This window comes from Oreochromis niloticus, linkage group LG12 (assembly GCF_001858045.2).
Source record: "Oreochromis niloticus isolate F11D_XX linkage group LG12, O_niloticus_UMD_NMBU, whole genome shotgun sequence".
Classification (NCBI taxonomy): domain Eukaryota; kingdom Metazoa; phylum Chordata; class Actinopteri; order Cichliformes; family Cichlidae; genus Oreochromis; species Oreochromis niloticus.
Genome location: NC_031977.2, coordinates 31,724,444 through 31,786,494, shown reverse-complemented (window position 1 = coordinate 31,786,494; position 62,051 = coordinate 31,724,444). Strand labels below are relative to the sequence as shown.

At 40.1% G+C, this 62,051-nt stretch overlaps 2 protein-coding genes and 1 long non-coding RNA gene across 5 annotated transcripts in view; all 3 read right to left on the bottom strand.

Annotated features, from left to right (window-relative positions):
• LOC112841857 (uncharacterized) overlaps positions 1–460 on the bottom strand; it is a 7,518-nt gene extending 7,058 nt beyond the window's left edge. The window contains exon 1 of the long non-coding RNA XR_003213263.1: positions 1–460. This exon is cut by the window's left edge and continues 626 nt beyond it. This is a non-coding gene — a long non-coding RNA (uncharacterized LOC112841857).
• Positions 461–1,711: 1,251 nt separating this feature from the next.
• lox (lysyl oxidase) lies at positions 1,712–7,885 on the bottom strand. Its single transcript, XM_003444500.4, has 7 exons — positions 7,265–7,885; positions 6,586–6,694; positions 5,744–5,875; positions 5,443–5,599; positions 4,396–4,491; positions 4,102–4,217; positions 1,712–2,827 (listed from the first exon to the last, which is right to left on the bottom strand). Exons 1-7 carry the CDS (start codon positions 7,764–7,766, stop codon positions 2,821–2,823), a joined length of 1,119 nt encoding a protein of 372 aa, XP_003444548.1. The 5' UTR covers positions 7,767–7,885; the 3' UTR covers positions 1,712–2,820.
• An 11,405-nt stretch (positions 7,886–19,290) lies between these two features.
• Positions 19,291–56,928, bottom strand: ddr2l (discoidin domain receptor family, member 2, like). Of its 3 annotated transcripts, none has more exons than XM_005451448.4 (19): positions 56,593–56,928; positions 36,294–36,392; positions 36,013–36,115; positions 35,718–35,787; positions 34,401–34,553; positions 31,994–32,141; positions 31,514–31,619; positions 31,254–31,434; positions 29,977–30,217; positions 29,816–29,893; positions 29,425–29,567; positions 28,535–28,646; positions 28,253–28,369; positions 26,955–27,199; positions 26,743–26,870; positions 26,022–26,219; positions 25,661–25,895; positions 23,804–23,953; positions 19,291–23,536 (listed from the first exon to the last, which is right to left on the bottom strand). In XM_005451448.4, exons 2-19 carry the CDS (start codon positions 36,352–36,354, stop codon positions 23,402–23,404), a joined length of 2,604 nt encoding a protein of 867 aa, XP_005451505.1. In that variant the 5' UTR covers positions 36,355–36,392; positions 56,593–56,928; the 3' UTR covers positions 19,291–23,401. The 3 variants fall into 3 exon arrangements, with proteins under 3 accessions (XP_005451505.1, XP_005451507.1, XP_025752802.1); XM_005451450.4 differs by lacking the exon at positions 56,593–56,928 and adding an exon at positions 43,490–43,539; XM_025897017.1 differs by lacking the exon at positions 56,593–56,928 and adding an exon at positions 40,797–40,901.
• Between the last annotated feature and the right edge of the window lie 5,123 nt (positions 56,929–62,051).

Sequence of the window (62,051 nt, the reverse complement as noted above, 5' to 3'; positions counted from 1 at the left end):
CCCCTCCTTTCCTCTCACCGCTGTCTCTCGTCCTGTCCGCCCGCAGCATCTGGAAGCCGGGCAGCTCCACACTCATGTTCGGAGTTTGCGGTGTTAGCCAGGACTCCGTTAGCATCATAATGCTACACTGCGGTAGCGCAGCGCTAATAGCTGATCCCTCAAGTAAACAAGCGACCCATGCGCCACAAAGTTAAGGTCTTGTTTCAGAAAAAGCATTCCGTCGTTTGCTTGTTTGATCATGCTTTAAACACATCAAAATGCATAGTGGGTAACAAGCACTGGTACCGAATAGGCAATCACTTAGCAGCAAGGTGAATCGGTGATGCATTAGTGTGGTCTGCACTTCCTCTTCTTTGATTGGGTGAAATGAGTTGAAAGTAATTGGATGAGGGAACCATGGGGAGTGCCCTGCATAATTTCAATAAAACGCCGTTTTAAACGCAGTTACAGCTGGCACAGAACGCCGTAAAAAACGCCGTTTTTATGCATCTATGAACGGCGTTTCCTGCCGAGTGGCGGAAAAAACGGCGTTTTCGTCTGTCTTTGAACGCCGCTTTTTACGTCACTCGGATGGTGCGTTCAGGGCGCCATGTGAGAGTCGGAAAAAACGGCGTTTGTCGGAACAGAACGCCGTTTTTTTCGGCGTTTTGAAAAATTAAACGGCGTTTTTTACGCCGTTTCTTAATCAAACGGGTTAGAAACGTGGCGAATTTTGGCACTAATGGCTTGCCACATATCCTGGCTTGCACGCGTTTTGTTTCCTGCTCCTCACTTTTCGTGTGTCTCTCCTCCCGTCTTTGCGCTCACTATCTCCCTTAAGTCAGTTTGGCGGCTGATAGGCCACCTCGGGAAACGCCCCCACCTCACAGTTGCCTACAATTGTCCGCTTAATCCACTGTGGAATAAAAAAAAATACTGTACAACAACACCAAACACACACTATAAATATGGGGATAAAATCATGCAATAGGAATATCAATAAACAAACATGCAATAGCAATATTACAATAAAATCATGCAAATAAAATTGACACTATGTACCAACACAGTCCAATCCAAAACAAAACATAAAAACACAATTTTCCACTGTGTGACACAGATTCCTTAGCAAGCTTGCTAGTTGCTAACTTTGCATTCCACTGTTTTGTTCAAATATGGTTGCTTTTGATTAAAAAACCAAACACAGTAGCTCTTACCATTTTAATATGCAGCCTAATATTAATACTTGGCAACCTAAGGAATACTGGTATTTTACACTCGTAGTTGGAGCATGTACTTGGATTGTCCATTAGTGCTTATGGAAGAAACTATCCATGACCAAAAAAGACTGATAACATTATTTTTTATCCTGTAATGCTGGCCTGGGGATTTATTAGCAGTGACTCACTTTTGGAGTCAGCCTCAAACGGACATCTGCTTCGTTTTCCAGCCCCAGAGGCTACTGCTTGAATGGTAAATGACTGATATGTAGCACCTTTCTACCTAATTTTGCGTTTTGCACTACAAGTCTCATTCACACAGTGCTTTTATCTATATTTAAGGACGTTTATCTAACATTGGCATATGCAATGTGATGGATGTATCAGGGGCAACCTGCCCAAGGAAGATCCATCGTCCTTCTGATTGGTTGACAGCCTGCTCTACCATCTGAGCCACAGTTGCCGTTGGACACGGTGAAAAATCACATTAAAACAGACAAATGTAACATGAATGACTTCACATTCAAGCAAACTTTATTAGTGTGATATGAAGCAGAAATGCAGGATGATAACATGAGACATGAGCTTGGCCTATACACAGCTCTGCAGGTATGTGTGGTTACAGGTCATCAGGCACACTCACTGTGTACTGTGTTTACACAGTTAACACACACAAACACACACACACACTTACTCACTTGTAAAGGATTTACAGGCAGGATGGTTTTTTTTGTTCGTTTTTTAAATTCGTAAACACAAAGTGCAAACTTTATATATTTTAGCACCAAAACTCAAAAATCTAGTCTATAGCACCAAAAAAGCATATTAAATCATACGGGATGCTTTAAAAATGAAATGTCCATTATATCTAAAAATGCCAAGAAACTGTCATCAAAATGTTTTTAAAGTTTCAAACATTAAATTAATACTAAAGGTAAAAATCTTATTGAGAAGCAGTCTATAGAAGCGCAGAGAGAGCATGCGTGTCTGTATGCAGTCACAAAATAAATTCATTTGCCTCACTCACATGAAATAGTTTTTTGCAGTTTAAGAAAGAAAAAGCTCACAAGGTCATAAGAAAACTATGTCAAAAGAAAAAATATGATATAAATGCAAATAAATTCATACTCAATCCTGCCCTGAAGTTATTTAGCATAAAAAGTGTATCTAATGGCCTTTGGGTAAAAATTAGCTTCTTTAAACAAACTTTTATGTTGGATATAAAAACTAAATGTGCAAAGTAAGAAAAAATAAGAAACCAGTAACTCCAACTGCCAGATACATGTAGTAGTATGGAAGCAAAAAGTACAACGTCTCTCTCAATATAGAAATACAGTACACATGTAATGAATCAGAACTGCTCTGAAAGCCACAAACCGAGTAATTTTCCATCTCTGGTTTGGATCCACGATAAATCGATCATCTACCCCAGTAACTCAAAAATACTAAAATATTAATCAGCATATCGTCCCTATTTCAGGTATTTCTATGTCCTGAGTATTTTTTATTGTGTATATTTGAATCATCTGACTCACATGTGAACAAACTGTAAGTTTAACTCCTGTGCAGCTCTGTATGCGTCTTCTATGTTCATCTTCAGGCTCATATCCGGGGATTCACCTCAATAGCTGCAAAAAGCAAAGCAAAAGTACTGATGATTGACAGATAGTCGGTACCAGTCACTCTGAATTCATAAATTAGATAAAAGCTAAAGAAACATCCCGTATTTTCACTCAGAGAAGTGAAATTCAGTTTGCCTTCCTGTCAGCGAAATGCAGAATTCTGGGTTTGGTGAAATATTAAACTGAGCTGCCGGCATCTTTTTTGCAGAGACAGTAGGAAGTGGTTGTGTTCCCCAGAACAAAGTCAGGAAATAAGGTGGAACTCCACAGGTTGAAACAACAAAAAAAATCACCACAAATGTTGATCTTTTTTACTACTTAGACAAATCAGCTGATTAATAAATCTGGAGTTGCACCTTTTACATGTGATCATCAATCACAGAACACAGTTACACCTTTATACCTGAAAAGAAGTCTTCACGTTCTAGTTCTGGAAAATCTATAATAAAAAATCAGTAATCAGTACAGCATTTCTGTCTGTAACTGAATCTTTTCTCAGGTGTAGAAGGATCTGTTTCACAAAGCAACACAGATTAGTGAGCTACCCATTCTCTGTCTGGGCTTTACCAGGATATAATGCAGTGATGTAATGGTTAGGACTATCGCTTCAAAGGGAGAGGGTTCTTGGTTTCAACATGCTGGCCAGCTGGAGTCTTTCTGTAAGAAGCTTGCATGTTCTCCCTGTGCCTGCATGGGTTCTCTCCAGGTATTTCTGGTTGCCTCCCACAGTCCAAAGATATTCAGGTTAATGTGTCACCACAGAAAAATCTCCATCTCATCCTCTTCCTAGCATCCCCCTCTGCCACACTGCTCTTCTACATATCCTCTTCACTACAATTATGAATCTTCTTAGAGGTCTTTCACTTTTCCTCCTCCCTGACAGCTCTATATTTAGCTCCTTTCTCCAGTGTATCAACTATCCCTCTTCTGCACATGTCCACATCATCTTAGCCTTGCCTCTCTAACGTTGTCTCCAAATTGCTCAACCTGCTCTACCCCTCTGATATAATTATTTCTAATCCCGTCTATCCTGATGTCTCCCAGTGAAGCATCTTCAGTTCTGCCACCTCCACCTCGGCCTCCTGTCTTTTTGTTAGTGCCACCATCTCCAGACAGAATATCATAGCAGGTCTCACTACCACCTAATGACGTCCTTATGTTAAAATGCATCAGCTGATTTCTTGTGATGGTAATCACATGGTTCTATGGCTGTTCTTCTATTTCACAACTTCACCAAATCAGCCTGAATTAACAGTAAAGGAAAAGTAGAGGTTTCTCACGCTGTCATGGTGCATCCGGAGACATGTGCAGAGGTGCCGGTGTACTGAACATCGCATCGAGCGACGTTGTTGTTGAAGTTGGACTCTGGAACTTGCTGTCTGGGGTTTACTGTCACCTGACAGGAAAAGACAGTGTATTACAACACTCATCAGTGCAGCAGGTGAAAATTATATTACCAAATCAATAACGTTTGGCAAAACTTTACTATTTTCAATGTTTAACAACTCAATAATATATTGTTTTGTATTTTAAAAAGGCACAGAATGGTCAAAACCATGACATGCGAATCAGACCTTCAGGATGTACTTTCCAGGAGAGACGTCAGTGATGTCAATCCACTGACAGTCGATGTCAGCATTGTAGGTGTCATAGCAACCTGGACTCAAACCCTATTAGAAAAACAAAGGGAAAAAACCCCACAATAACACAGTCCTGCGAACTTAATATAAACATTCACACCACAATTTTAAGACATTTGTGTTGAGGCTTATGCGTAACTTCAATAAGGGATAGCTGTATTCATTCATCTGGCTGCATTTCTGGGTGTTTGGACTGCTAATCTATTCTTTACATCACTTTTGCTTTTAAAAGCTGTCAAACTTAATTCTTTCATCATCACCAGTTATTATCCTGCCTGACCCTGTGAGCCGATCAGCCTTTGGTGTGCTATAAATCTCAGTCTTCTTCCGTCATTCTGCCTTTCAAACTCCACCTGCTTCAGCCACCACCAGGGGGTCCTGTCCTACATCCCACTGTTGCTGGAGTCTGTTTTGCAATGTAGCTTAATCGCAGTCAAACTGTCAAATATTTTATTAGTCAGACTGAATGAAAATTAACGTGCTAAATGATGAATTGCTAAATATATATAATTAATGGTTGTAAGAGACATGGCTCCTATAAAATAAAAACCTGTGCTGTCTACAGTCTGTGAGCTCAGAAATCATCTAGTTTCAGGCCCTAAACTAGGCTACATACTGTTAAGCAAGAGTACTTTTTCTTTGTTACTTTTTTATTAAGATTTTTTAAATATTGATTTCTTCTTCTTTTTTTAATAAAAAAAAAAAATGGCATCAATGAGTTTTCAGCTTTCAGGAACCAGGAAAAAAGTTGTTTTAGCTGAAACTAACAACTGCTTCCTAACACAGTATCCCACCAAAAGTACACATTATACAATACTCTGTCATATTTATAAAAGATATGATGTCTACAAGTCAGGTTACTGTGTTTTTCTCTTTAGTAATAGTATAGAAGTAATCCAATATATAAATGAATTTACTTCAGTATTGTCCCCAAAAATGACTTAAACAGTCATTAACAATTCAACAAGTGTGTTTTTGTACCTGAGTGTGTGAGGTGCAGGCGAAGCGGCGATAATATCCTGGATCACAGGAGGTGTCCTCCAGACAGAAGCTGGCCTTGTGACCCTCAGCCACTTGACTATAAGTTCGGGAATCCAGCAGCTCGTACAGGCTGAACTCGTCCATGCTGTGGAAGTGACTGAATAACACCACAATAAAGTCACAGTGTGACAGTAAACTACCAAATAACTGGGAAAGTAAGTCCAGGAACAATACTGGGATAATAAATGTATACCAACGTGAATCTCTAAACCACGTTAAACCCTTTCATCCAGCAACCTACTTATGACAGCTGTGCCACTCCCAGGCATATCGAGGTTTGCTGGGCAGGAAGTCGGCCGTTCCCTGGTTCTTCACCCTCTGAGGAAACCTCAGTAAAACTCTGGTGTCATAATCCTGAGAATAACGAGAAGACCTAGAGGAGGAGAGATGGTGGCGAGAGACGAGCTCAAAGTCAAGTCTTCAGTTTGAATGTATAAACCGCTCCTCCAGTGAATTCTGCACAAACATTGAGTCTTGTGTCCATCAGTGAAATGAAAATGATTTACATATTGCTATTTTTGAATTTCAGTAGATGAAGAATGTTCCATGTAAAGTATGTTCTTAATTGTATCTTATAAATCATCTAATATTCTGTTGGGGCACAGGTAGATAGTTACCCAAATACAGCACTTCATCAGTTGATATTACTATGTAACAACCTGTCTTTTAAGTGTATATGCTGACTTCTGCACACCAGGGGGCGCTGCTGAATGAACCTGGAGTAACTTGTCAGCCTTCTTCACTGAGCTCCTGAATTTTGGTCAGTCCCAGCTTCACATTTTTATGCCATACACAGAAATTATCTCAATGGGAGTAAAAGAGAGCACCAGCATTTGTCTGACTGTGCAGCTAGTTATTAGTGAAAACATCTGTCCCTCTCCTTTTATACTGTTTCCCATCTGAAACTAAAAAACCTATTTTGTCCATTCACACATTATTTGTTCGTTCAATCAGTCACTCATACTCACATCAAAGTGAAGTTAAAGCTGATTGGTGAATTTTAAAACACACTGTGTGAAAATAAAATATATCTAAAAGCAGGCAGCAGAACCGAGGCCTGCAGTCAGCTGTGTATTATCTTACGTGGCAAGGCAGTTCTCCTCTGCAGCACAGCGCAGGTTGTACATGGGCACTCTCTGGACGTAGGTAGCGAGCTGGATGTAGTATGGATCGGGAACCAGATCAGGGAGTCCTGCAAACAAGACACGGCAGATTTATACTGGCAATCCTGGTTCATCGTGTTTTTTGGTCACTAAACTAAACTTTAAAAGTTGCACCTTGATCAGTAAGCCACTGAGACACTGTGTAGTTTACCATGTAGGTTTGAGTTGAAAGCCAGCGACATTTAGCTTTAAGCCCCTTAAGGCATATTATAAATGTGCGCCAGAAAACTTATAAACTCGTCGTGCCAAGTAGTGAAAGCTGAAAAAGGCTGTTACTGGAGCTTTACACTGAAACACCTGCAGGCATCGTGAACATGGATGAAGGCTGTAGAAACTGCAAATAAAGGGTTATTGATGGATTGAGCATGAACATTTAGCCTATAAAAAGTCGCATGTAGACAAAATAACATGAGGTTATGAGCCAACACTTAACACAAGGGATAGGAGGTGTTTAAATATATGGTAAGCTTACAGTCTTATGGAAAAAAAATCTTCAGAGCTTTTGTGTAATTTTACTAATTTTAATCATGCAGGCTTGTTTTGTGATGGTTTGTCAGTGACATCGTAATGAATAAACAAGTAGAAATTAGTTTTCTTACCATTCTGGTGGTAGCTGGTGCCATAACCGGGTCGGGGTTGAACCCGAGGTCTAGGTCTGTAGTACGAGTTGTAGTAGTTATAGTAAGGGTCATAGTTGGAAGGCTTGTACGGGTCGTAGGGATCATCTCCCACCATCACGTCCTCCCGTCCGACCGCGCCGGAGTCAGGTCGCTGCCGCCGCTGGTGCGTCATGGCGCGTAATTGCGCCGAGCTGCTGGCCGCAGGGACCCTTGGGGAGCCCCGGGCTGTATCGTTAGCACTGCTGAGGACAACCACGGGGTTCCCCTGGCCAGGTGATCCGCTTTGCCTCCTTGCGGAGGGCCTGTACTGAGAGCCGCGGCTCAGGATGCTGAAAACCTGCCCGTTATGTTGCCATGTCAACCCCCGACGAAGTGCATCAGCAGCAGGACCTTCCTGGGCGCGAGCTCCATCCAGAAAAGCACAGAGGAAACAAATGTGTGCAAAAGAAATCAGCAAAACGATGGGGGAGAGCTCCTTCATTATTAATAGTAAATCTCTTGAGTTTTTAATGAGAGTTGCTCTTCTTCCAGTCACACAGCTGCTGATTCAAGGACTTCCTCTCAAATGTTTGAGCGCAACTGCTCCCGAGAGAGAGAGAGAGAGAGAGAGTGAGAGAGGGAGAGGTGGTTTAAGTTTAAGTATCAGATGTGGCTTCAGACTCTCATTTAGTGTAATTGTAACTTCTTTATTCTCTCTTCAACTCAAAAAATAAAAAACCATTCAGTTGAAATTGAGTAGATGCCCAATAAGTTTCCCAGCAGTCTCCAGCTGTGTGCTATCAAATGGGAATTATTTTTTTTACCAAGTTCACAAGTGCACTGTAGAAATTAGAGTTAAAGTCAATGCCTTCCACTGCAAGTACAATCTTACAAAAGAACCCGGGGAGCCAATTACTGGACCTCACGGTAACTACATGTACCTCTTTGCAAGTTTATGTTTTAAAGTAGTCAAAGTTGCATATTCACACCATGTCTGATAGATTTTAAGCTGTGATAACAGGAGGCAATTTCAACTTAGCTAAGTATAAAAAGAAATCAGATGAAATATGTATTTTTCTCTAAAATATTAAGATTTTACTGTATTTTCTTTTAAGTTGACTGAATGTATTTCATGCATCCTGTCAGGTTTATGTTGTGTTATGTTTATCTTTCTTTCCTAATTGCGGTATGAGGAAGAATTTAGCACTGACATTTCACAGCAAGAAGGTTTTGGGTTTGACCGTATGAGGTTTTTGTTCTCCCTGTTGTAGCAACTGTTTAGTCTCAGTCTAAACACATGCATATTACATTGATTAGTGCTTCTAAAACTGGTCATAAGTGCAGATATAATAACATTCTGAGTCTTTAATAAGGTTAGAAGAGTACTATGAAATTAATTATTAATAGTTATCAAGTTTTATGACTTTTTAAAATGTCCAGTTTGGTGCTATTACATCAAAATGAAAAATTGTTAGAAGAGGTTCAAGACCAGTCTGTGTAAGGCACAAACCACAAGGGTACAGAGGCAGTACCTCTGAGGTTGTGATGCCAATGACAAGCCTTTGTGCTGCTGAAAGTACAGTACTGTATTTTGGTGAGAGACTTTACAAAAAAATACAGATGCTCTCTGTCTCTTTCACACACACACAATGTGAAGTTTATTGTCTTGGTTTACATGTTTGAAAGAGGCTCCTGATTTTTACACTAAACATGTGGAAGGCTCGACCAGCAGTTTCACACATTGTCCTATTTGTTTTCATTGAGGCTTTTTCTCCTGGCCTCACAATTATAGTTTATATCCCAGCCAAACCCAAACTGCAGATGCAGCTCAGGAGCACCAGATATCATGAAACTGCAGCTTTACCCAAATGTAGCAAATGGAAAATCTCATCAGGGAGATTTGTGATTTAAAATGGATCATGACAGCAATGCATGACAACCAAATTCCAGATTTCAATGCTGTGGATGGATTTCTCCATGCAGCATGGCAAAGTAATTTTGACCGTGATTCAGAAACTTCGATGTTTATGCACAAGAAAACAAGAAAGCAAACAGCTGCATGTCAGAAGGAGTTAGTTTGAGACATTTCCACACTAAAATCTTATCAAGTTTTACTAGAAAAGACGGCACCAAAAACAGCTTCTTCTTTTTCACTTTTAAATTCCAGGCTATTGTCTTCTTTTCACAGGATGAGGCGTAATTAGGGTGATGCTTTGACTTCATAGCAGTCCTGTCTCAGTCTAATTATGTCTGTGGCCAGAGCTGCTCAACTTTACTCAGAGATCTAAAGATACTGATTTCTGACTCACTATTGCTTTAGTGTGTCCACCCTTCATTTAAAAAAAAAAAGACCTGTCAGGGTAAAAAAGGAGTCCAGTATGCTCCAGTTTTCCAATTATTTGTGGCCCAGTGCTAGAGGCTTATATTTTGTGGGTATTTATGGTATTAAAAATACATATATCATATTTTTTTTTTTTTAACATATTTTTAATCATAATAAGCTGTGCTCCAGTGACTCGACACCTACAGGTTTTGTTTGGCTTTATTGGAAAATAATAAGCTCCTCTCATGCTGAGCGCTCAGGATGCTTTAAAAAAAAAGCTGAAATTGAAGCACTTACCAACTGAGAAGTTTCCTCCTCTGAGTGCACAGTAAAACACAACCTGCCACCCACAGAGCCACAGCGCCTTCCCTTTAAACCAATCCAGATAAATCACTTCAAATGCTTTAGGTTACTATACATTTTCTGTTTAACATGTCAGTGACTTATGTTTCCAACCGGAGATAGCGGTCTTTCACCGTAACACTTTAAGGAGAACCTAACCTGTACCCTTACCTTGGTCTTTGTATATTTCCTCTAATGAGATGGTAAAAAATCTGCTTGCTGTCTTGTTTGAGACCTTGAAAATGTTGTTTACAGTTTGTTGTCCTTGTTTTCATGTTGCTTAATGTGCAAAGTACTTATTTTGGTATCCACAGTTCGATAATGAACCTGTTCATTGTTCCCTGGAGGAACAGTGTAGCATCTGCAAACTATCAGCTGCTTCATCTACTGTGATGACAGGAGCCTCACCAGCTCTGCAGTCATTGTTTGGAAGAAGCTCAGAGAAGGAAAATAGATTTTAATTATGTTGGTACCCAGAAACTGTCTCAAGACTAATCGGTGCTCAAAATATTAAATATATTTCTTTCTCAGTTCTCTAATTTATTCCCTTTAACTGATTAATTCCTGTTAATACTGATACCTGAAACTGGCCAATCAACATGTTTGTTTGTGAAGAAAACCCTGTTCAGCAATGTTAATTCAGGGGTTCAGATGGTAAAGCTTGGGGATTTGCCATATGCATTTAAATGAATAAGCAATGAAATGATGATTCATTTATAAAGAAATAAATGGGGGGAAGACACAAAGACCGCTGAACTGGAGCTGACAAAAATAAAAACATTGGTTGAAATCATTATGTAATGTGTGACAAAGAGGAGGATGCATGGTAGAAGAAGTGGAGTAAAGTAAAGAAAGCTCATTATCAAGTACTATGAATTTCACATCGTTGATGGGGTTGATGGGGTCATCTACTTCTACAAAGGTTTGCTCCAAGCCCTGCCCATATTGCAGGGCAGGTACTTTTTGTTCATTACCTCAGGACTTGTATAAAGTTGCAGGCAGTACAAATGCAGACTCCAAGCTTGTGCAACTAAAATCAACACATTCAGCTCTTGTGGTTGACACTTTTTTCTTTCTGGCTTCAAATATCAGACACAGTAGACTAGAAGGTGAAAACATAACTTTATGACTATCTGCTGCCTGTAGGTTTCCATATTGATTTTACAGTTCTTTTACTTCTCAATAAAATGCTTCATGGCCTTGCAGCAGCCTACTTGTCTGACTTGCTTCCTCCAGGACTTGGAGCAGTCGTAGACTTTGTTTGATTTATCTGTGGTTTGTAACAGAAATATGATGCAATGTAAATACTGCCGTTATATTGTTGTAATTATGTATTTTTGGCTACATGTGATGTGTTCTTATCTTGTCTGCTGCAGAGTTTATCTGCACAGGAAAAAAAATACTTAGAATATTTCTCTAAGAAATCACCAATCTACACCAGATATGCATAAAGATAATACTGATTCCTTTTGTCTTAAATTCAAAGAACCACACCAGGTTGCCTGTGGGTTTTGTGTTGGAGCAGAAATGCTTTTGCATGGTGTTTTGGTGAGTAGCTGCAGGTAGCCGCTTCAGCCGCAAACACGTGTACAAACTTTAACTGATTCCTTCACTGCTAAAGGAAAAAGTAAACTGCCTGAACAAGAGCCGCTTTTTACAACATTTGTGTGAAGATCAAAGGTAGGCAGATTTTATCGCAGCGCACTGCACTTCCCTTTCAGCAATACAAGGCTGTTCCCAATGAGAAGCAGGTGTCGGCCTGATCTGAGCACTTTAAACGGCTTCATAATGAGGGCTGGCTACCTGGAGGGTGCCTACTGCACACGGGACACATAACAAGCCATGGAAACCAGGCACAATAGCAGTACCTTCATCATTACAAACATCATCATCACCTTTGGTATGTGTAGAAGACAGTGGATGAAACAAGAGATCCATAACAAAGCCACAAAATTGAAGAAAACATATGAGTGAATGTGTTGTTATGTAACAGCTCCCGGTCTTAAACCGTGTTTAAGGTTTGATGTTAGTCACTGGCACACCTGCATTCAACAACTTAGACACATGAGGCACGTGACAGCACTTCATTCTAACCATGTGTTAAACTACAGTAGGGGGTCTCAAATGTCTTTTGGCACACACTTCAGAAGTAAGGTCACGCCTAGCACCCCATGGTAGATTTCTTTAAAGAATCAATTTAACATGAAGTACAAAAGCATTAGCAATCCCTTGTTTGTGTATTTTTTCTTATAGAAACCATATTCATGAGACTTTGGGTGGCAGTAAACTGCACTGTGCATGGCTGAATGGGTTAAAAGCATTCTTTTTTACCAGGTCAGTACAAAGCTGCAGTTACATCCCTCCATCAATTTAGTGTGAAAACACTGATTATATTACACCAGATACATTCACAAGCTTGTGTATCACAGTTTAACATGTGATATTTAAACAACCAAAAAAGACACTGTTTACTGAAAAATCTCTCTTAATCATCAGAATAAAATTTTAAAAAATTATTATAATGAATCATTAAAAGAAAAAGTTGTTTTTTACCCTGAAAGGAAGGCTTGAACTGCTAATGTGTTAGTATGACTTTCTGCGAGTTGAGCTGGTTGAGTCAGTGGCTTTTGGTGCCGTTTAAAAAGTTTGTCATCAAATAATTGGTGACAAATTAAACTTAGATGAATCTTAAAATATAAATGTGGTTGTCTAATTGCAGCTTTGTGGGTTTTATTCCCAGCCCCAGCACATGCCATCCATCCATGGGTCAAGAAACCAAACTGCAAGTTTCTCCTGGTGTGTGTGTGTGTGTGTGTGTGTGTGTGTGTGTGTGTGTGTGTGTGTATGTACTTACTATAGTTAAAAGGCAACAAGTCAATAGGTGAAGCTGTAAATCAGTCAGGCTTTCAGACACTCTTTCACTGTGATCTTTATTGTATTTGTCTGTAGTTGTTTCTATCTTTGTCCTCTAAATTTTATTTAATTTAAACTAATCCATACAAATTTTGAGAGGAAATAATGGAAATCTGAAAAAGCTACCATGCTACCAAAACCAAAAACATGCAAAAAATGTTATATAGAAGGTGAAAAAATTGGAATCAAAATATAGGCAGTTATCTAGTCTTCCCATCCATCCATCCATCCATCCATCCATCCATCCATCCATCCATCCATCCATCCATCCATCCATCCATCCAGCCATCCATCCATCCATCCATCCAACCAGAGCATTGCTTTCACTTCACTGCTGCTGATCTGCTTGTAAAATTGCCGAGAAGCTCATGGAAAACACATCAACCAGCTGGCCCCTTCCTCTAACCCTGAGGTCAAACAGCTGGGGGACAGATGAACGCAGCACCCATAAACAGCAGAGCGTGGGGGTTGTCATTTCTGTGCTGCTACTTTGACGAGAGAACCTGTCAATCAACCTGTATGGGCAGGGCTGCACGTTGTTGGCACTGGTACTTTCATCTGATGGTCTCTGCTCCAGTCATTGCCATGTACAGTTCAGTATCTGCCACCTGCTCGCTTGTAGTAATCTGATTGTTACACTCAAACAGTGACCTCAGGAAAAGCTCCATTTTACATTTGACTGATGTAAAACATTGACAAGTAAAACAAAACAAAACAAAGCAAAAGGCTTTTGTAAAATTCCTCAGAGCAGTTCTAGAGGTGGAAATATCAATTAACACTGCCAAAGTGACAAACATTTAAATTCACTAGCTGGGCCCACGTCCTCACTTTAGGTTTGAAAGCGTTTTAGTATGTAAAGGTGAATGCTTTGACATGAACTGAGCTGCGGTTTGGGGAAGGCCTAAATAGAAATGAAGAAGTTAGAAAATTGAGAACAAGGAGGCAGGGAGGGTGGGGCACGTAAACAAGAATGATCAGCTTGCAGAACTGGGGGAACCTCTATAGATGACAACCGGAAGGAGCGTGTTTGGAGGCGTGGTACCGCTCCTGATATTCCGATACATAATCTCCAAAATATAAATCATTCTAAAATGTAATTTACTTTCACAAAGAGAAAGGAAATAAAATGTTTTGTTCATGGTCATCCATACATTTCAGCACCTAAGATAATCAATTTTAAATAATATAATTTCATTCTTTGAAGTGATGGTAGAGAAAAATAACACCAAGACCTTAATCTTGTGCGTGATTTGGCCCATTTAGGACCAATTTGCTGGTTCCTTCTTTCCATCCTTTTTATTCTGTGGTCTTTCCTATTATAACTCCTGCAGGGACCCAGTTTCCTGACATGGACCATTAAATCTTTAATCGACACAAACTAATGAGGCTTTATTCAGCCAGATGTTTGAACTCGAAAACAATTATTATTTTCCGGATTCTTAGGGTCTCAAGATATATTTTTGGCAAAATAAGAATTAAAACCGAGTTCTTAAAATGGCACATGGGTACTTACCTGCATCAAAATACAACAGTGGCATTATTTAATGAATGACCCAAATCCTTTTTCTGTGCACACAAGGCTTAAAATCCCTTTGTTTATCATATTTTATTCAGTTACAGATTAAAGATTGTGCCGTTGCTTCAATTCATTCATGACTGGATCATAGCATCCTGCTGTTTGCCCCGTAGGAGCTGTGAAGGTTTACACAGACATCCAGATTCTTCCATGAGTGAACATAATGCAAAAACCAGTAGAAGAGTTCTGGTTTTATAACTATTTATGTTTAACTGATGTAGATTACATCAATTTACCTGAAAATTTCAATATAAAGGTTTTTGGATGGGACTGATGGCTGGCATTAAATATGAAAGGATCTATTTATTTAGAAGCAAATCAAAATTTGGGAGCCAGAAAAACGGAAAACTCAGAAACAGAAGGGAGATTAAATGATAACCTAACAAAGGCTGAGGGTTCAGTGGAATAGCTCGAAAATTACTCCCTACAACATTTTCCTTGTTACCTTTTCTTCACCACAGTAGAAAACTTTATGAGGTGAAGAAAAGGTGGGAAGAAGCAAGAGACTCCATAGTGTAGTGGTTTACACATTCACCTTAAAACTGTAAGGTTTGGTTTGGTCTGATTATAGATGGAGACCCAAATCCCATTTGGGGTTTTGTCAGGAAGGATATCTGGTGTAAATCTGTGCCGAGGTGCCTGCTGTGTGAGCTCTTGGGAATAAGGGAGCAGCTGAAAGTAGCAGAGTCATGGAAATGCACAGGTAACGTGAGATCCAGTCATACAGGCGTAGAAACCATCTGGTAACCACAGATCGCTATGGAAAAATGTGGATTTCTCAGCCAGTCTGCAAAACATTGGTGGCAGTCTCAAGGTGAAATGGGTATACAAAATAGGTACACAGTGCTGCACCTGTCAAGGTGTGTACTGTGGCAGGATATGGACCCAATCGCAGGACTCGTACATGGAATGAAACTTAAAGCGGCAGCTTTTATTGCTGGGAGGACTTTTCATAGAAATAAACTTCACAAAAAACATATCAAAACCTTGAACATGAAAACTAGACACTAAACTGGACACTAGAAAATAAGAAAAACAAACTAGGAAAACAAAGCAGGGACTGAGAACACAGGGCTTAAATACACCAGGGAGTGACGAGGGAATGGAAAACAGGCGGGAAGCACAGCTGGGGCTAATCTGACATAATGAGACAAGGAAACAAAGCAGAATACACTGATAATAGGACAATGACTGTCAAAGTAAAACAGGAAGCACAAAGCATTCATAAAGACAGAGATGTGGAAACATGACAGACTCTGGAACAGAAGGAACATGAAACAACAAGACGTGGGACACATGGAACACATAGAGACAGAAAAGAATGAACATCCAACATACAGAGAAAAGAATTAAACCTTCACCAAGAACACATATGAGGCACAGAAACAGAACAGAAATTAGAAACCAGGAACTATAAATATAATACAAACAGAAAACCACAATTTAAAGAGTATAACTTAACCAAAAACACAAACACTGGGTCAGAGTGTTCGGTGTTCGGAGCCGTGACAGCACCGAAAATTGTTTTGATTGTTCTGGTCACTGGCAGATTGCTGCGGTTGCCCATAGTTTGTATCAAATACTAGCATGGTTCGCTAACATGGTTTGCCTTTTACACTTAGACAGGTGGAACAAGAATGAAGGATGACAACCATAAATCATGAATAAATACAACTACTTCAAACGCTGTTGCGTTTAAATATTTCTTTAAATTCAACCAGGTTAATAATTATGTTTACTGTGCAGAGTCTTGTTGACACGTTTTGTGTTGTGTTTTTTATTTCTATGGTTACAAGAAGACACAACACATGTTCACACAGTGCTTTATTTTACTCCATTTTCTATTCTACCTAATCTATTCATTTTAAAATTTTTATCTACAACTCATATTCATTAACCCATATTTTCTTCACAACTGCAAAAGTGAATCAAATTTGGGTTCAAGTGAGAAAATGTAGCATTTTAAATTTTGGGGCAGCAAAACATCTCAAAAAGTTGGATGTAGGTTGACAAAATGCTGGAAAAGTGAATGATACGTAAGTTTTTCTTTTCAGCAGAATCTAGAATTTAGAACTAAGTTAATAAAAAAAAACTTTGTGGAGAGCCACTAAATTATCTTTACAGCTTAGATAGAGATTATTAATGTTGCACAATTAGGCTTTACGTCTTGATTGGGCAAAAACAGACATTGTTCATGGATTTGATCGGTTGATTGTTTTTTGTTTTTTGTTAATGAAGACAAATTCTTAAGCAGCCTTTAAACTAAGTCAAAACACGGCCATAGTCATTCAGCAGTAACGACTGTGGTTATAATTTTGCTCTAACTTCCTTTGTAAACCTTTTCTGAATGTTCGTGTACTCAATTTGCTGATTGTCAGTCTGTCACTGACGGCCTTTAAAGTGAAAGGAAAGGAAATGTTCAAAAATGAAATGGCTGAAGCTATTCTCAGTCCTTCATGAAGCTTTTGGTGTACGTGACAGCTCTCACACTAAAGAGATAAAAATAGTCCCTACTGTGACCGGACCTACTCGCACATTTGGAAGGACAGCAGGGAGCAGAGCAGCACCAACAATTACAGCCAGGTTGGGTTTGGCTGGATCTACTCTAGCATCATACCACTTTTATAAAAGCTGTTGTCACCTTGCCCAGTGTTGTGTAAACCTTCACACGTGTGGAAAGTTTTTGGTGCTTTCTCAAACTCACAGCACATTTTTAGACTGTCAATTTATCAACCAAGAGACATTTACACTTCATACCTACACAGAGCCTTGGCAACTTTAAACAAGTTTCTATCAAAGTAAAACCTGCGCCTTGCCTTTTGGCCGTGAACCACCGTTATGAAATCTGCCGGCACTGAGCCCACACATGCAGGCAAACCTCTGCCTTTGGCTTCTTTGCCAAATTTAGGACGGTTACAAAATCTGTGATTGTCAGGATTCCTGCAGAGTTCATGAGCAACCTGCAAAGGTTTTATAACACTTCTCTTTCATTATTCAATTCGTGCAGTTACTACAGAAACTAACTGGTGGATTATGATGCATGATAAATGCTAGATACAAAAAAACCCCATCTCAAACTAAAAGAGACCAAAACTCAATTCCAGAAAAGTTGTGATGTTGAGTAAAATGGAAATAAAAACACAATGAGATGACTTGCAAATCTCATAAACCCATATTTTATTCACAATTGAACATGGAAAACATATAAAATGTTTCAAATGAGAAAACTTTAATTAAAAAGTTATTTTAGATTTGATGGCAGCAATCCCTTTAAAAAAAAGTCGAATGGGGCACCAGAAGGCTAGAAAAGGAAAAAAAAGATCATCTTTAGCATCATTTCTCAGAAGTAAAGATAAGCAGAGGTTCACCAATCTGTAAAAGCATCTACAATCAACAGCATCTACTTAGTCTGTGCAACAATTTCAGAATATTGTTCCCAAGTGTAAAATTGATTTTGAATATCTAATATCTACAGTACATAATATCATCAAGAGATTAAGAGAATCTGGAGAAATCTCTGTGCGCTAGAGACAAGGCCAAAAATCGGTATTGGATGTTTGTAATCTTTATAACTGCAGGGGGCAATGTATTGAAAACAGGGATGGGTCTGTCATGGAAATCACTGCATGCTCAGGAAAACTTCCACAAATCATCGTCTGTGAACACAATTCCCTGTTCCAGTCCTGAAATCCAGGTTTAAGTGCTATCATGCAAAGAAGAAGCAATATCTGAAAACAGAAATGCTGGTGTCTTCTCTGGGCTAAAGCTCATTAAAATGGACTGAGGCAAAGTGGAAAAGCTGTTCTGTAGTCAGAGAAATCCAAATGGGAAAGCTCTTTGATTTCTGGTGGTATGGGGGTGCATTAGTGCCTATACTGGTGGTTTGCACACCTTAAAAGGCATCATCAATGCTGAAAGGTATGTACAAGATTTAGAGCAACATATGTTTCCATCCAGATGACGTCTTATTCCAGGGAAGTCCTTGCATTTTTAAACATGACAATACTAAACCGCACAAAGTAGTAGAAGAATCCAGGTACTGAACTGGCCTGCTTGCAGTCCAAACCATTTGCCAACTGAAAACCTTTAACACATTATGAGAGAAGGTGTTTGTCTCCTGCATCCAAACTGAGAGTTAGTGCCACAAATGAGAGGCATGAAAGCTCCCATTCTACTTTTAAATATCCCAGTAAGCAATGTAGTACTTAAAGTCTTTAAGATAAGATGAGGCCTGATTATTCAAGAATGGATTTTAATTCAATTCTAGATTGAACAGGGAGCCAATGATGCAACCATTTTGGCCTAATAATGTAACCCATGTATAAGGCTGTAGCAGCAGCTTTACAGTTTTTCCAGGTGCAACAGCCAGCTGTTTGGTAAACCCACGGTTACTCTAGACATATTTTCCCGAGGAGGCTGAGACCAAAGTAGAGCTTAAAGAGACTGAAATGTGTCATTTTTAATCATTGGCTGTTACGTTTTATTATCAGAACACAGAACATTCAAACCTGAAACGAAAGGCATAAAATGTGCAGAAATCAGGCCTTCAGTGTTCCTTCAGAACAACAAAGCTTCTCTAGGACTCATTTCCACATATAGGCTGTCCTGTGTGTATGTGTGTGTGTGTGTGTGTGTGTGTGTGTGTGTGTGTGTGTGTTTTAAATCTCTCTGCTGCCCCCTGCTGTACAGAACATCGATGTGGTCTAGACTGAAAACTGTAGCGTCAACCGTTGAAAAAAAACCCCTCATGTGCTTTTACCTTCAAATAAGCTGATTATGAAAAAAAAGCTTAGATTTCAATTTGCAGCGTTTTCTCTACTCATGAAAAAAACTCAAACAAACAAATAAACAAAGACAAAAGAAAAAAAAACATCTTTGACACATTTACTGTTTATTATAGGAAAACAAACCAAAGTGAGATAGAGTACAGAGTGAAAACCAGTTGGGACCAGAGAAGAAGTTTCCTCCTCCCAATATATTAATATAAACAGCTACTAGCCTATGTACAATATGTGTCTGAAACATACTGAAGATGGGACAAAGATTAAACAGTGTGGATGAGAAATTACTGTGAACACAACAGGAAAACAAAACAGAACATCTTGTTCAGAAAAATGTCCATAAATGCTGAAATCCTGTGTAAAAAAAAGGGGGAAACAAACACAAATAGCTATAAATTCAGATAGACAATTAATTACTAATAAAAATTACCACACCTAATCTGCATTCACACACTGAGATATTATAGACCAATTATACTGTACACTATCAAACTAAAAGATTTCTCTAATGGAACCAAAACAAAATACACAGGCTCACTGTAGCAAAGGACTCTGGGAGATTGAGTTTAGTGGTTTCCTTCTGTCCATCTTTTCCTCTTGCCTTGAAAACAACAACAACAACAACAAAAAAACCAACTCCCTCTTTTGCTCAGTTAACATAATTTGGCACAACCGAGCAAATCCAGTTAACCACTTTAACCTCAACTAGCTCCCAGTGCTCAAGGGAATGTTGAAAAGACTCACTCGGTATCTCACTTTCTCTTAAACACTCGCACAAACACACTGAAAGAAATGTAAGATACAGTACAGATAACAAAACACTACTGTAACAACAACAAAACACAGAAAAATGTACTCAAAAATCTACATGTTTGGTCTTTCTCCGTTTGCGCCATTTTTCCTTTTATACGATTTGTTCTCAGGGAGGATTTAAAATACTGCAAATGTGTACTGCATACAAATAATACACACTGACATTAACTGAGTGACCTAAACAGTAAAAAAACAGACATTAAATTATGATTTACCACCTTTATACATTAGACAAGAACTCTGAAAAAGACACATCAGAAGTTTATTGAGTCATGTTAAAATGGATGGTGCAGGAAGCATGGGGACAGAGCGGCTCTTGCTACTACTAACATGATAGCCACTATCAGCGTCACTTGAGTTAGTTAGTCAAAAGGCTGCAGTGTTCGCTGCCATCCACAGACTGTAGAAAAGACAGAAAGAGTCTCTGTGTCTGAAAAATGAGGCACAGAACACAGAAGTACCTCAAACCTCCCATTTCTCTAATCGCCAGCCAGAGGAAACTCCACTGGTGGCAAAAAGAGTCTGATTGTACAGAAGTCTATGGGAATCTCTCTTCAGCTAACTTCATTTGTGAAGTAAAGACTTTCCTAGGTAGTTTATAGTCTTATTCAATAGTTTCTAGTCTGACCTAATTCAGCACAAATTTTATTTTGTAAACTACGGTTCATTTAGAGTTAACTGGACTTAAAGCAGGGTATGCTTTGCCTATGCAAATGAGCCTTCCTTATGACCATCCCTCAGTTTTATAGTCAAATCCATCCCTCCCTTGTCAGGTTGTGCAAATTACTCACTTTAGGGTGGCTATGGTCACCTATCTCTATGAATCTGTATGGTTTATATCTGTAACTGTTCGCTTAAATCGTTGCACTGTCAACATGAACTTCCTTATCAGTTATAAATTTTTAATCTTGCAAGAAGGAAGTTGAGGACTGATACTTAATTAAAGTTAATGCCAACACTTTGAAGATGAGACAGAGAATCATGAAAATCCAACGCTCGTATCGTTTGTCAGTTTTGGCTGAAGCTGAAATCATCATGAAACATTTGGACATGAAACATTTATTGTTTTGTTTTGGGATTTTTTTGTTAAAAGTTTATTACTCCTAAGACATCCTGACAGAAGAACAATAAATCCAGTCTACAGTCTGCATCGATCCAGCATTAGTTCTGTAAACGAGACTCATCTGAATGCTATGCAAAACAAAGTCAGAATGAATTAACTGCTTTTTAAACATAAAAATCTTTATGGTTGTTTCAGTAAAGGTGCAGCAGTGATTGGATGACTAATGCAGTGACTTCTCTGATGCATTAACCTGTCAAGTGGCCCCCATGTAAAACATACACTGATATCTAACACTGATCTCCCGACCAGCGCTCCTCTGAATATGAACCATATAACCAGATCCTCTGAGCCGAAACATTAATCTTTACACCTACATTTGATTAAATATAACTTCAGGAACAGGCTCCGCTTACGGACAAACTAAACTAAAATGGTACAATCTGCCACAGGGTTATTCCACTACACAGGGTCAGAAAATGAACTATTATTGCAGGGAACTCTTTGGTTAAATACCTGCTCAGTGTTGGAAGCACTTAAGACATTTTTTAGCTAAAACCAGTGGTGACAGACAAATGGCTTTTTCCCAGTTTCCTGCTTTGCCTAGTTGGAAATCCAGCCTTGGTGTAAGGCCTCCATTTGCCCACAGTCTATCAGCTTTCACTGATCAGTGAACCTTGTTCTAACGCAGTAGTTTGGGAACTCACAGCCCCAAATGTAGATGGTACATTAAGTCAAGACAAAATGCCTTGTCTTGACTTACTCAACTCCTGTCTTGATATGGACTGATAGGCTACTGTACCGGAGTTCAAATCCTAGCAAATTCAGACTACAGAAGACTAGACATATCATATGGTGAGACATCTACATGTGCAGCAATGCAGTAAGTATTACTGTAGTTTATTTCTGTGATTAAAACTGACTAAATGAAGGCAGAGCAGAGCTTAACACCTTCAGCTTTGTGAGTTCAAATAAGGAGATACGCAAGGTGCATTCATAAAGTTCCACAATGCCCATCAAAAATCAAAAAGGATACCTGTTTTAAATCTCAGGTGGTCTGCCTAAGCAGGGCTCCCAACTATCAGATTTGCATTTGTGTGTCACTGACGTGTGTGACCAATGAACCTGAATTCCATTTTGAGAGGACAAACCAAGTGCTGAGTGAAAATCCTGCTTTTTTAATGTTTTGCATGCTGGTGTGCACTAAACTCCGACCACGCTCCTGGTGGTGCCCACGTTTAAATCAGGTATGCTTTTTGATTTTTTTATCCACAAAATGTATATTTTGCAGGTCCCCAAAGACAAACACCGACAGGTTAAGCAACACCTTGGTATTCGATACTTGGTTAATCTCCCTGTGACCAGCATCTGAGGTTCAGGCGTCCCTAACCTTTCCCTCTGGTACCGATTTTGCTACATATGCCAGGCACTTTGAATAAAAGGATCATAAATTTTGACCGTCATGCCCATCTTCACAAAGACGTTTACAATTCTTTTTTTATTTTAAAATTACATTTCAACACTTTTTTGTCTCTTTGGGAACAAAAGTGGCATGATTCAGTTTTTTCTCATGTGGCTTGAATGTGCTTTAAGTTCTTTTTTTTCAAAATTTCCCACAGATACCCACCGACTGATTTTCAGTCTGTGAGCCACACAGGTTTCTTCAGCTTCTTGGCACCGCGACGTGAACCTCAGCTGACCAACATTCATATCCACAAAAAAAAAGACCAACAATTGTGAAACTCCACAAAACAACAAAATTATAAAATAGAATAAAAATCTAAAAAATAAAATCCTACACTAAAATCTGACCCTATAGCCCTAGCTCCAGTGTGGATTAATATATGAACACGAATAACTGAGAGACACAGACACAGTGCTTTACAATAATAATAATAATAATAATAATAATAATGATAAAAACCCACAGGGAAAGGAGGAACTACCAGGACTATCCAGTTTTTTGTCATCTCTAAAAGTCAAAGAGAAGGAAACAAATGGTTTAAGGCAACTTTTGGCACAAACAAGTCAAAAGGCTTGGGGTAAAGCGGCTGTAAAAAAACAGAAGAAGCTATGAAACTGCCAATGGTTTGTTCACTATGGACCAAAAGGTCTGAAGCTTGTGATATTTTGTCCTCTGAGCTGACTAGTCATGTCTCCCTCCATCATCACCTGGTCTTTCAGAGAAGGGAGTCGCTAGTGCCGTGAAGCAAACCAATAATCCCTCCGCACTGTAATTCCAGTCCTCTGTGCTCTTGTGTCAGTCTGTCTTCTTATAAGAGTCCCACCGCCACAGAAATCCCAACTGGCAGATCCCAGCGGCCTTGACTCACTGGTTGACGTGGGGCTTCAGGGCTTGGTAAAGTCCCTCGAAGGTGGGTCGGTCAGGGATATCGCGACTCCAGCAACGCATCATCAGCTCAAAGAGAGAAGGTGGGCAGAGTGGAGGAGCATAGAGGAAGATCTAGTGAGGGACACAGGAGAATTAGAGTGATGAGAGATTCGAGTGATTTGTTAAAAAAGACAAATGTTGAGTCAGGTTTAGTAGCCCCTCAAATTTATCCTGCAGGCACTTACGAGGGTTCTGATTTCCAGGTTTGTAAAGACTGCTATGAGCTGCCTTGGATCCAGTTGCAATTAAAATAAATGTTTGCAGTTTTAGTCTCAGGTGGGCAAAATGATTTGACCCAGTGACAGAAGGTCAATAATCTCTGACTGTGTTTCGTCTCACCTGTCTGCCCTGGTTCCTGAAGAACTCGCCAGTGTTCTCTATGACCTGTTCATCAGACAGCAGGCTGTAGGGCTGCTCCTTACACAGAGTGAAGATCTCCCACAGGGTGACTCCAAAGGCCCACACGTCACTGGCGGTGGTGAACTTCCCCTGAGGAGAATAATTACATCTGAAAGTTTAATACTCCAACTTTAAAATACTTTTTCTTATTTTCATTAACTCTCTGAAGACAGCTGCTGATGAAATGTTGACTCTGATGCTTTGTGAGACTTACAAAAAAATATGATACGATAAAAACGTATGATAAAAAGCTTCTGCTTTAGACCTGGTTTGGGTCAGCTTGGATCCATTGTTTTTTCGCTTAACTTTACAGCTGCAAAAGACATTAAACTTATGCAACCACATTCATAATGCAGAACAGGAAAGTTATTCAAAGAAAACACTGCAGCAAAAAAGATGTTTCATTGTTTTAGGGTGCAAACCGCTACTGGTGCTTCCCCTGGAGGGCAGGAAGCTTTTGAAGAACTTTGTTCCCTTAGCTAAACTTCCTTTAGTGAAACACTGAGCAGATTTTTTTTTCTGGTTTTTTTGGGGGGTGGGGGTGGGGGTGTATGCCAGTCACGGGTGCAGCAGCCTAAGCAGAGAAGCCCAGAACTCCCTCTCCCCAGCCACCTCCTCCAGCTTATTCAGGGGAACACCAAGGTTTCCCAGCCCAGCCAAGAGATATAATGTCTCCAGCATGTCCTGGGTCTGCCCCGGGGCCTCCTCCTGGTGGGACGTGCCCGGAACGCCTCACCCAGGAGGCATCCTTGTCAGATGCCCGAACCACCTCAACTGGCTCCTTTCGATGTGGAGGAGTAGCGGGTATGTCCATTTTTGAAAAAGGAGACATGTGAGGGGAACCTACATGTTTTTGATAAGTCACTGAACTGATGTAGGCAAATTTCCCCAGGGTTTGAATACAATTTTAAGCCTATATACACTTCTGAACATTAACTCTGAACTTTTAGTTCTTCTTCTTTTGAATATTAAAGACTCTAACATTTATTGACTACCAGTCATTTGAAAAAGATTATTTATAGGATTGCATAGAGTCTGGCTTGGCTAGCAGTGTGTATGAAGTATTGGGGGTTAAGGGGGCTAGGTAGCATAATCAGCAAATCTGACCACCTATTTACCAGCAGATGTTTTGCCAGTTTGGAAAAGAAAAACCCCTAGGAAATAGAACAGTGGGCTAAAATTCCTCCACAATTATATTAGACTAATAAAGTCATAAAGCAAAAGATTACCTTCAGTTATTTCTGCTAAAGATGGTTCTTCAAGCTACTGAATCATGATTAGTGCTTAGTTTTTCACAGACAGAATCCTGTGAAAACGTATCAACTTATCTCATATGACAGCAGCTCTCAGTGGCACGTTTGGAGCCAAGTGAAGAATTTGTAAATTTGTTGTTACAAAAGACAAAAGCTTCAACTTGGAACCACATTCAGGTCATGTATAATCCCCCCAAAATACATTTTTTTAGATTATTTTCACAACATTATTGAAACTACAATATACACCCACACTCATTTTTACAAGACAGAATTAATGTACAAATAAGTTTCAAGTTTAAAGGTACAAAAAGGAACTTTTCAAGGAATATCGGCTCTTCTGTCTGCCTGCAGTGGAACTATTGTTTGCACAACGTAATAAAGAGGAAAGTATAATATTCGTAAAGCATCTGAAGATTTTTAATGTAGCAGCAGAATAACTGCAGAACTTCCATCAAAAAGTAACCATTGACAGAGGTGTACAGTCTAAAAGGAGGAAAATAAAGATCCTATCCTAAATCAACTCCCTTCCTCCAAACCTTACCAGCAAGATGCTCTCCCAGGCCATCCATCGTATAGGCAGCACCGCCCGGCCCTGGATACGGTAGTAGTCGCTGCTGTACAGGTTTCGGCTCATGCCGAAGTCGGCAATCTTGATGGTGAGGCGGCGGTCCAGCAGGCAGTTTCTTGTGGCCAGGTCACGGTGCACAAAGTTCAGAGATGCCAAGTACTTCATCCCTGATGAGATCTGCACCGCCATATGGAGGAGGTCAGACAGGCTGACATGGAGAAGCAGGAAGAGATTAAAAGTGGTGAGAATCAAAAGTGCACTAACAAGATAGTTTAGAAACCTGACGGTCGATTGTTTTCATGTATGACCTGTGTAAACTGTGTGCATGTTTAACCTGACTGAAGGGATGTTGTTGGCATGTGTTAGAGTGCTCTCGATCTCCCGCTGCGACAGGAACATGTTGAGGTCTCCGTTCTCCATGTACTCAGTAACCATGCACAGTGGGTCGGACGACACACACACACACAGCAGTCGGATGATGTTGGGGTCATTCAGACGAGACATAATCTTTATTTCCTTCAGGAAGTCGTTCCTGATCGACGGACAGATAAAGGAGACGAAGCATTTTCAGATCTGTTCATCAACTCAGAGGAACCAACTACAAGTATCTCTTCCTCAGTGTTACAGTGAAGCCTGATGCACAGATCTTATTTGTTCCTGCACATCCCTTGAAGCTCTTACACCAGTTTATCCTAATACATTCTCATCTACGGAGTCAAGTACTGCTCTCACTTCAAATAACAGTCTTTTAAAGACAAATGTGGTCTGCATTTGTGTGTAGGAGGGCTTTCTGTGCAAAAATTAGTCAACCAGGAAATGCAGTTTGGAGCTTTCTGTCCTGCACGTTATTCATTTGACTAGTTATGGACTATATTTTTGTTTTTAGTATATAAATAGTAAAAAATTCTCATCATATGAACACATTAAAGTAATGAATACACTGATTTTAACCAATATATGCTCTCCAGGGGATGAACCTTTGACCACCTCAGCTCCAGATTGATATAGTTTGACGTAATCGCTCTCTGTTTCATATACACACTCATAAAGAGTACCTGGCTTGGCTGGTAGCGTCGGCCCTCAGCTGTTTAACAGCCACAAGCACAGAGTGACCGTCTCGGTCAGGGAGGGGCGAGCCTTCCCCAAGAAATTCTGGGAGTCCCTCCGCCTCACACAGGTGGACCTGCCAGGGAAGAAGATGAAATAGGGATGAAATAAGATTTTTCCAGGATAACTTTGCAGCCCACGAAACCTCCCACAATCTCACCTCGCCAAACTGGCCCTCCCCCAGCTTCTCCCTGAAGATCAGCTGTTGCCGAGGAAACTCGGCAGCGGAGATGTCCTTCCTGGTGAGAGAGTCCACGGTGAGGGCAGGGACGGCGTACATATTGCTGCCAGTGACGCCCTGCAGCCGCACGATGTCCGTCTCAGCGTAGTGTGGCGCATTGCTATGGAAACACTGGTGCGGCGTGCACTGGGTGATGTCTGGCTCAGCGTAGCCACCTCCACATGCTGTTGGAAAGACAAGTGCTTGTTTAATTAATGTCTAATTAAAAAAAAACTGAAGTGAAGCTTACTGAAAAGTACCAACAGCACAACATTATAGTACAAAAGTTAAATTACTGGCAATTTCTAGTTTTCTATCCAAAGTAAAAGCAGTACTTCTTTATCATTTTACTAGTACCATTATTCTACTTGCTGACTGAAGTTTTACTAGTTTGAAATTGTTTTTTACAGAAGTTTTTTCAATCCAGGATATCCCAACCTCTCAGGGTTAGGTCCCCTCCAGTAGGTCATGAGAGGTCATAAGATGATTCATAGAAGGGAAAAGAATTGAAAAATAAAAATAAAATAAAATGCAGTTTCCAATCTTCACTTGATTTCACTTAAGTATACGTGATCTGATTAACTGCATGAAGTCACACCTTTCAACTCTTACCACGAAGCCATCCTGATGTCATATGACAGGAAGTCAGCAGAAGGAGGTCATAGAGAGGATTACCAAGGAGGAGAGCTGGAAGAAGAGGAAACTTGGAAAAGAGGCGCAGAGAGCCGAGAGAAAAAGGAGAGAAGCACTGCAGAATAAGTATGAATGAGCATGCATGTTCAACTTCATCAGGGAAACTTAAATAGAGAGAAAAAGGAGAAAAACGAGCTTATTTAACATGTTCTGAAGTAAATGGAGAGAAACAGGTTGAGGAGCTGTTAATGAGTGACAGAAGATCAGAACTTTGATGGATGCTTGAAGTTTGTAGAGTTTGTTTGAAATTACAGACATCGCCACCAGGAGGCAGCAGTCTCTCTTATTGAAAGGCTTTCGACCTTTTTCATCTACAGCTGTGATTAATCATGTCATAATGGATAGATCTGGAACATCTCTGAGGCATCAATGATTCTTAACACAAATTCCTACTGCAAACCTAAACACACGGTTATGAAGCGGTCACTCAAATACAAACATCATGACGCAGCGTTCAAAGGACTTTCTGCTATTTGTCAACTTGTGTCTTTTTCACTAATTCTTAAATGAACGCCTGCATCGACTTCATCGTTGAAGGTGTTTACCAGATGCTTCTGCGCTCTGTGACAACTCTGGAAGCTTGTTTCTCAGCACCGCTGGGTTCTGGTACTGAGGGTCCAACAGGAAAATTCTCTCGTAGTGAGGGTCAGCGTTCACGGGACCTGAGGAAAACAGCAGGAATCAGTCAAGGATAAATAATGCTAAAGGTGTATGTAGAGAGATTTTCTTTAAAATATCTCCCCTACAAATTTCACCTAATCTTTTCTGCATGAATAATAATGGCAATCAAAGGCATGTTTTAAATGATACAAGTAAAAGAAGAGTACCAGTCGGGGCGCGTCCAGAGCGCGGGGGCACAGGTGGAGTCTGTAATATGATGGTGTCACTGCAGGACGACAGCCGGACCGTCACCTCCTCATCAAGAATCCGACGTGGACCCTAGATTAAGATGGAAGAAAGAAAAAAAATAGTTTGAATCAAAGAAACAAAGATACCTGTACAGAGTCAGTCAGTTCATTCTCATTTGTTCTTTAATCAGATTTAATGCTTAATAGTCCTGATTCAGCCACATACATAAACAATAATCTTATTTCCTAAAAAGAAAAATAAATATCTCCCACTTGAGTTTGTAACCTGCAGCTTTTAACCTCTTTTTGAAAATCAAAATAAATTTGTGAGATGATGTAAAGACCCTAAAATGGAACCAGGGACCTCCTGCTGGACATCTATTATGGCCTGTATTTGTATAGCACTTTACATAGTCCCTATGGACTAAGTCCTTTACACTACATACAGTCATCCACCCACTGGTGATGGCAAGCCAACATTGTAGCCACAGCTGCCCTGGGGCACATTGACAGAGGCGAGGCTGCCGGACACTGGCGCCACCGGGCTCTCTGACCACCACCAGTAGGCAACGGGTGAAGTGTCTTGCCCAAGGACACAACGACCGAGACTGTCAGAGCCGGGGCTCGAATCGGCAACCTTCCGATTACAAGTCGAACTGCCAACTGTTGAGCCACGATCGCCCCGTAGGAAACGGTTTGCATTGCAGCTGTTTACAGGAACATTTTTTAAAACCTAAAGCGATTACGTGATTACAGCATCTTTAACACCAACGGACATGACAGGAAGATAACAAAATAAAGGCACTTTATTAAGAAACCCTCACTTCCACTCAAAAAAACAAATGTTTATCATTTATTTGTATCCTCACCTTCTCTAATACCTTGCAAACGTACTGACACCATAGGATGAGGAAGATGATGATGACCAACAAAAGGATGATGGTTACCAGGCAGCCGATAAGGATGGGTGTTTTCCCATCATCTGGTGTGACACTAGCTGATGGAGCAGCGGCTGAGAAGAAAGATTAGAATACCATATACCAAAGATGTTATCATTTGTTTCTGCAAATCCATTTGTTAGTGGGCTCCACTAAGTATGACAGAAATGCTAAAAAAGATATATGTCCTCAAAAATTAAGAAGAAGGCAAAAAAATTGACCTGAGCACAAACTGACAAAACAGCGCCCTCTATCTGTCGCAGTTTTGAAGTGGCGACTTTAAAACTGTCTGTCTTTAAAGTGAAACAATTAATTGTCACACCTATCTTCTGTGCAGGTGTTGTGATGGTGTCCTGAGTGGGTAGAGGAGATGTCATCTGGGTCAGGAATATCGTGTCCACTGAAAAACAAAAACCAGGAAGTTACTTATTTTTCCTTTTTTACTGTTCTGCACTTTCGTTTGCACATGCGTGTGTTTGTTACCTGACTGAAAGGAAATCTCACTGAACATCATCCAGACGTCAGCAAAGTAAAAGCGGCAGCGGAGGGATTTAGCAGTGCGGTGGTTCAGATCCACGGTGACGTAGCGAGCACTCGGATTCCGGTCATCCAGCACCGTCCTGAACTCCACAGGCTCCGCCTCCCATACAAAGTGGGGCTTAAACCAACAGGAGACCGAGGAGAAGATCTTCACATCGCGGGAGAACATGTTGTTACTATGGACCTGGATGGAGAATGAAAATAAGAGTAAGTAGCAGAACATCTGCTATTGTTTGTAAAGCGTGAGGGAGTTCCACAGGGATCTAAAGCTCATTTATAATGGACTCAGACAAAGTGGCAACGATGGCACAGTAGGAGGAGATGCTAGCAGCTGCTGATGCGTGACTTAAAAGTAAACACATGACTCCACTGAGCATTGCTGGAGCACTTGCTGGCTGCACTCCATATTACAGGAAAAGCAAATGCTGGATGGAAAGTACGTTTGCAGTTACATCAGTTGCACAGTGATGAAGGAGAGCTGTAAGCAACTGGTTAAAAAGCTTGACCAGATATACAGGTAGGCAGAAAATACTTTTCAGTCTCTTTTATTACATGACAATACTGTGCATGCTCCTTAAGACGTACAAAATTAAGTTACTTTTGTTAGGAAGAAGTTAAAACACAAACCAAGCTCCCACTTGGGTTTGCACTAATAAATGCTGCTGCCTGGAAGCTTCGATCACTTATAACACATTGTTCAATATTTTTACACACACATACACACACACACACATACACTCGTTTTCATATCTTAGTGAGGACATCTCATTGACATAATGCTTTCCCTAGCCACTTACCCTAAGCCTAACCATCAAAAATGAATGCCTAACCCTAACCCTCAGCCTAAACCTAACCATAACCTAATTGTAATCCTGACACTAAAACCACATTCTGAATCTCAAAAGTGCCTTCAAACTTGTGGGGACGGGCATTTTGTCCCCATAAGTGACTGCTGGCCCCCACAAGTACAGTAACATGCAATTTTCTGTCCTCACAAAGATGTTTAAACATGTCCATTGCCATCAGCCTAGGCTGACGCTGACATGGTGCCGAGCAAACTAGAGAAACCTGACACTGGATCTGAAAGGCAACTTTTAGACTCTGAGTAAGTCTGGTAATTGCAAAAGCAAATGTAAAAGTGCTGTCAACCTCTACTGCTATGACACAGTTTGTGGTGAGTTCATAGTACTGATGAGGTAGAGGAAGCAAAAATGAAAAACCTTCATCGAGGTGAAGTTTCTCTGCCTGTCGAACACAAACTCCATCTCCACGTGTTCCAGCGAGTCGTTCTTCCAGCCCAGGTAGTCGTAGCCAGGCCACACGCTGTACTCGTGGGTCCGTGTGAAGTCATCTTGGCCAATCACGCCATCCGTCAGCTGACCCAGGCCCCCGAAAAGCTTCCTATTGGATGACAAAGCAGTCAGTAAACAGGAAACGCTGACATGTGATGTGAGTACGAGTGCAGCAAAGAGAGACCCACCCCCTTTCGTGTACTCCATCATATGTGGAGTCATTGAGGTTGGCGATGGGATAACCCGGCGGCTGCATGCGCTGACCCTCTGGAGCGCTGTAGGATATCAGCCCATCTGAAACCAGGAGGAGTGGAAAGTTAAAGGTGCAGTTCATCCCATTTTACTGTTATCTCACCACAATAAGATCCCACAGCTGCACTCAGAACAGCAAACTTTCAACCTTCATGACAACAGTGTGAGGATCGCACTCATATCATTCAAATTCCTGTTTTTGCTCAATATAAGGATCTGATAAACAGCAGTGTTTGTTAAATAAAAGTGTTGCTTGTGGATGAAAAACGGTTGTTTATGGACATTAAAAGCTTTTATGTTGACATGTTTACATGAAGAGGTTTACTTGTCTCTGAGGAAGCGTAAACAGTCTCTAATGGCAGTTGAGCTGAAGAAAACACACATTAACAAGGAAACTGTGTGTTTATGTGTCCTACCGTCCCATGAACAGCCGTATAGCTCCACTCTCATGCAGATGGTGGTGGACAGTCTGGTCACGGGGAGCAGCCGGACGTAGCGGGTGACGATCGGGGGGCGGAGGTCCTTTATGACAGAGTTGTAGGCATCTTTGTTTCCCTCAATAATCTATACACAGATATCAGGGATACAAACAAGACCATCACACCAGGAGTACAGAAAGATTAAACCCCTGGAGCATCTGTTCAATCAATATGTTAATAGCGTTGTTACAAGTTGTCATGTGATATGTTTTGACTTTATAGCCATCTTTATACAGTCCACTGATTTTCAGATAATTCCTTGACAAACAGTGTCCTGGCCAGGTGAGGCCTGCGCCCTCATTATTCCGTGATAAACGAACCAGACAAGAGATCTGGAGTTGATTCCAAGTGTTGAACTTGTATTTGGAAGGTGTGCATTGGAACTCCCAAAGAGACATTGGTGCAAGTGAAGGAGGGAATTTTTAGGCTGAAAAAACAAACAAACAATAAATCTATTAAAGCAACACGTTCCCACTCCCAAAGCGTAACATTTTATACCAGGTGACAAATAGCCAGTATGTTACGCTTTCAGCCACCCAACGCTTTATTACGAGTTCGGAAAATGAGAACCGTTGGAATGAATGCACACATTTATGTTTATTTTACTTAAATCGCTTTGGAAAACACTATCTAACACGATTAGGGTGTTGGTTAAGATTAGGGATAAGGATAGGGTTAGGGCTGGAATACACGGCTGGAACATCTGTTACCGCGGGAGCGTCATTCTATTCGATTTCATCCACAACCCAGCGCGTAGCATAGGAAAGCAGAAGGTCACCTTTCGCATTCCCATAGAACACCTCGGGATGTGACAAATTGTCGGTATATTACACGTCGGGAGTGAGAATGGGCTGATTAAAGAGCTAGTAGAAACGTTGCTATCTAGCCACTTTTATAGGTTTTGTGCTACTTTTGTTAAATCCCTTGATTTAGACTTGAAGGTCTGCATTTCAGTCACATTTTGATTGCTTGATATAAAATCCACTGTGATGGTGTCTAGAGGAAAGTTTGTGCCTGACAATAGGGAGTTAAATATGCTGCAATATTAGAGAGAGAGCCCCAGTGAGCAAACAACCTGCTATGAGCAGCGCTTGGCAATAGTGGGAGGAAGAACTCCCTTTTAACAGGAAGAGACCACTGACAAAATCAAGATCAGGGAGGGGCGGCGACCAACTATCCGTGCATCTGATATCCCTGTGTTGGTGTTTTTTCTGCATCATAACAATGTGTGTCCAGGATCAACATTGAAAGTGACCAGTCACATTGTTGTGATGTCACAGCTTTGTATTATGGGGTAAAAAAGAAAAAAAAAGGCTATGTTTATATGAAACTCTGTGTTTTCTTTATTAATTTATACAATCTAATAAAAATATTATCAAGTTAGCTTTGCTGTTAGCCAATGCTGTTGCTGTTGCTCATGTAGGTTTGCTAGTGATACTTTTAAAATCATTAACTAACTTCTTGGCCAGTGCAAACTGAAAGCTGATTGGTCAGTTGCAACGTAGATCCTGGACCAACATTATTATAATGATGCAGGAAAATTTCTTTAAAAAGACAAGAAAAGCTATGCTAAACAAATACAAAATGACCGCAAACACACCCTAAATGACCAGAATGATCGAACAAAGTGACAAAAACACGAAAACAATCACAAATAGATGCAAAAGGACGGCGAGGATGATCCCAAATTTATGTTCACAAGAAAATAATGTATATTTTTTGAATATTCACTGCCTCTCACACAGTGCCCCTGCACAACTGCACGTGTAGAAATAAGCAGCCGAACATTCAAAGCAAAGAAGACAAGCTTGAGAGTTTCTGCTCTGCTGAACAACTGACGGCATGAATCAGTTACTCCCCAGCGGATGTTTCCGGGCTTCATTTCCTAAAGTGAAAAAAGCACCCTGAGAAATTTGGAATGTGAATCTCTGTGCTGCTGGGCACAAAATAACCAGAAATCTGCACAGACTCTGGGAAGTTCCCCATGTGAATGTGAGGGAGGAGCCTCAGATCAAAAACATGATTCTGGTGTTTTAAATTGTTCTAACAGTGTTGTGTAGCCGCCGGGGACCTTGAATGCCAACAGGAAGCTGGTGTGTAAATGTAATTTCCTCTGATATGAATATGAATGACCAGAAGCAGCTTAGAGTGAAAAACGAGTGGAAAGAAATCCTGTTTTTTCTTCCTCTTTCTCCACTCTTCCCTCCATCAGTCCTCACGTATTTTCTCCTATTCTTCCTTTGGCTCAGACCCTTCTCATGTCCCATTTTTCACTCTGTTTCCTCTCTCCTCTCATCAAGTCATGTTTGTTAAACCTCTGCAGTCAGATATTTGGGTCACTCACCTCGTTCCCCTGCCGATTCCTCCAGGACTTCCACAGCTTGCCGTCCCTGCTGTAGTTTACGCGATACTCTCGGGCAAACTCATTCCCAGAGTTCCTGATATATCGTCCCTGAGTACCAATAACCGTCAGAAAGGTGAGTCTGCCCAGATCCACCTAAAAAGAAAATTCCAGCAAAAGGCTTTCGGTCAAATCATGTAACATGCGAGTAACCTAAAAACCAAAGGCTGCATTTAAAGATAATATTGTATCATTAATGTGGGAAAATGGTTCACCCCAAAAGTATAGAGCTGAGCCATCCACACATCTGGTTGTTAATCCTGCAATTTTAATGTCAAGAGGCATGCAGCTTCCAAATACGAAATGCATTCAAGTCAGAGACCTATAACAGGCTTCAAAGTTGGTTTTTATCGTGAGCTGAGTGTTTGCAGTGTCTCAGGATTTTAGTTGCATTTCTACAGAAATCGGCCCATAAAGAAAACTGTAAAAACTAAAGATGCTCTGTGTGCCTTTACAACAGTGTGCACACAAAAAGCTCTGCAACATCACAAAATTATTTTCAGGTTTTAGATTTTTTTAATTACTTTTCTCATTTTAACATATTAAATGTATGTCAATATACAGATATTAAAGCGACTTAAACAGATGTGAAGTGTAAGACTGTCTGAATCACATAAATATGCAGCTCATGTGCCACTGAGGATTATCCACAGTCTTTGTTGTCCACAGATGACTGTGACTGAGATTCTCTCCTTTGATATTTAAATACCTACAGCTTCACATTGCAGCATTCACACGTGGCGCAGTATCGATACCACCAACTTTATTAAAAGATCTCTCACTTCTGAAGCTACGTATTTCTTTGTGTTTCACTCCTCCCACAAGTCAGCTGTTATACACAGATTTAGGTTTATATGCCAGTTTGTAAGAAAACAGCCTTCTCTGGGTAACACATGAGCTTCTAGATTTATCCAAAGAATAACTTTGTAGACCATACACAGACTTCACCTTTAAATCAGAATGTACTGAATTTAGCTGCTTTGCAAAGCACTTAAATATTGTGTTACACTCTGAAACCTCAGATTCTGATCCACTGTGATCTTTTCACACGTTCTCATGTTACACTGACTGCGCAGCGCCACTTTGTCCTGCATGCACGACACCTTCTTACTTAAGGAGTAGAACTTAGCCACATAACACTGGACTTGATGTAGATTTTGAGGATATCTGTCATCTAACTGAAAATACCCAGAGATCACTTTGTAACATTCAAACAAAAGCAGGTACCCGGACATGACTGAGCACGCGTCAGACACAAACCTCGAGGTACTGACTGACTGATGGCTGCGCTGCAGGACACCAGGCGCCGTGTCCCTCCTCACGATTCAACCTGGACACACACACAAACAGATAAAACACACTTGCACAAGTTTAACCAAAAGATAGAGTTCTAAAATCTTCAAATTTTCATTTGTCTTCATTCTAAGGCATATTTAATCAATTTTGTATCCCACAATTCCATTTCAGGTTTTTCTTTTTTTCTTTACTCAAGAGTTAAAAACAATAAAAGACACTTTTTTAAAACCAGTCGACTTAATGTTTAAGCCACACTGACCTGGCGTACTGTGGTCCTGTTGTTTCATGCCATTGGCTGGATGCTTTGAGCGCATCATCTTTGATCCGTCCATCCTCCATGCCCAAGGGGTAGCGACAGTGTGCTGGAAAAACACATTCACAATTTTATTTTTATGTGTTTTGCAAGGACGGGTTTTAGACCTTTACAAATGAAACATTTTACTGAGTTGTAACTGTTTAAATTGGCTCGTTGCAGAGGATGAATTTAGATTTAAAATCAAGATGGGGTAAAATGGGGTTTGTGTGTGTTTTCCTGTGTACCGGGATCAATCTGTCCGATGGCTGCTGTAGCTTGAAGGATCAGCAGCAAGAAGAGGTGCATGATGGTCCGCCGATCACACCAACACACACGCTACATTTCTGTGAGACACAGAAAAAACAACATGAACATCTGCAGCTGACAGTGACTGACGGCTCAGACAACAAGGGAATAAAGTGTTACAGTAAACAATTCACTCTGGAAACCCATCCTTTTATTTTCTTCATTTTATCCAATTCAGGGTTGTAGTTGGGCTGGAGCTTATTCCCTGGACAGCCCACCAATCACATCGAAACAGACAACCATTTACACCTATAGCCAATTACGAATACCCAGCTAACCTAACGAGGATGTCTTTTGACAGTGGGAGGAAGCCAAGAGTGCGTGGAAAGAACTCATTCCGAAACAGGAAAAGCCACTGCAGCACCATGTTGACTTCTTTTGGGAAATATCCTTGCAATTTTTGCACATCTTTAGGAAAATTATGAGGAAAGTTTCTATAAACCAAACCATAAAATAAATCATTGTTTTGTCTTTAAATTGACATGCCAATTTGCACATATGCAAAGACCATTACTGCCATTGTAAAATAAAAAAGGTCCTATAAACACATAACTAGAATAGATGTTTAAGTCTTTGATTTTGCCGCCATCGTGACCCACAGTTAACAATCATAGTACATAAACGAATTTTTAACGTCTCCTGTGTGATGATGAATTTTTAAAGAATTCTACTTTTGTTGTTTTTTGCTGCTCCTATCCTTATTCCCCCCTTAAAATGATTTATTCCCTCTCATCCCATTTTATCCCGCAACATATTTTCATCTGGTTCTAATTTATCTACGTTTAAAGAATCATTCTACGATTTACTATAAAATCTAGAGAGTCTTTCAGCTATCACATCCCTCATTTGAGGCTTGAATAGACGTGAACGCTTCATTCAAGCAGAACTCTGGAGATTTAGGTGTTCCATTGTGCACATTAAGAGTAATTTAACTGATTATCTGACATTAAAACATTCAAAACTGCAATTTCCTCCAAACAAAACAAACAAAATCTTTGTTTTCGCTGTAGGAAGTCGGCTGTCTCCAGCGGTCACTGTTTTACACAACTGCAGCAGGATGGATGGACGAGGAGGAGGCTGAATGACTCCTACCGTCATTTACGAGAGGACTGTGCGTGTGTGTGTGTGTGTGTGTGTGTGTGTGTGTTTGATTTCACAATGTTATTGCTGTTGGAGCGGAGTAGTTTATAAACACTGGACGCAAACAGCATCCCACTCACAGAGGTTACGCAACACTGAAGAACACACACATACATACACGCACATGGACACACCCCTATTGTTGCACACGAAGCATTTCAAGCATAAATACATAGACACATATAGAAAAACTACAACTGTCTACTCGTATTGTCTTGTTCTCTACATTCACTCTCTGTCAAGTTTGCAAACACCAGCTCTCGGGGTCAGAACAGCTGGGCAGGAGAGAAAGACGGGGTGATAGAGAGACAGGCGGAAAAAGAAAATAGACAGGAAGAAAGACAAAGAGAGGAAGAAAGAACGCAGACAGCGGGGTGAGGCCGAGGGCCGATAAGAAAATGAAGAAAAGGAGAGAAACACAAAGAGAGGAGGAGGAGGGAGGTAAAGGAGAGACAGCAAGGTGGGGAGGACAACAATGGGTGGAAGGGAGAAGCAAAGAGAGAGAGGAGAGCGTTAAAGTCAAAGACGAACTTCCAGGTTTTTTAAACTCTTTTGGGATCAGAGCGGAATTTGACCCTGATGCTAACCCAGTAAAGGTGACACAGCCCGAGTAGAAATGAGCCTATCAACAGTTCAACAAATCATTTCACACACTTTAACTTTTCATTTTAATAATATGTCTTTCTTGCAGATTTGAAGCAAAAATAACTGAAATGTATATTTTTTTTAAATTTGACCTCCTAGGTCTTGGCGTCCACATATGTGAACATCACATTTTGGGTTGTCTAGACCAGCGGTCCCCAACCTTTTCTGTGCCACAAACCGGTTTATGGCCAACACTATTTTCACGGACTGGCCTTTAAGGTGTCGCGCATAAATACAACAAAATAAGACCTGTACCAGTACCAAAAAAAGAAGATTTATTCATAACACACAGGAAAAGACCCAGGGAAACAGAGTTAACGATAAACAAAAAAACACTAAAAAACGATAAAAACCCTGAAAACCATAAAATAAATTTTACACCCGTGTCTCAACTCTCGTGGGCACGGTACCAAACAACTCACGGACTGGTACCGGTCCGTGGCCCGGGGGTTGGGGACCGCTGGTCTAGAGCAAAATACTAAATTTTGCTCTACAAGGGCCTGATATCCACTTACCAGGACACTACACTGCCACTGTTCTATCGAAATTTAAAGCGAATGTCGTCATATGTTGATCTAATTTTTCTCAGAAACAAAAATCAGGCAATTCTTTGTTTTTACATTCATCAGGTCCCAATCAGCCCAAATAGCAAAGAGAAACTGAAAATGCATGCAATGAAAGAGTTCCAGTCTTAGGAGGTTAAAAGCAAAAAAGAAACTAAAATCCATCTGCAGAACAATCACAGTGGCTCTGTCTGATTTGAGAACAGGGGGAGACACAAACCTCTCTTGATGGGGCCGCAGCACAGTTCTGGTACCAGACCTCACTTATAAAATATAGAAAGTTACTGTAGTTTAGTTTAGTTTCTCCTTTTTTTGTCAAAGCCACAGGGAGCTTCAGATTCAAGACCTTTTGCTCTACAATGAAATGAAAAACACAATTAAAGAAGAATCACGTCTGATGCATCCAGTTTGTGTCGTGATGACTTCAACAGGCAAAATCTGAAACTGACCATAAATCAAAACCTTTGCTGTCTGTCCTTGTGGCAAACAGCCAGCTCAGCGCTAACAGGAGTTAAAGACGGGAAGCCTTGCCGTCTTGACATGGATGTGAATGTTTCGGTCTGTAGACACAACAGGCTGCAGCAGCTGATTGCAGCCCACTTCAGACAGACTTGCATGTTTTTCTTCACATACTGACTGTTCTTAAATACCAGAGAATCCAGTCTGTTCCTGAAACAATCCTTCTCCCCCTCTCTCTCTTTTTTTCCCTAATGAAAAACTCCCTGCTCTGGCTTCAGGAAGTGAGTTCATTCACTTTAGCCGAGCCGAAGAAGAAGTGGTTCACGTTTGTTTTCTAGCAACGACTGGGGGAGAAGGAGGGAGCTTTATGTAATGCGTTGGCTGAACCTCAGATTCCTGCCCTGTTGCTCATCTCTACAGCAAAATCACATGACTAGAGAGTGAGAGAGAGGGGGGGAGAGAGAAAATAACAGAGAGAAAAAGACAGTAAAAGAGATTAAGAGAAGTCAGAGAGAAACAAAAAAGTAACCCTTGGTAGAATCTAATGAAGAGCAATATTGAACTGTTTTTGTAACAAACAAGTGATGAAAGAAATTCAACTTCATTAAAAGCAAATTATAAATAACTTCCTGGAGTATTTCTTGACCTCTCGAGCCACCATGAAAACAGACCATTTACTTTTTTCAGGCTTGCTATAAATAAACCAGATTTCTGGAAATGAAATCGCTGTAAAACAACTTTGGGGCATCGAGCCTTGCAATTACATGCCTTACCAAAGTGTGCACATTATGTAACCAGGTCCTGCTCTCTAAATAACGCAAGAGATTGTTTGTCAGTGTCTATGCATCATCCACTTCTTTGTTTAGATCCGAACTACTTTAAGGGTCTCTGTTCACTTTAGACCACTGTTCTAGATGAGTCTGCAACATGAGAGCGATACAGTAGATGGGTCAATTGTGGACTTGGCAAAGGGCCTTTTTTGTTTTTTCAAACTTCTCTGCTGCTGAGAGCAGCACAAATCAAGCTAAGGTTAGCTCAAGCAGGCTACAAAGTCCAGAAAATCACAGCAGATCAGCTGGGATCAGCCTACATTACCCGATCGCTTTACTGATACCGCTCTATGGATCCAATTGGCAAATCTCATCTAAATCGCTTTAGCCTGTCCACAGTTAATGCAGATTTGCAATCTGCTTTCAATGTCATGATCTGTTTCCTGTCTGTTCAATTCATACCAAACCTCTTTCACTACCTATAAAATACTTTTGCCACTTTTAAAGCAGCAACAGGGAGACACAAAAGAGCCACAGCAATTAAAAGGTGACTTAAAATCACAGTCAATATCTCACACTGGGACGAAGGCTAGGGAGCAAAGGTGTATTTTTAAATTAGATTTAAGTCTGCCAGATGTGCAGTGGAAAATCGTGCCACAAATGCAAAAGCAACTGTCATGTCTGAGTTTGTGTTGTCTATTCAGAATGAGTAAAAGTATCTGGTCTGCTGACCTGAGTGAACGAGGCAGGACATGTGGGTCCAGCAATTTACACAGATAAGAGACTTAAAAAGAAATACATTCAGTTTGATTCAGTTCAATTTCAAATAATAGTTGAGTGGAGAGCCGACAATCGCAACAATCACCTATGTGGATGAACTTCCTTTTAAAGAGGAAGAAACCTCTGGCAGAACGAGGCTCGGGGAGGGGCAGCCATCTGTCTCGACCCGCTGGGGTTTGAGGGGAAAGAGACGGGAAAAAAACAGGAGCATAGAGAGATCACACACAACAAACAAAATGAAAAAAGAAAAACACTGCAGGAAAGAGCAGACAAAAGTTAGTAACATGCAATAGCTGTACAATAAATGCAATGCTAGTGAAAAGAGGTGAGAGGAGAAGAAATGTTCAGTGCATCCTGGGAAAGTCCCCCAGCAGTCTAAGCCGACAGCAGCACAACTAAGTGATGGTTCAAGGTAACCCGATCCAGTCCTAACTATAAGCTTTAACCAAAAAGAACATTTAAACCACTCTTAACAGTAGAGAGGGTGTCCATCTCTGAGTGCACACTGGGAGCTGGTTCCACAGGAGAGGGACTGGATTCTGCTTCTCATTCTTCTTTTGGAAACTCTAGGAGCCACAAGTTATTGATGCCTGATCTGTTCTGTAGAGGGGTCCTGCTGCTGCTTTTCCAGAGCAGAGCCTTACTGCCAAATATAAATTATTGCAGATGGAAATAACAACCTTCTTTTGACCAAAAACCTCTTAACTGTAAATTTGCAGCACTGACAGAAAGCACAAATGGGTTTAGCAGGTCTGTGTACCCACCTGAATGTAATAGAAAACAGTGTCAGAGATCAAAACTGACACCATCACAAAGCCTAAAAAGAACATGATCGAAACTAGTGAAAGGAAATTTACGCATTTAAAAAACTGGATTCATTAAATAGTTTGATATTTTTTAAAGCATTTCAGTTCCAAATCAATATAGAGATTAATGTGTAATAAATTAATACATAATACAGCTGAAGATAGTTTGCATGAAAAAAGTATGTTATCATAAAAGAAAAGTACAGACAGACTAGTTTTGTTCAGCGCACTTTGGTCTGTGGGACATTTATTCAATAACCTTAAATGCTATTAAAATCAGAGTCACACTGAATGGAACCATACAAAACTGTCTTTGTTCCAATTATGCAGAACTTGCACTTTGAGATTCTTTGCCTAGCCCAGCTATGTGTGCTTTAAACGATTAGATCACTGCTTAGTCACAGTCACTCTGACAAACCATTGTTTGAACATGGGTGTTTCCAGTGTAGAAAACATTGTGCAGGATTGCTCAGGCTCATGTCCAGCTTATAAAATGACAATGTAACTGGATTAACTATAGATATATAGAAGAATAGCTATGTACTCAGACCCTTTGCTGTTAGTACAAAAGTTCAGCATAAAAATATATTTAAAGTACTGCATTTTTCGCACTATAAGGTGCATTTAAAATCCTTTAATTTTCTCAAAAAGGGACACTGCGCCTTACAATCCGGTGTGCCTTATGTATGAATTCATGTTGTGCTTACTGACCTTGAACCAATTTTATGTGGTACACGGAGCTCAAAAATCTGTCAAAAAACGTTTTAGTACGACTTTGGTAAGCTATGAAGCCGCACTGCTTGATGGATTGTCGGACCATTACGGCTACCGTAGTCAGGAGCCTCGCAAAGTAATCTGGGTCCAAAACTCCGTCCCCTTCAGGTCCCAAAGTCAAACGAACACTGCGGGATCACTGAGAGTTAAAAACTGTCTAAATTCTTTCATCTGTAAAAAAATGATCAGCGTTGCTGCTTTACCAGGTGTAACAATTAAGTTTAACATGCAGGCATCCATGAAAACAGGATTTATTACATTTAATGGGATAAAAGATTTAGCAGGAAGTTAGCTCGCTACTTGCCACCTAAACATGACATAGCATATTCTGACTGAAATTTCTAAAAAAAATTAAAACGTACAGCTTTGCTATCACTTCCAACATAAATGAAGACAGAAAACTAAACAGCAGTGAAGCTGGAGGATGAATGCTAACTTTTTTCCACATAAAAGTTAACGTGAGGGTTCCCGATGGTCAGGGACAAATGCAATGGCATGGCAGGATGCTGTAAACGGACCAAACTTCAGTCAGGAGAACAACTGAGATAATCCATCCATAATACGAGGTTAGTCATTCATATACTGCAACAACACGAGAACAGAGAAGCTGCAAGAGAATTCAACACTAGTGAATCAATGGTACAGAAGTGGAGGAAGCAAGAAGAATAAGTTGAGTAAAGTTTGACTTATCTGTTTTGTTTCGCTTAATGCACCTTATAATCCAGCGCGCCTTATGTATGAAAAGAAACCCGTTCATTGACAGTGCGCCTTATAATCCGAAAAATATGGTAACTAAAGTAAAAATATTATCCTCAGTTCCAGTGGTTTTGGGCATTGGTATTTACAGTTCAGACACTACACCATGATTGCTAAAGCCACAGTTCAGAAAAGTAGAAAACATTTTTAATGCAAATGTTTCCAACAGGTGTTTAAAAAGGTTAAAATGTCAGCCACGTGGGAATGGGATTTTATAAAGTAACTGGAAGCACCCAAAGGAAAAAGAAACGATCATCAGTTTAAACCAGTATGAAAAAGTTGACTGCCGCCAAAAATAGTCACAATACTAACAAACTACAATTATGTTCATAAATGGGCATGGCCATTAGAACGCATTCATACCTTTACTTTTACTTCAAGTACATTTTCCTTATTATACAGAGTAAACCGTCATTGTCCTTCCCTAATTCCCCTTACTTACCTCCTCTCTCCCTATTTTTCTTTTCCTCTCCCTCTGTCCCTCATTTCTCTCTCCTCCCTCCTCCCGTCAGAACAAACTGAAGCCAAAAGCCTCAACATTCCAAACATTCAACGCAACCCAGACCTCTCTCTCTCGCTCTCTTTCTGTCTTTCTCTCCTTCTGTGTCTCTCGCTCACACAAACACACAGGAATCCACATGCATTTCTCCAAGGCTCTCTCTCTCGCTTACAGCTACACACAGGAATCTACATCTCTCTCTCTCCCTCTCTCTCTCTCTCTCTCTGGTTGATGGGGTGAATGAGACAGAGTTCACTGAGAGCAAAACTGAACAGACCCGCCAAGCACACAATAGAAGCCATCAGAACCAAACACTGACCTAAAATTATCTGTTAAGCCTGACTTCACTTTAGGGAAAATGGATCTTTGAGCAAGACTTTATTATAAACCACTCATAAACACACGCACATATTCCAGGTGATACCACAATCCCACTCTTTTGTCAAGGACTATGGACACAATGTTTTAATTGTCTTTATGATGAGTTTCTGTAGTTTAAAGTGTTTAAATGCATAAATGTGTTAATTAAAAATGATTTCTATGAATCCCAGAGTCATGTTAGCTGGTCTGTATTGCTCTCCATTGAATCACCATTCTAATGAACAAAAACATCTTTCTGTGTACTCTCCATGTTCAACTGCTTGCTTATGCACATTTCTAATTTGCCAATTACAAGTCAATGCATTTAGGTGTGTAGGCAAGATCTGCTGAAGCTCAAACCAAATATCAGACCGAGGAAAAAACGTTTGGCAAGACTCTGAACGCAGCATGATTGTTGGTTGGTGCTGCATATTTCAAAAACTTCTGATCTACTGGGATTTTCCCACACAACCATCTCTAAGGTATGCAGGAAAGTATCTCTGAATGTGCAACACATTGAACCTTAAAGTAGACGGGCTACATCAGCAGAAGACCACCCCGTGTGCCACTTGGCACACACAGGTTCACAAAAATTGGACAATGAAAGTAGAGACTGATGTATATACTGATATAGGATTTTTAAGACCAATACTTGGTGATTCAAAAATCTGACATGTAATTCAAAACACAAGTTGCCAGCAGGAAAGTTACCTGTGGAACATTAACACTCATTACATGTTTGAAGGGCATTTCTCCTTTAGCTTTTTATTCTCATTTATTGGCCATTAATATTCCAGTACCATGTTGATACAGCAGTCAGGGTCTAAACAGAAGTTTGGAAAAAATGTTGCCTGGTCTGATGTTTCTCAATTTTTGCTGCGACATTCTGACAGGGTCAAAATTTGGTGTAAACAACATGAAAGCATGAATCCATCTTGTCCTGCATCAACAGTATAATGGTTTGAGTGATACTTTCAATTTTTTAGCATCCTTTGGGTCCCTTAGTACCACTTTAGCATGGTATAAACACCACAGCCTGAGTATTCTTCTGATGGCTGCTTCAGCCAGAATAATGTGCCATGTCACAAAGCTTAAATCATCTCAAACTGGTTTCTTGAAATAAGCCAGTGAATTGTAGTAGCTGGTAATCAAATGGCCTGCACAGTCACCAGATCTCCAGCAGAGCACCTTTGGGATGTATTGGAATGGGAGCTTTGCATCATGTATGTGCAACTGACAAATCTGTAGCAGCTGTGCGATGCTATCAAGTCAATATGAATCAAAATCTGCTGTAAAGCCTTTCTGTCACTGAAGCAATGCCTGCCTGATTATGCAACACAATAAATGAGGCTGCGCTCACACAATCATAGAGGCCTGTTGGGTCCAGATTGTAATGGAACACACCATCAAGTTGTTAGACGGTAAAGACTCCCAGCTGCTTATCAACAGAAACAACAGAGCAACTGCACGAGAAATAAAACTTCCATAATTAGACTCATGAAGAGATTCTCTTATCAAAACCGTACCACACGACTGAGAGCAGCCAAATTCAGATGTGTGCTCACCGTCAAAACATTTTGCGCCATCGTTCTTCCCAGTGTTTTCCTTCAAATAGCGCTGTAGACATATCGAAAGCCAAAATAGGGGTTTTTCATCTGTTTGTGGCTTGTGATAAACATAGACTCATGGCCATCCATAAAACCCTCGCTTTAGGCAACATTCACAGAAAATCTGCCGCTTTTATTTTCTATTCACAGCAGTGTGAGTTAAGTTTGGTGATACTCAGGTCACAAGATGTCTAGACTTTTAAGTTCAAACTGGGCTAAAAAACACACACACACAAAAGAAGCTACACACAGCTCTCACAGTGCTAACCATGCTGTGTAAATCAACTGTAAAATCTGTGGAGTCCTTTCTTAAGTTCATTTCATACGCAAGCACAGTTATGAGCAGAAACAGTTTCTCTTCAGTCTGAGCAAAACTTTGTGGTCATTTATTGTTGTCTGCTATAGACTGCTGTCTCTGTTCAGTGCTTTGAGGTCCATGTTTATGTTCTTTTATTAACTTTTCTCACGAATTAAAACTGCTCTTGGGAGTCAGAGGAATGTTTAAGATGCAAATGTAACGCTGGAGCAGGTGATGGTTGCGAGGTCTGAACTCAAGCCGAGAAGCAGCTGGTTTAGAAAAAGCTGCTGGCATTTGAAGAATGTGAGGAGCGCTTGATTTAACATGTAAAGCTTTGAACTGACAGGAAAGACAGAAGCCAAGTTAAACACAATTAAATACGCCGATAAGTATGAATGGGGGACATGCTAAGCCTAAAACTGGGAAATTCCTGCTAACTCCAAATTTCAAAGACACATTTTACCTGATCTTAACTGATTTGCTAACATCACCTCTGGAAATGTTTGCATTCAAGAGTCACATAGTTTTAATTAGAGCTAAAAGGTGTGTGAAATGTGCAGCTTATGCCAGGAAATGAAAGCAAAGACCAAAATTGGGTCTTTTTTCTTAACTTTACTCATCTTGTGATATCTGACATTTGCTTTCTAACTTCTGGGTTGAGAACCAAAGGACTAAAAGGACTAAAGTAGTCAACTAGGTAACGAGTCCCAAAAAGAAAGGCGTATGTATGCAGGCCGTGAGATCTCCGTGCCAGACAAAATCCTTGGAACCTGCAATAACAGATAAACGACTACAATTTCTTTTTCATTCGCTAGGTGGCTGATATTTGGAATACATATTTTTCCATAATGACTGTGGTTGCCTGGGGTTTGCCAACCAGTCTTTAAGGCTGTTTTTAACCTTACTGTTGCATGGGCTTTGTGCTGAAGAACTGTGCAATTTTGATCTGAAAAAATTGGAAACAGGCCTGTTTTTTGATAAGATTTTGCCACTAATAGAAAACACTGTAAAGTTACTGTTACTGGTATTGGGAATAAGCCCAACTGTATTTTAAACATATGTAGTATCCACCAAGAAATTGAAGATAGATGCAGCCCTGTGACTGGGAAATAGTCAAACCTTCTGCAAGACGACTTCATTTTATTGACAATATTTGTATATTTGTGACAATATCTTCCTTTTTAACTGTTTCGTCCAGCATTGCTGAGTAACTGCTAAAACTTTCTGCAAGTAAGCCATCACAGTTTTCAAACAATTACTCAGAACTGGCCTTGAAACAGTTCTGAGTAAAAGATTACATAAAACTCTTCAATGTTTTGTTTTGCAAGTGTTGCTTCATTCACATCTTATTTTTAATTGATTCAGTGCTGCTCTTCTGGAAATCAGATGGCGAATTAGTAACTGCTCTGATATCAAAATGTCACTCAAGACTCTGTTGCTTAACTCTGAATACAAACCCTGGAGACAGGACCAGTATACACAAAACACATGCAAGCAAGCACACACCTGGAGCCATTTAAAACACACTCAGGACCATACATCCTTAAAGCACTCCAGGTTTATACACATGCATGCACCTACATGCAAGCAGTACACACACAGATATACACACACAGGTATGCAGGGTATCATAATTCTGTCAGGAGTGGTTGGAGGTGGAGGGAGAAGACGACTCATCTCTCTCAGGAGGCTCAGTGAAGTTATCACTGAGCAGACACAAGCTGACGCTGAAGAACTGTAAACTAAAATCTGTTTCTGACATCAAACAGCATTATTCACGACTCCTGTCACTTTAAAAACGGCCACTGTTTGGTTTTTGATACCCAACAGTTTACTGTTTGCACAAATTTCTACAGCACAGAGTACATTAACTTTAACGTGACGGTCCAGGCAGATGGCAAAACTAGGTCTCGTTTAGCACACGTGGACTACAGACATCCCAGGATGCACTTGGTGAGATGCAGAGTAAATCCAGTCTGTCACCAGATGATTACACAGACCACAGAGTTGCATGAGCTAAAGATCAAGTGGCATATTCAAGAGCTGAAGTAAATCTGGCATTCATTTGCTTTATTTCATCCATTACTGGTGATAAAAACTCACCAGGGGCCTGTGCTAACAAGCAAATTCAACATACCCAGTACAGCCCTTCCTTGGTTGCTTTTACTGACCCTAACACTAGAAACCAGGTTCAGCAGTCACATGAAAGTGGTTAGCAACTCAGATAAATACAGATAAACCATTCAAGTCAACCTTAACCCTTCAAAAGAAAGAGGCCATGTTGTTAGCAAATAACCAGTCACAAACTTGTACAGATCCACGTATAGCGGCACGGCATTTAAAGCCAAGAAAGTAAGGTGTCACAAGAAAGAAAAACGCAGCCTATCTAAGATCTGACTTCAGTTTAACTGACACATTGCTTATATTAAGGTAGCTATTCTCATGGTGTGCAAGACAATGTTCCCTTGTGTACTTCAAGCTCCAGTCCCTGTGGTGTTAAACCAGCTGTGAACAAGTAAAAAAAAAACATTTTGAAAAAGTCTGTAGGTTGACTTACTCATTTTAACTGTTCAGTCAACAGCGTAAAACTGCAGTGAGTCAAGCTGTTCCTGAGAATCTATACTCCTTATGGATGATTATCACGGAACATAAGAGACTTCAGACATTCTTTAAAAACTACGTCATCTCTCACTACACAGGACGGGGATTTTTCAGGAATGGTTGATGCTCTTTTCTGGAGAAGTGATGGGTCAGCAGGTGGTGGTTATTATGGGGATAAACTCTAGTAAGACTTGAATAAAAACTCATGAGAACTCATGAAAACTGAAAAAAGTGACTGAACAGTTGAATATACCTATCTGCATATTTACCAGCTTGACTTGCATGCATGGGCAGACTCATAAATGTGCAGTTCAACTCATCTTACAGACTTTTAGCAAAAGTACAACAAGTGCTGATGCTCAGAGTATAGCTGAGCTTCTTAAACACAGCGGGATTGATTTAGTACATGGTGACAAATGCACAAAAACAAGTTATTTTTTTACACATAAGTATAGGTATTTATTCTTTAATTTGATTACCAGACGTTAAGTTAATACACCAAAATGGAGTGTACTAACAAACTACTAATTTACCTGTCTGATACTAAGGAGCAATACAAGAACCTATGGCATTGTAATCAATTGGACTAATTGATTAGATCAACCAATTAACAACCCACTTGTCACGAACTGGGCTGCACAGCCATGAAAAAACAGGAGATGCACACAGAAAACGCCAATTAAAAAGACTTTTTTTTAAAATCAAAGAAACAAGGAGAGAACTTAAACTAACCATGGTGTGTGAGGTCGGTATAATCAGTGGTGTAGGTGAGTGCATGAGTGGAACAACTGAGTACATGAAGTTGTTTGGAGCAAGAATCCAAACCAAAATCCAAAAAGATGTCTTTTTGTGGGTCGTCAACAATTGGTCTAATTGATTAGTGCTGGTCAAAATAAAGGAGATTCAATGTTACATCATTTTTTAAAACTTTTATGTTACTTTTTTTAAGGATGTGCTCTGTCTTCAGTTCGGCAAAGTCACTATACTACTGTAGCTTCGGACTGACTAAAAATGATGCGATCCCTGCAAAACATTATCAGCAATGGTAGCAATTCCAGTTTTGTTTCATATCGACTTCAGAAAGAATTCTCATCAAGTTTGTGGCAACAATCAGACAGATGCAACTACAAAAAACAAGATGCTACAAATAATTAAAATCAGTGTACTCGACAAAAAACAAAATGCAAGGGACATGTACCTCATATTATCTGGATTTAGTTAACAAAGCTACACAGGAAGGTTTAAAAGATCACTGAAGAGGGGAAGTCAGGAAAGCGCTGTCCTGATCGTAATCAGTCTCATAGTCACCATAAGGAGGGTGTGATACGTCACTGAGGATTGTTCACCCTGTCCTCACCCCGCAGGACTAACAAAGGTGTCAGTGATCTTACTGGAAGTAAATGGGTGGGAATATGACCGCTACATTAACCACAGCTGAAGCAAAACACATTCAGTAACTAGTGACTTCACATGATTCTCCAGGAAACTTTTCAGCGGCAAGTCGTTCATTTGGAAATTGAAGCTTGTAAAATAACAATGTTTTTATGTGTGTACTTTGCAGCAACAGTTGAACCAGCCATTAAGGACTGTTAAGAGAGAGTTACTTGGAAATGATTGAGCAAGAAATGGGTCCCACACTGCAAGAAATATGAACAAAAGCTGTGAATGGGAGTGTCGGCGGTTGAAAAGTCCTTCTATAACACTTCTATTAATGCAGAGTAGCTACACAAAGTATTTGACAGTGCAGTGACACGTTGTTTTTCTTATTTTAATACCAGATAAGACTCAGTCTCAGAGCAGACAGTACACAAACCATCAGAGCGTCCCTTTGGTAATTTACAGAAATGTAATTTTAATAAAGTTCTGCCTGATAGGCACGGACGATTTCAGTCTGTATCATCTTCTCTCAGCAGCTGCCATGTTCGGCGTTCTTCTTTTGCTCCTCATGTGCCTCGCACAGATCCACTCTAACAGATCCTCCTTGTGGTTTCTTAAGGGTTTAATGAGCTGCTGGCTGCAGCCTGGCTGGTGGAAACTCAATACACTTAAACATGGGCTCCTTTAAACTTATCTGTAATCTGTTCCTTCGGCTCCAACCGCAGCTACTATCTGCACACGTTTCTCCAAAAACCATTGTGGAAGTTTCCTGTAAGTGTTTGTGTTTTTCAGTGCGTCTGTGGTGGGATTTCTATAAAAAGGCTTTACGTGAATGTCGTAATAATACCTGACGAGAAGGTCGAAGAATTTATGTGGTAACTTAATGACCTGAAGTTAAATTACTTTGGATTACTTTTTCTAAACTTGTGAAAGATTAAGTTGGGCGAAGGATGATATATCATATCATATATTATAGCATGATATAATATATAACACGCGAGATACAATCTGATAAAAAGTTCCATTTTTTCCTAGATTCCCACAGATAGATGGCTTTATTGGCTCCAGATTGAGCTGGATAGATTTTAGAAGAGATGCGACTCCAATGCCGTGCATATTGTAAGTCTGGTGATCCTTTATTGGAAAGCCAGAGCGTTCATCGAGATTCTTGAAGATGGTTTGACGTCATCTTGTTAATGTTCAGCCCTCAAAGCCAGGCTCAGAGTGCAGAGAGGCCAAAGCATTAAAACAAAGACTATTTGGCTGTAAAGTGACTATCCCCTGCTTTCTATCAACACATCGACGGTGTAGGTTACCGCGCCAAGGTTTACAGACATCAGTGCATATGCAGATAAAAGAAAGTCTGAGCAGCATCTCTCTGCTTTGTCTTTAGCACTTTCCGCCAGTGGCTTGTTGCCACTCAGGGTCCAACTACACACTTCACATCTGGGGACTCAGACAGTATCAATTCTTTCTCTGCAGCAAAACTGTAAAAGCAAACATGCTACATCTTTTAGCGTGAATGTGAATCACTTTGGCTCAGTAACAATATCTTCTTACAAAAAAAGGGAAATAAAAATTGAAAAGAGAGGGAAATGGTCATTACCAACAGACAGACCAAAATAGATACCCAGACTTGCTATTTAAATGTTTTTAACACCTTAACACCTTCTCACGTTTGACCATCTACTACTACACCGTCTGAAAACACAAGGTTTCATCACTCAAACAATGCAAATGGATTTAAAATCCTTATTTTGTAACAAGTCTCTGTACATAGGAAATACCTGCATTTTTTTACTTTTTTCCTCATTTTCTTTGGTGCCCTTTGTTGACTCACGATGCAGCAAAGAATAATAAAGGTCAGTTTACTATTGCGCTCGTAAGATGAGCTTGTCTCTGGTGTTTTTTTGACACCAAAGAAACAGTTTTTCCTGAAAACAATTAGATTTGACTTTTGTCACAGTTTTACACAGAGCTAAGGTACAGACTTCTGCATCAATGCTCCCTCAGTGTTTTTCAGTGTTTTCCCACACTTCACTATATTAACAGCCACCCGAGTATACTTGGCAACTAATTTAAGCGGTTTCTTTGTATCCAAAGGGAGAACAAATAAGTTTGAAAGTTCAGCTGCTGGTAAACAACTAGCCACGGTCTCACTGCACAGACATGCCTCTATGCCAAGCTTACCAAGATTGCAGAGCAAAACCGAGACTGTCGCCAGCTGTAGTACAAGACGGAGGAGTTGGAGAGACTTACTGGAGAGGCACCAGGTTACACTGCTATCTGTTACTTCATTGTCACAAAGAACGTGGCCAGTGGAACATTTGCAGAGTCCTTTCTACTAGAAAAGAAATCTAAATTGGTGGAGAACGCCAGCACCTCAATATTTCTTAAGAAATTTGTCTCTCGCCAAATATTTTTCCAGTTAACAGAGTTGATAAAGTTTTACATCTGGAGACTACAAAACTTTTGCAGTTGACATTTTTTCCACCTCCCCAAGAATGCGAATCACCTCAGAATCATGTGATTTAAGGTGAAGGTCTAGGCATCATGAGCTTATGATGACAGCAGTAGCAGTGCAAGAGTCGTGGATCTGGAAACAGTGGATCCTGCTTGTTATTCGCTCGGCTGCCGCTACACTCAAACATGACCTACACTTCTTTAATAACAGTAACATTATGCACAGTTGGTATAAGAATCATCAAGTTGAGCAGAGTGAAGATTGCTTTTCTTTGTGAGTGAGCTGAGGTGTCAGCTCTCACAGTCGGAGCCAAACACTGATCTCCTGCTGTTGTGCAATCACTCTCTCTCTCTGTAGCTCCAGGCTGCTCTCAGAGTCTCTTCAAGAAACAACAAATCAACTTTTTATCGTCTCGTGTCATAAACATGAAGCCATTTAAATACCTGCAGGGGTCGGACAGTCACTGACTCAACTCCAGGCTGACAAAAATAACCTTGTTCTTTGTTTGGGGGTGGGGTACTTCTCACCGTTAATTACTTTTTAGAGAAATCGCTTTATCTACAACATGTCAGAAAACAGTGTCTCCATTCGTGTCTAAATGTCCTAAAATATCAGTTCACTGTAATCTAAACAGCACGTTCTCTCATTAGAGAAGCTGGAAGCAGAGACTGCGTCACATTGTTGGCCGATAAGTATTTCCCAAATAAACTACTTGTATTATTTACTGTTAGGCACAGATATTCACAGACTGGCAGTATTTAAATCTCTTTCTCACAGTGGGTTCAACTTAAGTCTGTATAATTTATAACATTTGCTGTAAGTCAGGCTGATGAAGTGAGTTTTGCTTTAAGTACCTTAACTATCAACACTTGTGTTAATACTAACCAAGATGAGTATCAAACGTTAGTGTCAAACGTTTGTGGCCACCTTCTTTGCAGTTTGCTGGTAATTTGTTGGTTTGCTGATCATTACAGTGATTTGGGGACTTTTAAAGGAAGTCCGATTGTATGACTTTGCTCCCTTTCAAGAGTTTTTCAGCAGAATGTTTCAGAGAAATGTACACAAGTTTAGTTAACATCACTAAATTAAGGCATCAATAAATAGTCTGTATTTTAGGCATTTAGCATCAGTGTACCTAAAAATGCAAAAAAAAAGTTGCTTCATTAATATTTTGACACTAATTTTGGAAACTTATGCAAAGTGTCTGTGAGCGGAACAGCCATATTTTTCCACTACAAACAAGGTTGGTGCTATAGGTTTTTACTTGCCTGTTTGTTAGAAGGATTACTCAAAAAGTTATGGATGGATTTCTTTCTTCTTCTTCAGAGGTGGGGTTTGGCCCAGCTTAGGGCAGATTAACTTTTGGACTTGTTCCAGATCTACAAATTTTTGGAAGGTTTCTTTACTACTGAGAGATAAAGCAAATTTAATAACGGGACAAATCAAACTGAAAAACAGAAAAGAAAAACTGGGACACATCATCTTGATGAGCTCAAGAAAATCTCATAAACTACCTCCAGATCCTTCTGGACTCGGTTCATGCATGGTGTGGAGGGGATTTTCAGCCTTGCACCGCTCTCCTCTTTCTTGTATTCTGTACTCTCTTATTATTCCAAACTTTGGCTGTTGGGGAAATGCATCTAAAGCTCACGCTTATCGAATTTCTAAATCTACATCAAACTAAACTGTCAACAGATGTTCTTCTGCTAAACCCTCAAATGTCTCTTTCTTAAGTTTAGATACTTACACATCCCCGGCAATAACACAGCTTAGATATTAGGAAAGCTTGGAATTATTTACTGGCAGGGAACATATAAAATATGTGTCAGATGAGTAAAAGAGAGCTGTTAACACCTTAAAAGTTTAGAAGTAAAAAAGTTACAGCCATAACTGATGTGAAAACCATGTTTTCTTTCCATTACAACTGTGTCAATATTGCTCAAGAAGACTTTCGACCACTGTGCTGAGCCTGGCACCACTGGCTCAGTGTTTAAGACTGTTGCCTGACAGCAAGAGGGTCCTGGGTTCAAACCAACCTGGGCAGGGCCCTTGAGTGGGCAGTATGTATGTTCTTCCTGTGGTTTTCTCTGGAAGCTCCAGTTTTTCCTGCCCTTCTGCCATTGAAAAACATGTTAGGTTAATGCTGCCTGTGTGAGCCAGTAACACACCCACAAAACATGATTCTTAATATTAAGACCTCTTCCTGGTTAAAAGGACAAGAAAAAAATGCAGTAAAAAAGAACACCATGACCTTGATTTATTAATTTTGAACATTAAGTGGCAAAAATACTTAGTAAATGTAGTATCGTCATAATTTTGTCCACAACCTGCACATTTTTGGTCATATTTGTCCATTTATATTTACTTTTGAGCCACAGACCGAAATAAGGTTTGATGACGGTCATAGCGATATGGAAAAGAAATGTACTGGGGTTTGCACTTCAAGGTTTAAACTGCTGCTGTGAGCCATAAGTTCATCCTTGTAACGTGAGCTGACTCAGTGCTGAACATGAAAATAAACCAAACATGATCCCACTGCAGGTGAAGAGGTCAGCAGCAGCACGCACACATGGACCTGCACACAAACACACTGTACATGCAAAGCTTATAATAACACCGCAGACTAAAAACTTTTACACCAAAGTTCTGTAGACGCACCTCAGCACGCAGGACTCTCACAATGCAACCGGAAGTCCTGCTCTCTGATTGGCATTAAATCCTAAGCGTGCTCACTTGAAGCAGTTAACAAGCTGCTCTAAATTAACAGCAACGGTACCTGCTTCAGTCTGCTGTCTGACTGGTGACATTAACTTACTGTAAACTGCAAACACATGCAACATCTTTGCACACAAACATGATAATGAGCTCTCTCTTTACACGATAACAACATAACCACAGCAGTTCACAGTAAAATATACAGAAGACCTCATTTACTCCTGTATTTAAGCACTGCGATTGATGCTCACTTTGGTGTAAATGCCTGGCTTTGATTAACTTTTCACTTTGGTGCTAAACCTGTTACACATTGTTCCTTTAAAAGGCTTCACAGCTTCTTCCATTAAAGGACTTTTCTAGCTCAGTAATGCATGTGCATATATAGTATCAACAGAAATACAAACACAAAGTAATGCACAGCGAGCTGTTCTGCACTTGTCTGCATCCTGGAACACTTTATTTCAGTTGACACAAATTGTGCATCCCCATCAACGGCCTTGAGCACTTTACCATTTACTTCACTGAAGGGTTAGGAGTCGTTAACTGGTGCTGCAGGGAGGCTGGTGCCAGAAGGTTTTTGGTATTTTTTTCACTATCATCAAGTCGTTTGCACCACTGGTTGGTATTTCGCATTAGACCAGTAACATATTTTAGCCCTGGGGTCCTCTCACCCCTATAGGGTGTGCTAGTACAATTTATAAACATCTAGAACCAGATGAGGTCCAAACACGAATCTACAAGTGAGCCATGAAGTAGGTCAGTCAGTTAAAAAAAAGCTATCACTAAAGAAGTGATCAGTCATCATCCAGGTTAAAACTCCTCCAGTCTGTGTGAAGCACCTATTGTCAAATCACTGTGAATATTTGAAAACGCAACAACATAAAAAGATGTAATTAATAAGTATCCAACCAAATCAGAAGACAACAATCAAGCACCCCTACAGTGCATAGTGTTAAACATAATCTGGAAAAGGGATGATTGTGAAACGGGAATAGGTTATGGACATGGATTACAGAAAACAGTTCAGTTTGCAGAATGTGAACCCAATAATGTTCCACATGTGACAGAATTATACTTCTTTCGCCTCCTCTTTTAGGGAAAAGAACCATTTCTATACCTTGAAACTTGAAACAGATCATGACCAACTGAACGAAAACATCTAACCTTGTGGGCTTTTTCAATATCTTACAGTTCATCTTCAAGTTATACGTTAAAGAGTTTAGTTTTGCCTTTATGTCCCAAAAGATTAATAGTAACTCACTGACTATTTTATTTCCTACACATTTTTCTACAGTATTCCCAGAATATTCAAACCGTGGCTCCTCTCTGTAAACCTTATCACACCTTCCTTTTCTGACATGTCTGTTGTTTGGATGGTAGGATTAGTAGGTAAATAAGTAAATATCTATTTGGAGCTGGTTGCATCATGTCTTGATTATTTTTCCTGCATCTTCCTCAATACAACAAAGAAGAGATATGATGTCCCATCTTCTCTAGGCCTCAATGTAAAGCATATGATTTCTGCCTGTTACCATCATGCACTTTCATCATCACGAGTTTTTCCGCAGCGTGGATCCTCCGCTCTCAGTCCTTTCAAACCCACAGAAAGTGTCAGCTGTTTTACCTGTCCGCAGTTTCCCTCCGGGTCCACACCAGCAGCGAGCCTCTCTCCGCTTCGATTCGTTTTTCTCGGAGTGCAGTCCGGCTCCTCTTGAGTTTGTTGTCGGACACAGACGGAGGAGCTCACAGGATCATGGTGGAGAAAACTAACGGTGGCTTTACCTCCCGGATGCTTCACCTACGCGACTTTTTACTTCACTTCTTTTGCTCTTATTCTAGTTTTAACGCAGCAGTTTGTTGAAAGAAGAAGACACACACCAAAGAGAGAGAGGGACAGAAAAAAAGTTTCTGTGTATTTACATCACATCCCGTTTCCGAAGAGGCGGAGGAGAAGGAGGAGGAGGAGGAGGAAGGCAATGAGCCCCCTGAGTGTCTGACATCTGAGCCTGGAGGACATGCGCACAAGAGCCCTATGAAGGGGACTACGGAGGGAAGATCGGGCTTTTACATCAACGTGATGTAAAGTCCAACGTGTTATTATCATAGTACTTAAAGAGAGCTGCGAGCACTTGAAGGTAGTTGCTGTTGAATAGCGCCATAATTTGCGGCACAATGGCTACTGAATCCCGCTAGATATCCGAATAACGCTTAGTTCACTGTTCAGTCACACATTAAAGAACCTTACAGATCCATTCATTTGATTTATTCATTTTTAAACGCTTGAAAACAAATGAAGTTCAAGAACCAGTTAAAAAACCGCCTTAAAATACCACATGACAGCATTAGATTATAAGGACTTCATGGTTTTCCCCCCTAGTTACATTTATTTGAACATTGCTGGACTTACTGTTTGGGGAAAACATTTTAGTTTACACTAAATAAAGGATAATTAATAATTTAACAATTTTCACCTTAAAAATCTTTACTTTTCTGTTCATTTTGATTTAATATTCAGACTGGCAGTTGCAAGACTTTTGCTGATAAACACCCCAATTTTAAACTTTCCAAAATCTCAGATATGCTCGAATATTCTTGGAAGTCGTTCTTAATCAGGAGCATTTTACTAATGCACCTGGATTTTTGAAGGTTATATAAACTATTAGCCCGATATTGAACGGTTTGGTGAAAGGGGGCATAAAATGTTTCACTTATTATATCCAGTTATTGTTTTATAATTTTATTTATAATTGCACCAACACTGGAATGTGTGCTTTCTTTCAGTCTGACTGTTTTGGCTTTTATGGTCTTGTACCGCCTCCATGAGGGTAACAGCTGAAACAGATGATGTGCTGCGTGGGATGTTCCCTTCAGGATACTGTGGGCTTTGCTGTTACAGAGCTCCTCTAAGGACAGGAGTGCACAGCCGAGGACCTTCTGTGCTGTGCTGATGTGTGATGACACGGCTTGAAGACCATCGGCTCATTAAACTGTTCCCAGTTTAACGTTACTCTCAACCAGGGGCGGATCTAGAAGGGTGGCATGGGGTGGCAACTGCCACCCTAAAATGATCCCTTGCCACCCCAAGTGCCACCCCAGTTTTGCATATGACAGTGTTGTTTATTAAAATAAGATAGCATTAACAGTTTGAGCGTAGTTACAGTCAACAGTGAATATAAATGCTAAAACTGAATATATTGCATAGTGTTCCCCCCCTCTACCATTAACAAATGGTTCAGCCCATTGCAGGACCGGCTTTTTTCTTGTTATCAGTAGCAAGCGATGTTTATGATTGTGCCAGAGCACATTTTGAACAACACCATGGGAATTTCGGATTTTACACAGGTGGTTGGATGTTACACTGTGGAAATGGAAGGAAGGTGAGTGTTATTAACCCTCTGTGGTCCACGGACACGCTGCACCTGCAAATCACATGACTGATGTAAGCTGACATAGCAACAAGCTGCAGCCACGCTGAGTCTCTATTTCAGCCCACATTGAAAGTTCGGACTTCAAAGTTTTTAAATTTTAATTACAGGCCAGTAAATCCAGAGTTATGATAATATATATATAATCCATGCTTTTTTCTAAATACTGTCGTCACGTTTTTTATGTGTGTGTGTGTGTGTGTGTATTTTAAGCGTTTTCTAAGGACAGCGCGAAAACAGTAAAGAAAGGAAAAGAAGCCACCGCTTTCCTATCGGTGTAAAAATGTACCATGTCAACCAATTTTTAAAAAAGTCAGCACGTGGGATTTGGTTGTTTAGGGAGAGGGGAGAGTTTTTAGAGTGACGGTAATGGCAGCGAGACAGAGCGAGCGAGTGAGAGAGAGAGAGAGAGAGAGAGCGAGAGAGTTTTTAGATGTGGGAGATTTGTGACGTTTAGTGTGGAGTGTACAGTTAGTGTGTTGTGTTGTCTTGTGTAGTTGTTCTGTTGTGTAGTCGTTTTGTTTTGTGTGTCAGTGAGGGCACTAATGAATGTCACAAAGGCACATTTGCAACGTAAACACTGTCACTAAGTAGAAAGCCAGCGGAGTGATACACCTCCTGTTGTCAGGCCTGCAGGTTTCTCCCTGTGCTGTTCTGTCTTTTGGTGGACAAACTTTTTTTTACTGGCACACATCATTTGTGGGGCATCTTATTGCGACACCTGATTGTTCTCTCATTTTAGTTTTAGTAATATTTTTAAATGGTTGTACAAAATGAAAGAAACGGCAGGTGTATTGGCTGCATTTTCAGATAAATAGTTGTATATGTTTACAAAATGTACAATTTATATTTGCATTTCAAGTTAAAAAAATTTACTCAACATGCCTGTGGGTTTTTTTTATAGTAAAAAAATACTACTAGGATTTTAAGTTCTTTGTGTGATTTCAGATCAGTAATACTAATGCAGTATGTCAGTGAAAAAAACAACTAAATTCAGTTGAGCTGAAAAGAATGATCCCAAACAAGGTAAGAGGAAAAAAATAAAATGAAACAATTTGAGGGTGAAATACAAACGTAAACTCAAAAGGAGTCAAAAATGGGCAGTTGTAATTCAGACCTCAGAGGGTTAATCCAACAAATCATGAAAAATTAGGTTTAAATTTTTGTTCATGACAGTCCAGATTTCTGACATTTTGTGATTGATTTCTAACAAAAAACAGTGTGAAACTTAGACTTGTGTTTGTAAATGAACCGCCCCATGTTGTGTACCTTTCTGGGTTTTATACTTATTGGGCTCCATATTTATTTATTATACAGGCTATACAGTACATAACATCAAAACTGTTTTATGTAACTAAAGTGTGTAATTATGTGGGCTACAGACAATAATTAAGTTATAGACTATATTTATATGAAAAACGTGTATACTTACTGCATTTGAATCATTTTAACCATATGTAACCACCTGCATATGTGTTTGGGAAAAAAAGGCTTTGATTTTGCCACCCCATTTGATTTCTTTGCCACCCTCATGCCACCCTCATGCCACCCTAAGAAAATTTCTCTAGATCCGCCCCTGCTCTCAACTCAAATGCTGTCTTCGCCTCCTGTGTGGTTTGAAACCATTGGAATGTCTGAAAAGAAATATCTAGACTGTCTTGTACAGCAAAGATCATTGCTGCCACCCTCTTTCCCATGCTGGAGATCTTTAACAGCCACTACATCTGCAGGGCTTCCATCATCATCCGGGACCCCTCGCACCATAGCCTGCTTTCCTTCCTTCCTTCCTTCCTTCCTTCAGGGAGAAGATATAGAAGGCGAACCGAAACCAAAACCTTGCGGTTCCTCAACAGCTTCATACCTCAAGCTGTGAAGCTGTGAGAATCTTGACCGTTCTTGCCCCCCATCGCCGTTCACAGAAGCATTTTATATCTGAGTGGACTCTGTGACCCACCTGCACCTTTGTGCCCTTTGTAGCACTTAAAAAACAAAGTTGAATCTTTTACATGTTAAACATGCATAGTAAGTTGTAATTCTACATAAGGACTGTATTTTACTAAACATATGTAGCAATGTTCCCTCTAATTTTTCATGTGTCTGAGCGAACACACAAACTCCCTGAGCGTCCCTTGGACCACTGTGAGCGACATCAGACGTGTGCACTGCGGTCGCGCCAGCATCTAATCCATCCAAGTTACATGGTTTATTAAAATAATCAAATTACAGCATTTACATTTATGGTGGACTACTTTTAAACTGCTTTAGCTCATTTACAATGAAAATGTAAAAAAAAAAAAATCTAGCCATTGACCTGTGTAGTATGTTAACACTATTGGAAGTAAAAATAACTTGAACTCCAATTTCGAAAACACAACTTTCTTTCTTTTCTTTTTTTTTTTTTTTTTTTATAAAGCTCTGACTTGTATTATGAGTCTGTGGTCTGGGAGAGAGTCCTGTAACTCTCTGTCTGCAAAATACAGTATATAATGACCAATGCTGGGCAATTAATTATATAGTTACTTCTTCAAAAAAGTAACTCAGTTTGGCAAACAACAAAGTTTTTTGCAGCTATTTTTTTTTAATGCAGCCAAGGCCTTTTTTTAAATAAACATTTCAAACTATTTACAGAACATTCAGCTGTTCTGCATCAAATCTGATGCCACACAAATTATTTGTGCCACTCCAAACAATAATTTCTGTCCACTATGAGATAAAGGAGAACAACAGCCTGATACCTGCAGGCCTGACAACAGGAGATGTATCACTCCTGTAACATCTGTAACATTCAGCAGCCGCCTCATTGTTCTGACACACACAACAAAACTACACTACACACTAACTACACAAGATTTGCGCTAAACGTCTCAAATCTCTCACATCTCAAAGCACCGCCGTGGCTCCTAAAACTTCGCCCCGTTTCTTAACAACTAGATGCCACGTTTCCATACCATTTTTTGATTGGTCGACATGGTACTTTTTTGGACGAATAGGAAAGGGGCAGCGGGTGAGGTGGGGAGGGAGGGGGTGTTTTTGCTCACAGGCAGAGAGTGCTTTCGAGCGTTTTCCTTATAAAACGCCGTTTTTACCGTTTCTTCCTGCAGTAAATATAAACAATGATAGTATTCAGGAAGAAAACCAAACATTGCAGATATTTTTATCATAACTCTGGTTTTACGTGGCCTATCAACACAATTTAAAAACTGGTATAAAGTCCACACTTTTTCCGTCAATTGTTCCGTCTGTCCTGCTCACATCTCCAATGGTTGTACACGTCATTAACGTATTTATTTATTTATTTATTTAGGACAGTGCATGCTAATGAACATAAATGTAAAAACAAATTACATGAATGTAAACATGCCAGATTATAGCCAAAGGCTAATTTCCATCTGTTGTCCACATAAAAAATAGACATAAAAATTCATCATTCATTCATAATAAAAACTTCATCACCAAACTTACACATACACACCATTCTGTTCCCAAATAAAACATTAAAACTATACAACTCATACATGATCACACACTTGATTTGTCCATAACCAGTTTTTAAGCTTTGCCTTAAACAAATTGAAAGTCGAGCATTCTCTAATGGGTTGAGGAAGACTGTTCCACAGATGGCCACCCTGGACAGAGAGGACATTCTGCCCAAATGCTG

Excerpts from the sequence above, each read along its gene's own strand:
- lox (XM_003444500.4), bottom strand. The coding sequence starts at position 7,766 with ATGAAGGAGCTCTCCCCCATCGTTTTGCTGATTTCTTTTGCACACATT. Across the intron at positions 5,876-6,585 it reads GAGGAGAACTGCCTTGCCAC|GTCTTCTCGTTATTCTCAGG; the intron begins GTAAGATAATAC and ends CTCCTCCTCTAG. Across the intron at positions 5,600-5,743 it reads GAGTGGCACAGCTGTCATAA|TCACTTCCACAGCATGGACG; the intron begins GTAGGTTGCTGG and ends GGTGTTATTCAG.
- ddr2l (XM_005451448.4), bottom strand. The coding sequence starts at position 36,354 with ATGCACCTCTTCTTGCTGCTGATCCTTCAAGCTACAGCAGCCATCGGA. Across the intron at positions 28,647-29,424 it reads TTTGCAAGGTATTAGAGAAG|GGTCCACGTCGGATTCTTGA; the intron begins GTGAGGATACAA and ends ATCTTAATCTAG. Across the intron at positions 28,370-28,534 it reads CTCTGGACGCGCCCCGACTG|GTCCCGTGAACGCTGACCCT; the intron begins GTACTCTTCTTT and ends TGTTTTCCTCAG.